Source organism: Capricornis sumatraensis, chromosome 2, assembly GCF_032405125.1.
Source record: "Capricornis sumatraensis isolate serow.1 chromosome 2, serow.2, whole genome shotgun sequence".
In the NCBI taxonomy this organism is placed as follows: Eukaryota; Metazoa; Chordata; class Mammalia; order Artiodactyla; family Bovidae; genus Capricornis; species Capricornis sumatraensis.
The window spans coordinates 45,747,176-45,819,264 of record NC_091070.1 but is presented as its reverse complement, the minus strand read 5'-3'; the positions used below and the strand labels follow the sequence as shown (position 1 = coordinate 45,819,264).

General features: G+C 40.0%; 1 non-coding gene and 1 pseudogene across 1 annotated transcript; one reads left to right on the top strand and one right to left on the bottom strand.

Moving 5' to 3' along the window:
* Positions 1–33,093: 33,093 nt before the first annotated feature.
* Positions 33,094–34,320, bottom strand: LOC138074441 (pre-mRNA-splicing factor RBM22-like; annotated as a pseudogene).
* A 17,636-nt stretch (positions 34,321–51,956) lies between these two features.
* TRNAS-GGA (transfer RNA serine (anticodon GGA)) lies at positions 51,957–52,029 on the top strand. Its single transcript has one exon. It is a non-coding gene; the product is annotated as a tRNA-Ser (tRNA).
* Positions 52,030–72,089: the final 20,060 nt, after the last annotated feature.

Below are 72,089 nucleotides of genomic sequence, written 5' to 3'. Positions count from 1 at the left end.
TTCAATCCCTGGGTTGGGAAGATCCCCTGAAGAAGGGAAAGGCTACCCACTCCAGTATTCTGGCCTAGAGAATTCCACAGACTGTATAGTATATGGGGTTGCAAAGAGTCGGACACGACTGAGTGACTTTCACTTTCAGAGATGGTAAAGAATCCACCTGTAGTGCAGGATATCCAGGTTTGATCCCTGGGTCAGAAAGATCCCCTGGAGAAGGGAATGGCAACCCATTCCAGCATTCTTGTCTGGAGAATTCCATGGACATAGGAGCCTGGCAGGCTAGGCTCCACCAGGGGATGCAAAGAGACACCACTGAGAGACTAACACAAGCACTAGAGCTGGGAACAAAGTGAGCAGAGTGGGAAGCCCACCCTCCCCTCACCCACTTCATGTATTCAGGCAGCAGCTGGCCCCCGGGCAGGGACCATTACTTGCATTTGGAGATATTACTACATGATTCTGGACAAATTTTCTGAACTGAGGTAGTATTTGTGACTTGAAGGGATTCCAGGTTTCTCTATTACCTTAGTGAAAGGTGACAATCACTCAGTTGTGTCCGACTCTTTGCAAACCCATGGACTGTCCATGGAATTCTCCAGGCCAGAATACTGGAGTGGGTAGCCTTTCCCTTCTCCAGGGGATCTTCCAAACCCAGGGATCGAATCCAAGTCTCCCACATTGCAGGCAGATTCTTTACTAGCTGAGCCACAAGGGAGGCCCAAGAACATTGGAGTTCTCCAGGGGATCCCTTCTCCAGGGGATCTTCCCGACCCAGGAACTGAACTGGGGTCTCCCGCATTACCTTAGACTGAACTTCAAAATCTAGAACTTGCCTGAGTTTCTTCTGGGGGCAGGGACTGACTACTCACATTGAGTAAAGACTAAGTAATGCAGTGGGAAAAGAAAGCAGTAAAGTTATCTTTTGACTATATCAGAAGTTATGTTTGTTCAACATACTTGTCACACACATATGTGAGACTTTCACTTGAGACGACATACAAATGTTTGCCAAATAGGCTAAAGACCACTTGGTACTTAACTTTTGTTTCATGTAGGAAGTCCATGGCTCAGTTGGTATTCTAATTGTATATAACCTCTCTATATATTTTGATGATCATGCAACAGGACACATACTGTTTTGTTAGATCAGATGCCACCACTTTCAGGAAGTCTTCCTTGAGCACCTCTCAACCCTTACCCTGTTTCATGTCAGGTCAGTTTCTCCTCATATTATTGAAGTACCCAGGATCTCCTCTTATCAGAGTTCCCACATTTCGCAGCGTAGTCTATTTTCTTGTCTGTCTTTGCTGCCAGTCACAGAATCCCCCGAGGGAAGAGAGTACATCTTCTTTACTGATATATCAGAGCATAGTGCTGACAAAGAGTAAATGCATTCAATCAATGTTGTTTAAAACAAATATTGCCTAACAAGGGCTTTTCTGGTTGCTCAGACAATAAAGAATTTGCCCACAATGAGGAAGACCTGGGTTCAATCCCTGGGTCAGGTAGATCCCCTGGAGAAGAGAATAGCAACCCACTCCAGGATTCTTGCCTGGAGAATTACATGGACAGAGGAGCCTGGCAAGCTACAGTCCATGGGGTCATAAAGAGTTAGACATGACTGACTGACTAACACATACATACACATTGTTTAATAAATTCATTTATGTCAAATGGGGTATGATTAGCTACAGACACTGGCTTACCCCGACAAATGTCCCTTAACCATAATGCAGCCCAAGAAAGAAAGAGTGAGGAAATGGGGACCAAGTAGCAAAAATCCACTCCTTTTCCTAGTAAGTCAGAAAGCGGCTCATTAGAATCCTCTTCATAGTGAATCGACAGATGATGGATCAGCATACTTCAAATTCCATTGAAAGTCACACGAAAGCGTTTTCCTCCTTTAGCTGCTTCTGTATTTCTGATGTGAAGTTGGATAAAGCAACTTCTCTCTGTGCCTTTGAGCAGCTTTAATTGATGTGGATCACTGACCAATTGATGTGGATGCAGCAATCAGTATCAACTGGAAGGCAGCTGAAGTAAGAGGATCAGCCATCCTGCAGTCTGGTTTGCCAACCCCATATAGCTAGAGCCTGGACAATTGATCTTCGCTGCTTTAAATGATCAAACTGCAACCTATTCAAGATGCATATGGTTTCAAAGGCTCCCAAATGCTGATGTTGGACACTGCTAAAAGGGGAATAATGAGCCTAGCACCATTAAAGTTGGAGTCAATTAGCAGAGTCAGGAGACTGACAATGTGTGTTTCTAAGTATAATTTGCATCCTTTGTATCTATAATAAAACCTTAGTGATTTTCCTGTAGCTTGATCATTCCCTGAGGAGTCACATTTGCGGTTCGGTGGAGTAGTGTGGGGTGACATGAGCAATACCATGAAGTTACTGCCCCTATAGGTTTAATGCCATCCCTAAACTTTTACCATTCAAGCTTCCAAGCTAAGAACTGCTTTTTCTGAGCCAGCTTTCCCAGGGTGTATTCAGTTCAGTTCAGTTCAGTCACTCAATCGTGTCTGACTCTTTGCGACCCCATGAATCGCAGCATGCCAGGCCTCCCTGTCCATCACCAACTCCCAGAGTTCACTCAGACTCACGTCCATCGAGTCAGTGATGCCATCCAGCCATCTCATCCTCTGTCGTCCCCTTCTCCTCCTGCCCCCAATCCCTCCTAGCATCAGAGTCTTTTCCAATGAGTCAACTCTTCGCATGAGGTGGCCAAAGTACTGGAGCTTCAGCTTCAGCATCATTCCTTCCAAAGAAATCCCAGGACTGATCTCCTTCAGAATGGACTGGTTGGATCTCCTTGCAGTCCAAGGGACTCTCAAGAGTCTTCTCCAACACCACAGTTCAAAAGCATCAATTCTTTGGCGCTCAGCCTTTTTCACAGTCCAACTCTCACATCCATACATGACTACTGGAAAAACTATAGCCTTGACTAGACGGACCTTAGTCGGCAAAGTAATGTCTCTGCTTTTGAATATTAGAGACATACTATTTCTACAGGAAGTATATATATTATTTGAGCACAAAAAGTTCACATGGCCAAATACATGTGAGAAACCCTCTACTAGATAAGGAAGTCTCTTGTCTTCAGAACTTTTCCAAGTCAATATGTATTGCGTACATTCATGCCAATTCACTTTGGTCGTGTCTGACTGTGTGAGACCCTATAGACTGTAACCTGACAGGCTCCTCTGTCCATGGGATTCTCCAGGGAAGAATAATGGAATGGGTTTCCATGCCCTCCTCCAGGGGATTTTGCTGACCCAGAGATCGAACCAGCATCTCTTATAGCTCCTGCATTGGCATGGAGGTTCTTTACCACTAGCACCACTTGGAGAGACCTAATGTGTATCATGTACTATTAATTTTGTGTGTGTGTGTGTGTATGTGTGTGTGTGTAATATATATATGCTCAAAATTCATGGTACACAATATATATATTAATGTGTTATGTTATATATTAATATAAGTGCTGTAGTTCATGGGGTCGCAAGTTGGATACAACTTAGCAAGTGAAAAACAATTATATATAATAATATGTAATATATATACTAAGAATTTCCAAGGGAGGAATGGTAAATAAACATTTCACCAATGACCTTTGGACGTAAAGCTACTAATGGATTATATTCTGAGAACCTCCTTTGGAAAATGCTGTCTTGGGGACACTCCAGGGACAGTTTCACATTGTGTCCACAAATTCTTACAGGGAAGGAGTTTGCAAGGTGTTTTGACGCCCATATTTTTCAATTTTCAGTTTTCTTAAATGAACTTTTAGTTTTAGAATGGTTTTAGATTTTGAATAAATTGCAAGGGAATTATAGAAATCTCCTAGAGCCTACAACCAGTGTCTCCTGTTGGTAACATCATACATGAACTATAATACATTTGTCACCACGAAGAAACCACATGGTTTTACTACTATTAACTCCACAGATTTTTTTTTTTTTAATTTCATTCAGTTCAGTTCAGTTCAGTTCAGTCGCTCAGTCATGTCTGACTCTTTGCAACCCCATGAATCGCAGCACGCCAGGCCTCCCTGTCCATCACCAACTCCCGGAGTTCACTCAAACTCACGTCCATCGAGTCGGTGATGCCATCCAGCCATCTCATCCTCTGTCGTCCCCTTCTCCTCCTGCCCCCAATCACTCCCAGCATCAAAGTCTTTTCCAATGAGTCAACTCTTCACATAAGGTGGCCAAAGTACTGCAGTTTCAGCTTTAGCATCATTCCTTCCAAAGAACACCCAGGACTGATCTCCTTCAGAATGGACTGGTTGGATCTCCTTGCAGTCCAAGGGACTCACAAGAGTCTTCTCCAACACCAAAGTTCAAAAGCATCAATTCTTCGGTGCTCAGCTTTCTTCACAGTCCAACTCTCACATCCATACATGACCACAGGAAAAATCATAGCCTTGAGTAGACGGACCTTTGTTGGCAAAGTAATGTTTTTCTCTAATGTCCTTTTTCTACATCCTATCTAGGATGCCATTTAGTCTTTATGTCTCTTTCGTCTGTCTGTGACAATTTCTCAGACTTTCCTTCTTTTTGATGACCTTGATAGTTTGGAGGAAGGTGCTTTTTAATAGCAAAAGAGCACAGGGAAGTATAATGAAACCAAAAATCTTCTGGAGAGAAAGGAGTTGAAAAAAGTTTGAAAGGGCAGAAAAATGCAAGAAAATTAAAAGGAGATAGTTTATTGACTATTCAGTTTTACAATATAAACCTTGACTATATATTAATTTTGTCAAACATACATATGGAAAAGAATGCAAGTCACAGTTTTAAAATTTATATCATTCAAATATATCAAATTATATCATTTTCTCCTAAACTACTGCCTGGTGTGGTTCAAAAGGAAAAAAGGCAAATATCAAGCCAAAAGATAAAACTAAATAAAATGTAGGAGTAAGAAAGACAAAAGTGACTGAGATCATCAGCAGGAAGGAGTTTGAAGGTTACAAGTGCTAAAAGATTGTTCATCAGTATAACAGCCCTTTGACTTGAGTGGGTATCTGTTGAAACACTATCTTTTGTTCTCTTCCTCTTTCTTCTCATAAAGGATAGTTTTGAAGGTAGGAAACATGATGTCTCTTAGAAGGCTTATCTCTCTGTATCCTGCACTTATGGCTCTTAGTGACAATATTTTTTCCTTCCCTAAACCAAGAAATTACATTTTCCCTTAAACTTGCCATACTGAAGGAAACCCATATGTAAGACTAGAGAGGCGGTAATCTGTTGGGTCCAGATTCTGTGACCATAATCAATGGTCACAAAAGCCATGGTGAGCATGAACAAAGAGATCATGACATGACCTGAGCCAGTGGCCAGGGTAGAATTTCTTAGGGCATGCAGTGGAATGAGATCTGGTGTGGATCACGGTTGTTTGTTTGTTTGTTTGTTTTTATGAGCAAGTCTTGAAAGACATACACATCATTTCTATGCAAACGTGACCAGCCTGAACTTAGTCAAATGGCCACATCTAGCTGTAAGAGAAGTTGGAAAACGTAGGCTCTAGTTGGGTGGCCGTATGCTCAATTAATATTGTATTACCATGGCAGAAAGCAAAAACAGATACTGTGAAACAGCTTTGTACATAGCAAAACACTTTGCCCATTCTGCTTTCCCCCTTTGTAGTTAACAGAAGCCCAAAATTGTTTAAGGGTGCAATGTGACTAGCTGATGCCTGCTTTGCAGCCTCCACTGCAGTTAGGAGATGCCATATAGCACAGTTTTGGTCAGTGAGCACAGAAACAGAAGTTACCTGAAAGTTTTAAGTAAAGCTTTTACTTCATTGATAAAGGAGGGTAGGCACAGCTTGTGCTGCCTTTCCTAATTCTTGCCTGGAATAAAGATATGATAGTGGGAACTGCTGCTATTAAATTATGTTTGAAGGAAAGGACAAAATAATGGCAGAATAATATACCCTGACATTAAAGGCCTGCTAGACCCATACTGACAGTTACTACCTTTGGACTTGTGGCATGTAAGAGAATGTCCCCACTCCCTTTTTAAGCTTTAGCTAGTTAGAATTTCTGTTTCTTGTAGCTTATTACATTATGATACTGAGGATAAGTGGCCAGAACCAAGGAAATCCTGAAAGCAAATAAGCAGACAACTCAGCTGAGAAAGGATCATGTAAGAAGATTTGCCTGATACAGATTGATATCATGCACAGAGAGGGTAAATTCAAAGAACAAAAAAGAAGGAAAAAAATAGGCTAACATATCCATTAGCAGATGTGAATACTCTATCTGAGAATTTATAGATAGGGTAGTAAAGACCCTAAATATGATCATGGGCTGTTAAGAAAATGCAGACAGAATGTGTAAATTCCTCAGAACATATATATGAGAGTAAAGAATAGAAGTAAACAGCAATCTTATATATAAAGGGACTGAAACAGAGCCACACATATGACTAGAAAACTATTAATATAACTTCTAAATGAGAAGTTGATAAAAAATGAATATAATTGCAAAAATCATGAACCCCAAAATGAAACTTCCATTAAATACCTGCAGTTAGCTGAAAAGCTTATTATAATAATCTAGGAAAATCAGTTTAATATTTATCTTTGGTATTCTGAGTTATTTTTATAAATAACATCTTTGCTTCTAAACTCACATTTTAAAACACCAGATTCAGGTAACATCTGTCATAGGTCTGAACTGTAGTTTAGTGGTTATAAACCTGGATTTAGGCACTAGAATTTCTGAGTTTGACTCCTGGCTTGATCATTTTCTCTTTGTAGTTAGTGAGTAAACTACTACCCTTTCTGCACTTCAACATAATTATCTGAAGAATTATGATGACAGTAGTAATCAACCTCAGGCTTCCCTGGTGACTCAGGAGTAAAGAATCCACTTGCAATGCAGGAGACACAGGAGACGCAGGTTCAGTCCCTGGGTCAAGAAGATCCCCTGGAGGGGGGCATGACAACCCACTCCAATATTCTTGCCTGGAGAATACAATGGACAGAGTAGCCTGGTGGGCTATAGTCCATAAAGTCACAAAGAGTCAGACACAACTAAAGCGATTGAGCATGCACACATTATTAGCTGTGTGATCTTGGATAAGTTATTTCACTTCTTTGAATCTTACTTTATTTATGATCTATAACGTGGGAGCAAAAATAATATGTACATACTTCACAGGACTATTCAATCATTAAAAGAAATATCGTTCTGTTGAAATGTTCTATCTGGTCAGGAAGACTGTCAAAATGAATACCATGAATTCAAAAAGAATTATTGCAGCTGTGTCATAAGAATGGCAGAATGCCTCAGTAGTCATGACTCTGAGAAGGCTCCCTCAGCAACTCAGCAGTCCTTCAGAAGCCACAGCAGAGTGGCAGAGGACACAGCCAAACTCTCTTGGAGACCATAAACTGCCCTCCTTATCTGAAATGCAGGTTCAGCCATGATCTTCCTTCCCTCCAGGGGTGAAATTCTGAGGGAAGCAAACATATCTGTAAGTGGCCTTTCTAGCATTTGATTTAAAAATCTCTTATTATATTTTCATTACACATTATACACAGAGTCAAGCAGAGAAACAACTTACCCACTTCATCTAATCTTCCTCTGCCAATCTCCTTTTTCCTCATCTTCACTTCCTTTGCTGTCCCTAACCCATGTCTCCTCCTCCCAGTAACCCTGGTCTGATAGACCTGTAAAGCATCAGATTAGTATGTAGAATTTCTGGGTTCTGGACTTGGCTTTGCTATGTCCAACCAACATGTATCTGAACAAGTCACTGCACTGCTTGGAATTTTAATTTTCTCACCTTCCAAGTTGTGATATTTGATTTTTGTGCCTGTTCCTGGCACCGAGTTCTAAACCTCTGCAACTTCTTCAGTGCTGAGTGAGAAAAGCGTTTTTGATATTCGTCATGAGTCCCTTTCACTATACCTGAGTTTATGTCAATTAAGTGACACTTGGAGGGTGGAGACTGGTTGCCAGAGAAACCAACCACTGAAAAGAGTTAAAACTTTCAGTCCTACCACCAGACCTCTGGGGAGGAGAGACAAGCTGAAATTGACATTGTTCACCAATGGCCATCAACCACATCTGGGTAATAAAGCCTCCATTAAAATCCTTAAATGATAGGATTTGAAGAGTTTTCAGGTTGGTGAACGTATCAGGATGTTGTAGAAGACAGCATGCTTGAAGAAGGCTTAGAAGTTCTAAGAACCTTCCCACATACCTTGCTCTATGCATTTCTTCCATTTGGTTGTTTCCAAGTTGTATCCTTTATCATAAACCAGTAATAATAACTAAAGAGCTTTCCTAAGTTGCATCGTTTTAGCAAGTTATTAAGGAAGGGGTCATGGAAACCCCTGATTTAAAGCTGGTATATCAGAAGCACAGAGGATAGCCTGGGACATGAAACTGGCATCTAGAATGGGGCAGTCTTCTGGGACTGAGATCTTAAAACTGTGGGATTTGCACTGACTTCATATAGCTAGTGTCAGAATTGCTTACCTATACATTTGGTGTCAGAAGTGTTGAGAGTAGAATAAATAGGAATTTACCTTGAAAAATGAAGATACTGATACCAAACTCATTGGCTAAAATGCGAGTAGATATTTGCAAATTCCATAAATTAAGAGACTTTATACATTTCATCCATTTACTTGTTCACTTATTAATTCATTCACTCACCTTTAATGCTTTTAAACACCAGTTATAGGGAAGGTCTAATTATTATTAATATTCTTACTGGTCTCTACCTACTTTGGCTAGTGAAAAAGGTAAACTCTTTTCTAAAGTGATCCACAAGTCATAAAAGAAAAAAAAATCCAGAGCAGAGGAGGTGAGAACTAAGAAGTTCTTGGTGAAGGGATTTGTTCCCGTGGGTCTGTGGTCCTTTTGCACCGTTTGGTTTTCAAAACTCTCCTGGGCTCCATCCCCTCATGCCATTTTGACAATGGCACTACAGAAGCCCAAATCTCTCTGCCAGAGCTACCACTAATCAATCTCCCACAGCCTTGTTATCAAGGCTTCAGGGGCCTGGGCTCTCGTGAATTACTTGTCAGAGTAATTAATCTTCTCTGTCCCGAAGCCCTTATATGTGGCCAACTGCCACCAAAGCCAAGAGCGATGGTGCAGATTAGTTGTTTAAGTGCAGCCTGGAAGCTGCCTTCTGAGTGAAGTGGTGCTAATCAAACCCTGAACCCTCACCATAATGGGTCTCTCACAGAAGCAAGTGGCTAATTATGGTCTGGCACTATTTTGGAATTTGGTGATTAACTCCCTCAGGTTGATTAGTTCTTAACATAGAAACATCTGTTTATTGGGGGGAAGCCCATTTATTAAGAATTCTCTCTTGATCCTGGGTCTTTTTGTATTAATTGAGTCATAAGAAGATTACATGAAGTTAAATAAAGAATCCCCAACCGTTAAGCAAATTGACATTTTTCAACAGCAATTGTTATTTTTATCATTACTGATGAAAACTCAGATACAGGGAATAAAAAGAATATAGCAAAAATATTTTATATTACAAACAGAAGCATATTTCTACTAACAAAGTTTCAGATATTAATTTTATCTTTTTAAAATTAGAATATAAATGAAATGGTTTTACTTAAATATGATTTTTTCCTATTTTAACACATTTCATATAATTTAACTACCTCTGTGGCTGATAACATCTATGGTAAAGGTACTAATTACATAGGAGCACTTCATTATGACCTGAACAGAGGCCAAGACTTTAGGTGGGGTCATTGTTTCAATTCTTGTGAAAGTTCCATTAACATTTTTTCCTATACCAAATTTACTACTCTTAAATTTCAAAAATCAAAAGAAATGAAGAAACAAGTGGCATGAGATAAGAAAAAATAATATGCCTGGCAAGCAAACATTTTAACAACAGCTATCATCTATTTTTAAATGTGTCCACTGGTCAGTTTTTAATATATTTATTTATTTAGGGCAAGTTTATTGACCAAATTCAGCAGAATCATTGTCATTGAATGCTCTAAATTTAGGGTGCATCTCTTTCTCTGTGTGTGCATGTATGCATGAGAAGAGTTTTGTTTTCTAAACTCTGCCCTAATTATCCACTATTCAGTAATTATCCAATATTTAAAAAATATTAGAAATACAAAGAACCCCCCAGAAAAAGCAAGGTAAAACACATCACTGCAGTCTGATCAAAGTACAGCTTCATAAGGTTTAAGCTGCTAAAACTGAAGGGAAAAGATAAGTGTAACAGGAACCCTGCTCTTTGATCTAGATCAGGAAAGAAAAATCTTGAAACAATGTGACAGAAAATTCCTGAAAATGGTCATTTCAGGCAACTTACAATAAAAAATGATAATTTATATTTAGTTGTGTTTTCTAAGTTCCAGGCACTTTATGGATATTTATTTCATCTTCCTGAGCAGCCTATAACATAGAAACTTTTATTCTCACCATTTTAGAGCTGAGAGTACTAAGGTCTACAGATGTTAAAGCAACTTGTCCACAACCATTTCTAGAAAATGGGAAAAGCAGGATACAAATCCATCACTCTAATTAAAGAGACTGTATTATTAGCTACCACATTGCTTGCCTCTTTCCTAGTTTTAGAGATTCAAAGATCACTGAAAATTAATGCAAAATTCCATGCAAAAATTATGAAGCAGAATCTATCTCTATGGGTTGATACTGCTCTTAGTTGCAGTAATATTTGAAAACTTTTTCCAGGTAAACTCTCAGGCTTGCATTTTAAATTAAAAAAAAAAAGAGAGACATATATCTTTTGTGCCTAATTAAAGATGACTTAGAATGACCTTGAAGTGTTTTACTCAATTGATGGGGAGATGAAGATGTTGAGCTAAAATCATAAGACACTGGTTTCACTGGACATGTTATTATTGTTACACTTGAAAACACAGTCTTCATTCACGTGAGATGAATAATTTTACCAGAATGTTACCGGTCAAATAGGATATATCTTATTTCCTCAATTCCAAGATGTATTTTTTTCTCAATTTAATACTGCTGATTTGGCAGTTTATTTTATAATTACCATGCTTAGACACTTCAGTTGTGTCAGACTCTTTGATGACCCCATTGACTGCAGGCCGCCAGGCTCCTCTGTCCATGGGGTTCTCCAGGCAAGAATACCGGAGTGGGTTGCCATGCCCTCCTCCAGGGGATTTTTCCAACCCAGGGATTGAACCTGCATCTCTTATGTCTTCTGCATTGGCAGGTGCGTTCTTTACGACTAGTGTTCTTTACGACTAGTGCGTTCTTTACGACTAGTTCTTTACATTCTTCACCAATGCCTAGCATTAATTTAGGTTTTTCTCCAAAAGCTGTTAATAACCTACTGGCAAGTTTGCAATCCAGGAAATATTGTTTTTAGCTCTTGCTCTCAGAATGTCATCTTTAACATTAACTCAAGCAAAAATTAGCCAGTGTAGATGTATTACCTAGTGTCAGATAGTCATGAAATATAATCTGTGAATCTGAATAAAATAAACATATTAACCACCAATCTGAGGGCAGGAGAAAACCTCTCAGAAAATAAAAAAAAAATATATCTTTATAACCAGTTTACACGTTAAGAGATAAAAGCTACTGCAACAAACCATATATCTACGTCACATTACAGAACTGACTACAAATACTCAGAATTGCCTACTTCACTATAAGCTTTGATTATCTGAGCTGTACTTGGACAGCTATTTGTTTGTAAGATGGGTATATAATATTATAGACAATAACCTGCAAATTACATATAAGTGCAATATAACACTGTATAATCCGCTAACATTCCTAAGATTCCAAAGTATTTGCACTGATTGTAGTCTATTCTACAAAGCAAACACATTTCTTACATGATCACAGGTACTGCCAAGTACGGTAGATTTAAAACTAAAATGGCTTACTAGTGTCTAAATAATCTCCTAGGAAACTGTTTAGTCTAGACCATTATCTTGATAGTTTATAATTAGGTTCAATAATAAAGCTTGTTTTGCTGACCTAGGTCAGATCAGCATGTCCACAGCATCTGGGCTCAGTGACCTTGCTTTGAGAGGGTATTGTTAGAAAATCCATTATTATCATCACATACACTTCAGAGAAGTGGCTGTTTTGTGAATTGATGGTGTGATGTTGCCACTTTAGATAAAAGAGTCCATGAATTATTGACTTAATGAGTTAATGTTGCTTGATTTCACAACAAAGTCTTTATAGTCTCCATGCTATTCACTGAACATACAATCACAGCATATGAAGGAAAGCACAGGTAATAGGCTGTGCTATGCACTTATGAGCCACAAGAAATCTGAAAAAGGCATAACTTCACAGAGGTGTCACCGGCAAAGGCATGGCACCTTGGTCAACAGTCTCGGGCCAATTCATGGACAGTCACTTGAGATGACTTGCTTCACATTATTTTTGCCCTATGGACACAGAGCAGTTAACTGCTTTTCCTCTTCCCCAGAGTTTGTTCTGGGTCTTGGGTGAAGCCTTGGGATCAGTGCTGTGTAATCACCCATTGTGTGGAATGGTTGTTGGTGGGTGGAAGTTCAAAGAAAGCCCACAGAGAAAGCCCACTGCAGGGAACATGCAGTGCCCTGATGCTCACCATGAAAAAACAGAAGCATAATCTTCTGATGTGATGGCGGTTTTCTTCAGAGTATGCCAAACATGGGGGGAGATTGTAAAAACCCAGGCACATAGCAGTTAACAGGTTTTCCAGAGAAACTGATGAGTACTCAGACATATCAATTCAGCAGACTGTTTCTAAGTTTGGTCAATGCCTATTTATTTATTTCTGGCTGCCCTAGATCTTTTCTGTTTTGCTTGGGCTTTCTCTATCTAGTTGTGACGAGAGGAGGCTACTCTCTAGTTGTGGTGTGTGGGCTTCTCATTGAAGTGGCTTCTCTTGTTGCAGCACAGGCTCAGGATTTTTGCCCGCGAGCTCTAGAGCGCAGCCTCCGTAGTTGCAGCACAAGGGCTTAGTTGCTCCGGAGCATGCGGAATCCTCCTGCACCACAGATCAAACCCGTGTCCTGTGAATTAGCAGAGGACACTCCTTTCCACTGTACCAGGGAAGGCCCATCTATGCTTACTTTATTACAAGAGATGTATACATGGTATTTCATTCAATCATTCCAACAAACTTACAAAGTAAGTGTAATTTTTTTTCCATTTTACAGATGTAAAAACTGATAGCATGAGAGAGGAAATAGCAGCTACAGAACTAGCTGGAGAGGTCAAGATTCAGAGCAGGGTCTAGCTGCCCCCCAAGCCTGTTGAAGTGCTCACTCCACTGTAGGTGGAGTGTGTACTATGGCCTCCCGACTGTCCCTCTTTCTGTGCTTTTCACCTATATGCTGTTTATCAACCTATAAATCTCTTAGCTGTGGGGTCTCATTTGTAAATACCTCCTGCTATCTTCTAAGCCAACTTAAAAGCCCACAATATGCAAGATTTTAGTTCCATCCTGACTTTTCATCCTCACCGCTCTCCATCCCTATTCAAATATCTTTAATCTCAGCCTCCTGGCATACCCTTTGCTTTTTAATTATCAAGACCTTGACTTGACCTTTCCTTCCTATCTCTGTTGAAATCTGGTCTATTTTTCAAAACATTTTTTTGTGGTTTTACTTACATAAAGACTTTTTAGATCCCCCACCTCCATTAAAAATATTTCTTCTTCCCTTTTTCAAATTCCATAACACTTTGCTTATTTCTGCTTCTTTCAGGGTATTTAATTGCAGTCTGATTTGTGATAATTATGTGCAGGTCTGACTAGCTTCCTCTTGTGAGAACAGAGAGCCCTTAGAGGGCAGGAACCATGTCATAATCGTCACTGTATCTCCAGCGTTTAGCATCATTTTTAGAATGTGGAATACTCAATGTTTATCAGATGAATAATTAGGTAAATAAATTGTCCTGAAAAAACAGCCAGGTGAAATAAATTAAGTTATGGTTCAAAGGTACTTCATGGAATTTCTTGATGAAGACTACTGTGAAAAAGTAGAGAGAGTTCTTGCCCATTTGTCTCTTTTCCCAGCTAACCATTTTGTTTGCATGTTATCATTCAGGTATAGGATGGGATAAAATTGACTGATATGCAACAGGTCCTCTGTCCCATGTCACTCACCCAATGTCCTCCACCTGCAAGGAACTTTAGACAAACTGGGGAAAATCCCTGCTCCATCTTTGGCAAGTTACTTCAGCACCATAGATCAGTTTCCTCATCTGTATAATGGGAGTATAATGTTGTCTATTATTGTTTACCACATTTATAAACATATTTTATGTCCCTATTTGTGATTTTCATTCACACCTTTCATTCACATATAATGCACTACTTGTCAGCAAGCTCATCTTGTGTTTAGCTACAATCTGCCCACTTTCAATGTTATCCATTAGTCCAAGATCTATCTGTTGAAAAGTTCAGAACAAGTTCAATCCCTCTTCTACATAACACTTATTCAGTGACAATAATTCCCATTGGAGATACACATATATAATTAGTCTCGGGCATACGAATGCCAATAGGCGCTTGGAACCACAGCAGGAAACCATTTTGGGAACTTAAGGATGCAGAAGCCCAAGTCATGTCTCCATTCCTGACTAGATATCTTCTGTTGTGAGAGTGAATGTGATATTACAGAAGGAAGATGGATTTTTAAGTCAGATGTTACTGGACTCTGTTCCTGACTCTACTGCCGCATGTGGAGCAAGTCACTTAACTTTCCTGAGCCTCATATTAACCCTACCTTCAAGGGCTGTTTGTAGATTGACAAATATTAATAGAGGCAAAGAATCCAACACATGGAAGATATTCTAAGTATAGTCATTCCTGTTATCCTCCAGTTTCCTATAACCCCTTTTCCTTTAAAAAAAAAAAAAAGTGACCAGGGTTCCAACTGAAAGAAAGCAGTAACAGTAACTGTTTTGCTCTAGACTCCAATACTGTTCTCATTTCTGCTTCTCTGCACCACAAAACCACTTGGGGTGGGTGTCAGACTTGCTTTTCTACTTCCTTCCTCCCTACCTTGCCCCACATCTCTTTGCAGCCTACCTACCTAGATGTGTCTCTTACCCCTGTTGGGGTACTTATTGCCCTAAAGGCACATCACAACCTCAAAATCTTTACACCTGCCGAGGTGTGGGTGCTAAATTTAGTGCTCAGCTTCAGTATTAACCTCACCCTAGTGTCTCATTCTGGTCAGCTTTTCAGTTGTCTTCTTAAAATACCTATTTCAGTTGTGCTGTTTGAAGTGTGTTCTAATCTTAAGTTTCTTAAAATGCCTTTTGAAAGAGAGCAAGGAAGAAATCCTAGGTCCGAAGGTCACCAAGACCTATGGCTTTTTCTTAGCTCTTAGCTCAGTTCTTCTCTGATTTTTGAGGCTGTTAGTCCTGTCAACTAGAAACATCTTCCTTGGCCCTGTCTCCCTCACCTCTCTATCTGTCTGCACCTCCTCTGTAGCCTCCTTTTCTCGCCCCCAAACAGACACATTTTCTAGCACTTGTTCTGTCTTCTCTTCCCTCTTCTCTCACCCTTGGAGGACCCAATCACTGCTGTGGCTTCATCTTAGACTACAGAGTCAATGATCCCAAATCTGGGTGTTAGTCTAGACCCAAGCCAGTCTAGACCAGCATTGCCAGTAGCTTTATCAACAATAGACCAGCATTGCCAGTAGCTTTATCAACAATTCTTCTTGGAATTGCTGTTGATATCCTAAGGCTCAAGAAATCTAACTTGAAATAAAACTAACTTGCTTTTACTGCTCTCCTCCATCCTCATTTTTGTTAATGATCATTAGATCCCTATTCCCCTATACTTGGAACTCAGAGCTTTCTTATGTTCCTTGCTGTCCTTTACCACACAATCCATCAATCACCAAACCCTGCCACACTGGCCTCCTTAGTGTCCCCATTCATCCCCTTGTTTCTATCCCTACTGCCACTGTCCTAGCTCAGGTCCTTGTTAGTGCTTTCCTGGACCATTGTCATATCTCCCAGTTGGCCAGTCCAGTATAGTTTTCACACCGTGCCAGACTCATCTCCTTGAAATACCTCTATGATCATGTCACTCCCTCTTCTGATACCTCTGATATCTCCTCATTGCCTACAGAACAATGGTCATATGTCTTGGCATGCCAGTCAAGACCCTCTAACATTTGAGCCCAGCACCCATCTTTCTTACTCCTCTTCATTGCCTTTGCCTTCCAGTCCCACAGTCGTCCTTGTCTTTTCTCTCTCCCTTGCATTCCCTTCCCACCTCTTTGTCAAAGAGTAACCTAGCTTTCAAAGGCTTCCCCACTTAAGAATTCTTTCCCAGTCTTTCTGGCCAGAACTCACCTTCCTCTGTATTTTGCTAACACAGGTTATTATTTGATATAGATCATAGAAGGAACTTATTTTTTTAATATCCTTATATGCTAAACTAAGTGCTTTATATGTTTGTCCTTTTAAACTTTCACAGTAGTTCTATAAAATGGGTTTTTACAGATGTAAAACTGAGGATCATACAGATGAATTAATGTGGCCAAGGTCATGTAGGCAGTGAGAAACAGTTTCTCTTGACAACTCATGCCTGGTACTCTTTTCACTATAGCAAAACATTTCATCTTTCTGAGGACAAAGAACCACAGAAATCTAAGGGAACTGATATGACCATTTAACAGTGACAAAGCAGCTCTGACTTTGGTCTGTCCTAGTCCTAGTTTTTTACTTGGCTTTTCTCCTTTCAGACCCTCTTCTGATATTTGGTTACCATTGCCTTTTAAAAGTTTCATTATTATGCATAATGTATTCATTGAAGGGCAGCATTTCCTGTAATTTATGTCTCTTCGTTTTACTACTCAGCAATTCCTCAGTATTTAACCTCATAAATTTTAGTTATTGTCCTATATTTACACATCGCATCTGCCGGAGAGGTCTGTGCAATTTAATACTGTGTGGAATCCGAAGAGGTATTTAGTAAGAGGGCGAGCCCATGGCTTATGTCTCTCCTAACAAAGTCAGATTGCTCATGAGCAAAAGCAAATAATCACACCTTTTCTCCCTCTCTTGTATTTACCTTATGATTCCCTTGATTTTCTGAAATCATCCCCAGCCCGTTCCTGGGAGCATGAGCTGCTGGCCTCCAAGTTCCTTTGTGGCTGCAGTGCATTTTGCATGCTGTACCTCTTCATCAGTCTGCTGGACCGCCAGTTTCTCCCCCTCTGAAAAAGCCAAACAGTACTAAAACCCCACCTCATCTGGCTCTCGGCTCCCTTTGTTCCTCTTAGATTGTTCTGCCATTGCCCTGAGGCCAAGAGATCTTTGGGGCAGTGGCCCTGTTTGGTGTTTGGCACAGTTTCATTTACTGAACATCTCTATGTACATTTATGATGCCATATAACTAATAATAAAAACAGGACAGCCCAGGGCATCATTTTTTATTGTCAGCACCACAGCAGCGGTGGGGGATGGGAAGGTGAAGGACAGAGTGCAATAAGGTTCAGGACTTGTCAATAGAGGCTGGCCCTTGCTGAGCTCAGTCTGCTCAGCCATATTCCTTTCCAAAGGGGTGCAGTAATGATCCGAGCTTTGTCCAGACCCTTTCACAGAGCCACAGTAGAACAGACTAGGACAGAGGATTCTGTGTGCTGTTGGGGAGCTGCCTGGGTTGTGTACCCCACTATTTTTCAAGTAGCAGGTTTGCCCATCTCTAGGCGTGTGCAAGATGGACGACAGCAGAGCTCACACTGTTCATCACTGCCTGTTGCTAAATTGATGCGGCTCTCCTTGGACGCCATCAGCTGTGCAGTAATCCATATTGATGGCCGGGCTTTAGAGCAGCCGTTTGTATGCTCTGCATCCCTCTGTGACTGTCTGCTCTTTGCGGACGTGGCCTGGATGGTATATGCCCCCAAATCCTCTGACTCAGACTTCAGAAAGGTTGGAAAGGTTTTTAGAGGCAAAAAATTTATCCCAGGAAGGCATTCACAGGAGGCAGCGTAAAATAATGGAAAAAGCCCTGACTCTAAAATTAAGCAGCCTGACTTCATGTTTCAGGGGTCTGCCCTTTTCTATCTGTGGGGCCTTGGGTAAATCACTCAGCCTTTCTGGGCCTCAGTTTTCCTTTCTGCAAGCAGGGAAAAGAAGATAAATTTCTACTTCAAGATTATTTTTAAAATCCTATATAATTTATGTGCTGAAAAGTCCTATATAAGAGGTCATTAGCACTGGTACTAACGGAGAAGGCAGTGGCACCCCACTCCAGTACTCTTGCCTGGAAAATCCCATGGACAGAGGAGCCTGGAAGGCTGCAGTCCATGGGGTTGCTGAGGGTCAGACACGACTGAGCAACTTCACTTTCATTTTTCACTTTCATGCATTGGAGAAGGAAATGGCAACCCACTCCAATGTTCTTCCCTGGAGAATCCCAGGGACGGGGAGCCTGGTGGGCTGCCGTCTACGGGGTCGCATAGAGTCAGACACGACTGAAGTGACTTAGCAGCAGCAGCAGTACTGGTACTATAGTCAAATATTTTTTAAAGGAAAGAAAGGTACAGAAGGGAATCTCTATGCTATATATATTAGTATGAAGGTATAGAAACGCAAATATAAATGTCAAAACCTGTACTAAATAGTAAGGGAGAAATAAACTGTTAATTTTCATTCTAGATAATTCCTGCTATTGTAGATGCCCTGGATGACCCAATACTTGGCACAGTTCTGTCACAAGTGTAATTATTGGCAGTATACACTTCAGAAAGAACAAGTGAACCCTCTCTAAGCAGAAAATAAAAATCAATGATAATTTTTACAACTATCAGAGTGTGTGGTTTGTAAACAGTTAAAGAAGCTTCTTCTGTGGGGATCCATGGATAAAACCTGGCGAGCACAAGAGTGGGAAGTAGAAGAAAGACAGGTTCTGACCATCTTACTGGTACTGACCATGGTAACACGGGGTTAGCTGGAAGTAGCCTCTGAATCTGCCAGATCCAAAAGGAACTAGATCTAGTTTACAAAACGTGCGTCAGTTCAAAACAGATTTATTTTGGTGGGATATTTTGTCAAAGTGCCCAAGCAAAGACAAACTCAATACGCAAAGGAAAATGGACTGTCTGGGATGAGGGCCAGCTTGCATCCTCTTCTGAAATTTCTTTAATGATCTCAGCTGTTTACATCCCACATGCTGTTTGTGAAGGGACTGATTCCCATCATCCTTTAAAAGGATCTCTTTGCTCTATGTAAGCCCTCATCAGCACACTGTGCATGCTATTTTAGGGGTTATTACAGATGAGTTAACCTTTATCTCTGAGCTGCACATGCTAAATGCTGCATAGGGCCCCGCAGAGGAAAGAGGTCAATTCCCCTTGCATGTTCTAAGGTCCTACCAGACATTTTCAGAAACAGAAGGTTAATAAAGAAGATTGAGATGGAGATGGTCTGTCTGTTCTAGGAAAATATTTTCTTTTATTCAACAAGGAATATCTCCTATAGTACTCTTTTGACTTGCCAATCTGCTAATTTTAACAAAATAGTTGGGCAAGAAATGTGTAACAGCTCTCCAGTTACAGTTTCTCTGTAACTGAGAAATCCATGTAGCCTATAAAAATGATAAGACCATAAGGAGGTGTTTCCATAACTGCGGGCAAAGGGAGGGGAGGCAGCGGCTTCAGATTAGCTTTTGCCTCTCCTCTGTTGATTTTGACTCATTTTTGTGTATCAGGAGGTGTGTCTACTCACTGACCCCCAAACCCAGTATTTCAGGTTTTCTTCCCTCATTAGCAGGAAAGAAGGGGATCCGGGCAGACACTCAACAGCCATTTATTTTGTTCTTCAAGTGCCGCCTTCTTTGTAAATGAAAGAGGCCAATCAATAGGGCAGTAAGGAAGGAGGACAAGTAGCTGGGAGGGCCCCACTGCATGGTAAGGTCTAGTTACAGCCCTGGTCCTGTGTATACAATATCCCAGAGGTGTGACTCATTAACACTCTGGGGAGGAAACCCAGCAATTTTTTTTTTTTTTAATTAGCTCTCTATTAAACAGAACAGTGAGTATTTTCAGGCTTTCATCTGTAGATTAAAATGAACATATCCGTTTAACATCTGGAGTTATTGAAATCAGAACTGGTATGCAGCAGCCCTCTCCTACGAGGCAGGGCTGTGGAGGGGGAAGTCACAGACTAGGAGTCAGGCAGATCGAAGTTCCAGTCCAGCCTTTGCCTTGTCAGCTCTGCCTAACTGTACAGTCACTTGACTTCTCTGTCCTTCAGTTTCCTCATCTGCACATTGGGATGAGAACAGACTCAGGGCATGTTGAGAGAATGACAAAGAACTGTTCACGTTAAAAACACAGACACAAATAGCAAATGCTCAAAAATATGAGCTCTTGTTAGTGTTATTTTATGGAAAGTGATCCATTAGAAGTTAGCAGAGAGGAAACAGACCCCTCTAGGAGAACGGATAAGGCCTCTTGAGTCTGCTCTGTCATATCAGCATATCTCTACCTTCTTTGAGGAAGCATAGTTTCCTAAATTGTGAGGCTTCCCTCCTCATGAAGACTGAAGTATATCAGGAGTTGGATGGAAATGACATGCCAGTATGTAAAGAACTAAATATCACCATGGTGAATCTCCAAAGTTTTGCTCACATAGTTGTTTTTTTTTAATTTTTAAACTGACTTTAGTTTTTAGAACAGCTTTATATTTTCAGAAAAAAAAATTGAGAAGACAGAGATAGGACAGTGAGTTCCTGTATATTTAGTCAACATCTTACTTCCGTATGGTTCATTTGTCACAATTAATGAATGGATATTGAAAAATTATTAACCAAAGTCCATAGTTTATTCAGATTTCCTTAGTTTTTCTTTAATGTCCTTTATCTAATCCAGAATTCTGTCTTGTATACTATATCACATTGTTTCCTTAGCTGTTGTTATTCTGGTTTGTCTTGTTTTTGATAGTTTTGAAGAGTATTGCAGGATGTCCCTGTATTAGAAATTTTCTTATTTTTTTCTCATGATTACACTGAAGTTATGGCTTTTGGAGAGAAATATCATAGAGGTAAGTTGCCATTTTCATCACAGAATATCAAGAGCGTATTCTACCAACATGACATATGACTGATGAAGTTGACCTTGATCACCTTGGCTGATCAAGGTTTCTTTACTAAACTGCTACCCCCACCCCCTACCACGATTCCATACTATAATCTTTGTAAGGAAGTCATTTTGCCCAGTGCTAGTGCTTAGTCACTCAGTCATGCCCAACTCTTTGTGATCCATGGACTGTAACCTGCCAGGCTCCTCTGTTCTTGGGATTCTCCAGGAAAGAATACTGGAGTGGGTTGCCATTCCTCTCTCCAGGGGATCTTTCCCACCCAGGGATCGAATCCAAGTCTCTTACATTACAGGCAGATTCTTTACTATCTGAGCCACCAGGGAAACTCCAGACCTTTCTTAGCATTTCCATCAAATGCATTTTATGGAGAATCCCAAGAACAGAGGAGCCTGGTGGGTTACAGTCCATGGGGTCGCAGAGAGTTGGACATGACTGAGTGACTAAGCACTGGCACTAAGAGAGGTTAAGTGACTTTCCCAGAGTGACATGCTGAGTTAGTAGACTGAGTCCTTTTTCTCTTTCACTCTATTTATATAATTTTCCAGAACTCTTTATAAATGAGCATATAAATATTAAGAAGGAATTAAATGGTCTTTCAAGCAACTACAGGAATATTTAAATATCTTTTTTTTTTTTTAAGTACAGTATATAGTCTGTGGGAGATATGGTCAAGAACCTGCTAGAATTCTCCCCTAACACTCAAGCTTATATTTCATACTCAGGTCTCTACATTTTATCCTTTGGCCAGGCTGCAGCCTCAGAATTCCCTGGCTTTTTCCATAGTGATCTCTATTGCCTTTACATCCCATGAAATGGCTTTGGGTTTTAATGAAAGTGACACATTCTGCCACATATCCCAGGTTGCCTATGTATAAGAGCCCTGTAGGTCACCCATAGAAACCTTGGTAGACTTTCAGTACTGGATTTCATTTCCCAGCAGAATATCCACACAACAGTGATTATTCTGGGAAAAAAAAAAAAAACCTTCAGCCAGCAATATCCAGATAGGAGCTGTGTACCTGAAGGAGGGATGTCATTTATAGACCTACTCTTGGTAATGACAAAATCGCACAATTACCTCCTGCTGCCCCTTCATTGCTTGCAACCTCTAAAAGGTGTAGATTCTTTTGGAGGTCTCAGCCCAGGGTTCTCTCTATAACATAATGTTATACATAAAAACTGCAATGGAAACACAAGCTAAATACACCTTGAATCTGTTTTATCATAATTACTATTTATAACATCATTTGTAAGACAAATCTTTCCAGAAATATATGATACAACTTCCAATGTGGTAAGGAGGCAGTATAATGTACTGTAATAAAAAACACTATGGGTGTGGGGACCTAAGAGATAAGGATTCAAACCCCTTCTGCCACTGACCAACTGAGTCCCCAGGCAAATGATTTAACATCACCAAGTTTAAGTTCCTTGATACTTACTTTACATTCTTATGTGAGTTTTAGAGGTTTATCTATCACACACTAAATCTAAATTGGATGTTAAATAAATGCCAGTGATAATTTAACTCAAGCCTTTCTATTGGGATAAAATTCTAATGAAAAATATCTATTCTTGATATTTTTGATTGCCAAAATAACTGGCAATATGGAAATACTTTGGATAATCCATTTCAGACTCAGGAAATCAGGTACCAACTCAAAGTTTTTTATTTATGTATTAACAGGTTAAAGACATAAAAAGGGGTTGCTAATAGCTAGATATTCAAATACAATAAATCTGACTTTCCCATCTTCCTTGGATTTTAAAATGTAAATGATAGATTTTGTTTTATTACTATTATTTCACTAGAAATTACACGGGTCAAATTATTGCAAACTCTGTATATTAAAATATGCTCCATAATTGCATTTGCATATGGCTCCCAATTATAGCTGCAAGTACACAAAAAGAAATACTGTTTTCCTTCCAACCTTGTATCTAGCAATAACACACCTTTGTTCTTCCTAGGTCCCTTTCCTCCCCATCAGTACCAGATCCCAGAGACCAGGCCCTGACCACTGAAAACTGTGGAACTGACTCTGCACACCAAGACTTGGCTGCAGGACCCTTGTGCAGATGAAGATGTCAAAAGGCAATCTGCAGTGAGAATGACAGTGTGATTAACCAGAATGAGACCTAAGTCAGAAGTAGCACGGACCACTGGGAAATTAAGGCACCAATTTTCACCGTCAAGATCAGCTGTGATAGGGCGGTATATCCTAGCAACAGCAGAAGTCTTAACCTTGCCATCACAGCAAAAACTAATTTTGTAGTGTTATCCATTTATATCTTTTAATCCAAAAAGTCTTTAAACAGAAAGTAAATACACATTCCTTTTCCTAGATCTGCCTTTTGCCTCTAATTGAGAAACCTTAATTCAAGTGAATTAAAAGGTTACTGAGTCTTAACACAAATTTCATTAGCTTTCATTCTTGGTGCAACTGTGTGAAACCTCATCGGAAGGATAGAGAGGGATGGTAATAGTTAACGTTAATAGTATTTATGAAGAAAATGATATTTAAAATCACCCTAGTGTATCTTAAACCAAACATACAATATTTATTATCCATCTGAACAGTGTTATAGCATGTCCCTTTATTATGTTGATTCAGATTTATCATAAGGTAACACTCATCTCTTAAAATATAACTTCACATAAAGGAGTAACCAATAAGGATGGAGGTTTTTTTTGTCTCTTGATACTAGTGCTTTAAAGTGACTTGACTGATATATTTATATTTATAAAACTAAGCAGCATAGGCCATTCACTGCCAGATCTGTTTTCAAGATAAGATAAATCAGTGATTTTTGATACACTGTATCAACCTGTCAGAACATGCAGTTTCTCTTTTGGAAAAAAAAAAAAGCAAAAATAAAATTGCTCTTCAGTGAGCCTGATTCCCCAATTAAAGGTAAAATCCTGCTAGAGGCCAAAATTATTCTGCATGCCCCTCTATTTCTGGTTGTTGCTGCTGCTGCTGCTAAGTCACTTCAGTTGTGTCCGACTCTGTGAGACCCCACAGATGGCAGCCCACCAGGCTCCCCCATCCCTGGGATTCTCCAGGTAAGAACGCTGGAGTGGGTTGCCATTTCCTTCTCCATTTCACTTCATGAAAGTGAAAAGTGAAAGTGAAGTTGCTCAGTCATGTCTGACTTAGCGACCCCATGGACTGCAGCCTACCAGGCTCCTCTGTCCATGGGATTTTCTAGGCAAGAGTACTGGAGTGGGGTGCCATTGCCTTCTCCACTATTTCTGGTTAGGAGACCCCTATTCCAATTTTTAAGACACTGAGAAATCCCTCCCTGAAGCAATCTGTTTTGCTTTCAAAGAAGGGCCCAGTGCTCACCTGAGAGGTAAGCCTTGAGTAGTAAGGAGAAAGGCAAGGGAAAAGAGAGCACCCACAGCTAAAGATTAAAGAGAAAAACCTGGACCAAGTAGAATCATGGACTCCAAGGAAGAAGATAGTTTTAAGAAAAAGCTGGTAAGGAACTGTGTTGAATGCAGCCTAGGTCTTCTAAGCCAAATGGACTAGGAAGGGAGATGGATTTGGAGGTCATGACTGATCTTGGGAGATCTCTTTTTGTGGCTGGATAAAGGCAAAGTGCAGGGATTAAGGAATGAAAAGACTGGTGGCAAAAAAAAAGAACCACCCTAGTTCATCGAAGTATTTAACACTTCCCATAAGAAAGAACAGGGATCCTTCCATGGTGTTTTCACAGGATGTTAGAAAGCTAACCAATTGTCTGTCCAGTGGACCTAGCAGAATCCCTAATTCAGGAGAAGAGTAAGGCCTTATATTAAGGGATGAAAAATCCTTCCTATCCCAGAAATTCATTCTTGGGATAGAATGATAGTTAGTCTAAACTCCTATGCCAATTCCCCAGGATGGGCGAAAAGACTGGCAGGAAAATCCCAAAGCAGCAACAGAATAAAGAATTCATTTACATGTTTCTCTCAAATCCAGGTAAAGGATTAGATTCAGTTAAAGCATGGGCATTGAGTACAGGAGAAAGCTTCACCCGGTGTGTGGGTATCTGAGGCAAGTATTTTATTGGCAAGAGGCGACATGGATTTTGCACACTGGTAGCTTTTATCCTCTCTGGACTTTGGGGCACACATTCGCCTTGGTGAGGACTAAGGTGCTTGTTCTGATCTCTCTAGAATGCCTTGGGATTATATACAGGAATGTCAGTGCAAGATTGCTGGTGTCTCCCACTCAGTGATACTGCTGTGGTCATTGCTGTTATGTGTATGAAGCTGCATCTTGAAAATCTGAAACTGGACCAGAGGTCCTCTTGCTTTCAGACACCCATGATGTCAGCCTGTCACTGTACCAACTGTGCATAGATCTCATGTCTGAGGATCAACTTTAGCATTTCTCAGGCTGTCTATGCTGCTTCTGAGCTGCTCTTGCTAAAAATAAGCTGTACTTCTTCAGTCTGCTGCCTGCCAAATTGGACTGGCAGCTGCCCTGGTCTCCCCTTCCACAGCTTCCTGCCAGTGTTCAGAGCTTCACATCACCATACATTCGGCACAAAATACATTTTTTCTCCTTGTCCCACTCAGAACCTGTCAATCACTCACCTTACTTTCACCTTCTTTCCTCCTCGCTCACAGAGGCAGTTTGGGTATTGTGTAACTTCAAACAAGTCACTTAATCTCTCTTGTTCAGACCAGTCTTTAAGGACAAATGAACAGCAAGTGGCAGTTGGCACTCTACACATTGCAATGGTTGTCACATTAAAAGAAAAACAAAGACTTCACTCCCACTTACAACATGAAATGTCTGTGGCTCTTACTAATCCTCTCAATGATTTTGCAATCAAGTTTGGTTGTATTTTGACTCATACCTTGGAAAGTTTCCAACAAGGAAGGGAAACATCAGCCCATATCAAAAGAATGGCCAGTTTGATGCAAAGTGATGTGTGAGCACCAAGAAGATGCTGTTAATTGATTTGTCAGTGCCCCTAAGTGTGAACAGGTGTGATGAAGTGTAAAGAAGTATGTGATGTGGAGGTGGCAGAACTGTCACACTGAGAGGACTTTGACTATTAGAGGAAATGACTCCTCAACTACTCTCTATCTTCCTATCCAAACACCTGTCCCAAAACATCCCATCTGGGCAACTTCAGGGACCTTAGGACATGTATAAACTGGCATGTCCCATCTTAAGGCACACCTGAGTAAGGGGGTCATATGTGACTACACTGAGACTTGGAGGTGTTTTTTCCTAGAGGAAAGGTATTATCTCTTACCTGTAGTTAGGAAAGGACAAAGATCATTTCTAGAAGTAGGACTTTCTTAACTGAAAAAGTACATCCAAACCAAAATCCATTTTTAAATTAAGAAACCTTTGGTCAGTTATAAAACATCATCACTAAATGTAACCATAAATGAACAAGCATTTGTTCAGGGAGTAATAAGAACATGTCCTCAAAGGAAAGGAGGAATAGTTGCGTAAATGTTTGAGCAAGTTGCCCATCACCCCTTACACTTTTCCAGATGTCTCTGGTTACTCACAGGCTAACCTCCTCTCTCCTAACCGATAAAAGCTAAGCAAGTCAGAATATCATCAGCCTGGTCCTGTATACTATGACTTTTGCAACTGGAAAAATATCTGTCTCAGAGTGGAGATGTCAGATCCTCTACCCCAACGCCTCCCACACTAGTTTGTGGACTAGTTGTGGACTAGTTTGTGACTGGGACTTTGACTGGCTGGGGTTCTTCTGCATTTCTCCAAGGCACTGATGCTTCATGGGAGTGGGAGTTGGTGGATCTCCAGGTGCAAAGGCTAAGAATTTGACTTGCAAGGTGCTTTTCAGAAATCAACACCTATGGATATAGAAAGTAGGGGAAGAAGTAGATTGGACAGATGGAAAAACAGAACTGTGATGTAGGTTAGAGGTCAGACAAAGCCTTGGCCAACCCAGTAGGGAACTGTGGAGTGGATATGGCCCATCAGTGTTGTCACAGGGTGATCAGTTTTTCCTGACCTGCACAAGACTTTCCTGTTTTTCAGTGTTATAAAAGTCCACATTCAGGGAGCCCATGACTGCTCATCAGTTATGTGGCCTTGGGCAAGTGAACCTCTAAAACCTCTTTCCTATCTTGTGAAGTTCTGTAAAGATTCAACAAGATGATATGTTTGTCTTACTGGCACAGAGTAGGTTCTTGGTAGGGATGAGGCAACATTACCTTTGGTGGAAAGCCTCCCAGCTTAGTAAATTCAAGAGAAAACTGCCTCAAGCAGCCCCTACTCTGGTTAGCCTCCTGCCTCCTCACACTGGCCCTTAATCCCCTTTTTAAAGATGCCCTCTCACCTTTACCTGCTTCCTGGATAGTTTCCATGTTTGTGCAATAAGATGAAAGCAACAACACTTGACAACCAAGAATTCTGAAATACTCAGTGGCAGCTAAAAGAAAATGGCTTTTACTCAGGGGCTGTCTGCTCTTGTGAAAATCTGAGAGTCAAAGAGGGCCTGCAAGGCATTGACAGTCTGTGTTCACAGAGGTCCCTGCAATTCTGAACTGTGAGCAAGGAAAGGGTAGTGCTGACTGTGCTCGAAAAAGTGCAGTGGAAGGCAAACAAATAAATGATTCAAGGTTTTGGAAGAAAGACTTTTGAAGAAAGCTTGACCTTAACCTCTGGAGCTTAGAGCAAAGCTCTACTGAGTAAAGGTGGGTTGCAGTGGTAAATTGGTCTGGACAAAACACATAGAGAGTCATTAAGAGAAGAGGAAACCTTCCTCATCTTGGGGCAGGGACTGCTGATAAGACAAGTCTTTAAAGGGCAGTCTGCTGGGAGGAATTGGGCTAAATTCAAGGACAAAAGCAATCCTCATTAGGGCCAAAAAGCCAGGGGCTATGATATGGAGGCCGGCTTACCAGCCTGCTTCACATGCTACTTGCCTATGGCTGGTTGTTACCATTGGATATAGTAGGGTATTAATGAGGCCAAGGGCAGGATTGCTGCACAGAGCAGCTAGCCTTATACTTTTCTACTGCTGTGAATTGCACCCTAAGCTAGACCATGCAGTTCACACACATGAGTTTACTTGTCGCCCATGTCACCTCGAGTTTGCTCTCTGGAGATTTCACTGAATCCTTAGCAAATTTGGAGATATGATTTTTTTTTTTCTTTTAAGTTTCAAACTGTGGTCTAGTCTAGTAGTAAGACATTAATTCCTTCACACCTTTATTCATTCTGTCAGTCAACAAACATCTGAATGCTTCCTCCGTGGAGGTTTTGGGCTAGGTGCCCTGGATGCGGTGGTCAACAGGGGAAAGGAACATTTATCATTGAAGAAACCAGAAATTCAACACAGAGAGAAACAGAGTGGGTACCAGGCTGATGTGAATGCAAGCGCCAAGATAACAACTGACAGTTATGCAGTAGTCCCAGAAAAAAAAAAAAAATCACTAATTAGGAAAAAAAGAAATCTGTAGAAAAAGACCTGCAAGATAAATAAAATCAAAATAAGCTACTAAATGTTTGAGAAACTAATGGTCCATTGATGGATGAATAACAAAGTATTACTTTATTAAAAAATAGTATACTGTTAAGATGTCCAAAACTTTGAAAGTACAGAAGTAAGATTTTCAATTCTATTCTTAAATTTGGGGAGGAATAGTGATATATACATGGAAAATTGAGAAAATGCAAAAACAAGATAACTAATTACAGAGAAAATAATACATTGTATGAGAAAAGAAATGAGATCACAGTACAAGTAAAGGGGTTGAAAGAAGTTGCATATTGGGAATTGAAATTGGGAATGTAGAGTGGAGAGGGGCAAGAGACTGCTCTTTTGTTATAATATCACAGTGCTATTTGGTATTTTAAACTGTACACTTATGACAGAAAATATATTTCATTTTTGAAAATACTGTGAGTCTGAAAGCAACTGTTGGAGGTATTTAAAAATCGAAAAAATATGTAGATAGATATAAGACTTCATTAAATAACAGTCTATTAAGCACAGACTGATGAAAACTGTTAAGCACAAAAATATTCATCAAAGAGGGTTGGTTAAATAAATATCAGTAAATCCGTAAAATAAAGGGAGCGGATCACAGCCTTTGAAAATAAAGAGTAGGTTCATGTGTATTGATGTATAAAGATTTCTCCATATATTTTTAAGTGAAAAGGTCAAGTTGAATTAACCATATACCAAAGTACATAGTATAAAGCATGTATACATACACATGTATGTACATGTGTTTGTACATATATAGGAAAATGTATGGAAGGAAACAAAATAAACTATTAACTGTGGCTACTTCTATGGAATGATTAGAATCAAGTCATAAAGCCTTTCACTCTTTCTCTAAATATGTGTCTGTATTTCACACTAAGCAAGCACAATCTCTATTATTAAAGATAAAATAGACAAAAAATTTTTTAACTAAAATACAAAGAATGGGCTGACCCTACTGCATCAATTTTAGGAAGCTCATAAACAGGTAGGGAGCTTCCCACGTAGCTCTGTGGTCAAGAATCCACCTAACAATACAGGAGACGCAGGATATGTGGGTTCAATTTCTAGGTCAGGAAGATCCCCTGAAGTAGAAGTGGCAATCCACTATAGTACTCTTGCCTAGAAAACTCCAAGGACAGAAGAGCCTGGCAGTCTACAGTCTACAGTCACACATGGTATACAACTGAACAACTGAGCACACATCATTCAATGCAGTTCAGTTCTGTTCAGCTACTCTGTCGTGTCCGACTCTATGCCACCCATGGACTGCAGTACTCCAGGCTTCCATATCCATCACCAACTCCTGGAGCTTGCTCAAACTCATGTCCATTGAGTCGATGATGCCATCCAACCATTTCATCCTCTGTCATCCCCTTCTCCTCCTGCCTTCAATCTTTTCCAGCATCCAGGGTCTTTTCCAATAAGTCAGTTCTTCAGATCAGGTGGCCAAAGTATTGGAGTTTCAGCTTCAGCATCAGTCCGTCCAATGAATATTCACAACTGATTTCCTTTAGAATGAACTGATTTGATTTCCTTGCAGTCCAAGGGACTCTCAAGAGTCTTCTCCAACACCACAGTTCAAAAGCATCAATTCTTTAGCACTCAAGCTTTCTTTATAGTCCAACTCTCACATCCATAAATGACTACTGGAAAAGCCATAGCTTTGACTAGATGTACTGTTGTTAATGTCTCTGCATTTTAATATGCTGTCCAGGTAGGTTATGACTTTTCTTCCAAGGAGTAAGTGTCTTTTAATTTCATGGCTGCAGTCACCATCTGCAGTGATTTTGGAACCCAAGAAAATAAAGTCTGTCACTGTTTCCATTGTTTCCCCATCTATTTGCCATGAAGTGATGGGACCAGATGCCATGCTCTTAGTTTTTTGAATGTTGAGTTTTAAGCTAGCTTTTTCACTCTCCTGTTTCACTTTCATCAAGGGGCACTTTAGTTCCTCTTTACTTTCTGTCATAAGGGTGGTATCATCTGTGTATCAGAGGTTATTGATATTTCTCTCAGCAATCTTGATTGCAGCTTGTGCTTCATCTAGCCTGGCATTTTGCATGATGTATTCTGCATATAAGTTAAATAAGCAGGGTGACAATATAGAGCTTTGATGTACTCCTTTCCCAATTTCGAACCAATCTTTTGTTCCATGTTCGGTTCTAACTGTTGCTTCTTGACCTGCATAAAGATTTCTCAGGAGGCAGGTAAGGTCTGGTATTCCCATCTCTTGAAGAATTTTCCGCAGTTTGTTGTGATCTACACAGTCAAAGGCTTTGGCGTAACCAATAAAGCAGAAAGAGAAAGTGCAAGTCGCTCAGTCGTGTCCGACTCTTTGCCCTCCATGGACTATTCCTCCATGGAATTCTCCAAGTCAGAATACCGGAGTGGGTAGCCTTTCCCTTCTACAGTGGATCTTCCCAACCCAGGGATCAAACCCAGGTCTCCTGCATTGCAGGCAGGTTCTTTGCCAGCTGAGCCACAAGGGAGGCCCCAATAATGCAGAAGTAGATGTTTTTCTGGAACTCTCTTGCTTTATCTATGATCCAGTGGATGTTGGCAATTTGATCTCTGGTTTCTCTCTCTTTTCTAAATTCAGCTTGAACATCTGGAAATTCACAGTTCATGTACTGTTGAAACCTGGCTTGGAGAATTTAGAGCATTATTTTGCTAGCGTGTTAGATGAGTGCAATCGTGCAGTAGCTTGAACATTCTTTGGCATTGCCCTTCTTTGAAATGGCAACCCACTCCAGTATTCTTGCCTGGAAAATCCCATGGACGTAGGAGCCTGGTAGGCTACAATCCCTGGGGTCGCAAAGAGTTGGACATGACTGAGTGACTTCATTTTCACTTTCTTTCCTTTTCTTTCTTTGGGATTGGAATGAAAGCTGACCTTTTCCAGTCCTGTGGCCACTGCTGAGTTTTCCAAATTTGCTAGCATATTGAGTACAACACTTTAACAGCATCATCTTTGAGGATTTGAAATAGCTCAACTAGAATTCCATCATTACCGATAGCTTTGTTCATAGTGATGCTTCCTAAGGCCCACTTGACTTTGCTCTGCAGGATGTCTGGCTCTAGGTGAGTAATCACACCATCATGGTTACCTGGGTCATTAAGATCTTTTTTGTATAGTTCTTCTGTGCATTCTTGCACAGAATTCTTTGTGCATATTAACCTCTTCTTAATAGCTCCTGCTTCTGTTAGGTCCATACCATTTCTGTCCTTTATTGTGCCCATCTTAGCCTGAAATGTTCCCTTGGTATCTCTGATTTTCTTGATGAGATACTTAGTGTTCCCCATTCTATTGTTTTCCTCTATTTTTTTATTTCTTTCCCCCTTTTTTTTTGAAAATTGACCCATTTTAATTTTTCAGGAAAAAAATACAACACATCTTTTTTTTTTTTTGCCATCTACAATTCAATTATTTCTAAATATTCTAAGACCAAACAGAATCCCCTGCCCAGAGCAGGAATTAAAATGAGATGCTGAAGTCACACAAGGGTGAATGCTGAAGATCGACATTCCAGCTGTAGGTCACAAGTCTTCCATTCAAACACAGTTTAATTCTTTTCCTTTCACAGTTTGTTAAAGTGTGTAGGAAGTTCTTTAAGATAATTTCATCTCAAACACCAGGTTTCTTCAGTGATACACAGTTCCATGACATCTGTTTTTCCATCTGATTGACAGGAATGAAAAGTAATCTTTATGTTTGATTTTTTATTTGTTTGTTTGTTTGTTTTTGGTAGTGTAAAGAAGTAACTGGGGGACGACACAGGATGAGATGGCTGGATGGCATCACCAACTCGATGGAAACGAGTTTGGGTGAACTCCGGGAGTTGGTGATGGACAGGGAAGCCTGGCGTGCTGCGATTCATGGGGTCGCAAAGAGTCGGACACGACTGAGCCAGTGAACTTAAAGAAGTTAGAACTTAAAGGAAGCCAGATTCCTTTAGTAACAAATGAGGAAAGGAGAGATATCTAACTTGTACTGGGTGTTGTTTCTACTCGTCTTTCAAGAATGTGATTTTAGAAGCATTAAATCACCCTCATGCCACTACAATGATTAGTACTAACAATCTTTTTTTAGATGATAAAAAGGAAAACATTAATGGACATAAAAATGATCAAAAATTGCTTGTTTTTCTTACTGCAGGTCAGTTCCCACCCTCCCCCACCCCCCAAAAGAAGATAAAAAATGAACATATAATTGGGATGGTAACTTGGTTGAACATTCCAATTCACCCAGTTGCTTGTTCCCCATACAGGTGAGAAGAAGAGGCATTAAGTTTTATTAGTGATGTTATAGCAGTAACCAGACAGCAGCTTATTTCAGGTCCATCAATCCTTTGAGAACACACAGAGGAAATCAAGGCTGTCATTCTCCAACTGCCTACATCTGAATACACTCCACTACCATGGAAACTACAAAGGAAGGAAAAAACATATTTATTCTGGGATTCATTCACTAGGATATTTAAGCACCCTCTCTTCCGTAGAGCCCCAGAGCAGTGATAAGTGCTAGGGGCTGCTGTGTTTCCTGGCATGCGCTTCCATCCTCTGAGGATCCTGAGAAGGATAGTGGATTGGTCCTGGAGCCCTCATGAAAGGAGGGGATGGTCCCATGGAGTGGAACATGTGTGGCCCAAAACCTGGGGGTGGGAGGGGGCAATACCATGTGGGGATGGCAGGGCAATGGTTCACCACGGCTGGAGGACCACTAGGGGGGAGGTTGAAGTAGTCGGCAGAGGCTTCTTCTGCAGCAGCAGGAGGAGGAAGAGCTCCTGGGAGCCCTGGAACAGGCTCAAGCTTGATTCCAGTATCCGTAGTTCTGTCCTCCTCTTCTTTTCCTCTGGCTGCCTAGGACCTTCCTCATTTCACTTTGAGACTACAGCCGTTAACAACCAACTTATTAAAGGACTTCCTGGCAGCCACTTCTGCAGCCTGCCTTGTGGCAAACTGGATGAAAGCACACTACTGTCTCTGCACAACAGTGATGGTCTGGATCTCTCCAAACTGGTGGAAGTGATTCTTTAGATCAGTCTCAGTAATGGTATCACCCAGATACCACTGTATGTGTATACAGTCTTGTCTTCTGGTGGGTCCAGACACGGCATTCTTGAAGCCCACTTTAAGAGTTTATCTGCCATAGGGTCATTGATTCCATAAGGTCTTTAATGTTCTGATCAGCAAGGGGGTCATCTGGATCTGTTGGTTTTTCATGTTTGTATGGACATTCCTCTCCTCTCTTACATTCTCCTTTCACCCAGAAGGAGCAAAGGTGCAGTCAATTCCTTTTGTAGTAGGGGTGGTCTGGGCCAGTTTGAGCAGCATGTCACGAGTGGATGTGGCTTTCCCCAACATGCCAACTGGCCACGTTCCATCAGAGTTGGAAATCTCTGTCTCCATATTTTGCGTGTAGTACTGTGTTGACGTCGGACTTTGGCATGTCATCCTTAAAATATAATCCTACATCACAAACCTGGATGGGTAGGCCATACTCTAGGTCTAAGAGGCAAGCCTGATAGACATTCTTTGATTTACTGCAGGTCTGGCACACTTCAGTCTTCTTGAAATGCATGAGGACCCTGGGGCACCACTGGCACAAATTTTGCATTCTTTCCCATACTTTTCTTTGGTCATTTGGATATATGGGTTTTCTCCAAAACACATCTGGCACAGAATAGGGAAGTCCTCAACCTTCCAATTCTGCCTGTTGTAGGTGTTGGAACCTAGAGAGGTCACCATCTTGAAAGCATCTGGAGGCAGCCGCAGCTTCCAAGTTGGGAGAGGACTGCCACCTGCTCTATTTCTTTGCATTGATCACTGAAGAAGGCTTTCAAATCTCTCCTTGCTATTCTGTGGAATTCTGCATTCAAAGGGCTATATCTTTCCTTTTCTCCTTTGCCTTTCACTTCTCTTCTTTTCTCAGCTATTTGTAAGGCCCCCACAGACAATTTTGCCTTTGTGCATTTCTTTTTCTTGGGAATGGTCTTGATCCCTGTCTCCTGCACAATGTCACAAACCTCCCCCTATAATTCTTCAGGCACTCTGTCTATCATATCTAATCCCTTGAATCTATTTGTCACTTTCACTGTATAACCATAAGGGAATTGATTTAGGTCATATCTGAATGGTCTAGTGGTTTTCCCTACTTTCTTCAATTTAAGTCTGAATTTGGAAGTAAGGAGTTCATGATCTGAGCCACAGTCTGCTCCCAGTCTTGTTTTTGCTGACTGTATAGAGCCTCTGCATGTTTGGCTGCAAAGAATATAATCAGTCTGATTTCGGTGTTGACCATCTGGTGATATCCATGTGTAGAGGCTTCTCTTGTGCTGTTGGAAGGGGGTGTTTGCTATGACCAGTGCGTTCTCTTGGCAAAACTCTGCTAGCCTTTGCCCTGCTTCATTCTGTACTCCAAGGCCAAATTTGCCTGTTGCCCCAGGTGTTTCTTGACTTCCTACTTTTGCATTCCAATCGCCTATAATGAAAAGGACATCTTTGGGGGGTGTTAGTTCTAGAAGGTCTTGTAGGTCTTCATAGAACTGTTCAACTTCAGCTTCTTCAGCATTACTTGTTGGGACATAGACTTGAATTACTGTGATATTGAATGGTTTACCTTGGAAACGAACAGAGAGTATTCTGTCATTTTTGAGATTGCACCCAAGTACTGCATTTGGATTCTTTTGTTGCCTATGAGGGCTACTCCATTTCTTCTAAGGGATTCTTGCCCATAGTAGTAGATATAATGGTTATCTGAATTAAATTCACCCATTCCAGTCCATTTTAGTTCATTGATTCCTAAAATGTCGATGTTCACTCTTGCCATCTCCTGTTTGACCACTTCTAATTTGCCTTGATTAATGGACCTAACATTCCAGGTTCCTATGCAATATTGTTCTTTACAGCATCGGACTTAACTTCTATCACCAGTCACATCCACAACTGGGCTTTGTTTTTGCTTTGGCTCTGTCTCTTCAGTCTTTCTGGAGCTATCTCTCTACTCTTCTCCAGTAGTATATTTGGCACCTACCAACCTGGGGAATTCATCATTCAATGTCATATCTTTTTGCCTTTTCATACTGTTCATGGGGTTCTCAAGGCAAGAATACTGAAGGGTTTGCCATTCCCTTCTCCAGTGGACCATGTTTTGTAAGAACTCTCCATCATGACCCGTCCATCTTGGATGGCCCCATATGGCATGGCTCATAGTTTCATTGAGTTAGACAAGGCTGAGGTCCATGTGATCAGTTTGATTAGCTTTCTGTGATTGTGGTTTTCATTCTGTTTACCCTGGGACAGATAAGCATAAGAGACTTATGGAAGCTTCCTGATGGGAGAGACTAACTCTGGGTGAAAACTGTCTTTTTCTGATGGGCACACATACACATGCATAAACAGGCAGAATAGAGGAAGAGCAGAAGGCATGTGGACCTTAGGAGACGGCACAGTTTTGCAAAGGGATATGAGGACCTAAAATTAGACATCAATGAGGAGAACGGAAAAAGAGGAACATTTCTGAGGTAGACATGGTATGGCATAGACTTTGTGTCAATTTCCTAGTAATAAAGAGGAATTTGTTTTGATAGTTCATGTTTGTGGTAGAAAGAAATGAAGAGATAGCCAGAATCCAGAACTCCCCAAACTATGAACACCCTGTTTAAGTCCCTATGGTTTCTATGCCCAGATAATAAGGAGAATGAAATATTAGCTGCTCAATCAGGTCTGACTCCTTGCAACCCAATGGACTATAGCCCGCCAGGCTCGTCTGACCATGGAATTCTCCAGGAAAGAATACTGGAATGGGTAGCCGTTCTCTTCTCCAAGGGATTTTTGCGACCCAGGGATCAAACTCAGCTATCCTGTATTGCAGCAGATTCTTTACCACCTGAGCCTCCAGGGAAGCCCTAATAATGAGAATAAGTCCAGCCAAACTGACCAAAGTTTAGTATCAAGCTGGCTCTGTTCCCCCCACTCCAATGGGAAGTCTTTGTGCACCAGCCATATAGTAGCCCTGGTGGTCCACGGTCTTTACTAGAGCCGGGCTCCTTGGCCCCTTTTTCTCTTGATCAGCACCGTCAAGGCTTCCATATCTATGGTGAGAAGAAGCAAAGAAAAACTATAAAAAAAAATGCAAAGCAAGTGCACAGGAGGGTAGGTATTGACTCACATCAGCTATACTTGTTTTTGTATTCTGTTTTGTATTCTGCCTAGTTATGGATGGGACTGTCCCAACCCAGGGATTGAACACAGGTCTCCTGCATTGCAGGAGGATTCTATACTGTCTGAGACACTAGGGAAGCCAGAAGAGAGTATGGGGGTGAGATGACACAAGCCATGTTTATATGGAATGTCAGCTTTCTTTCCAATACAAAGATAGGTGGAGGAGGAGAAGTAGATGTCCAGAAAATTTGTCTAGCAGAGCTGTTAACAATCTTTGGTTATACAAAGGGAGGCCCAGAACTGGGTTGGAAGGAGGGGCAGAGTAAAGAAAAAATGAGCCAGTTTATGAAGGACTAAAGCCTGAATCAGTAGAAAGAACAAAGAACAATAACTTGAATAAGAATATCTGTTATTGGGGCTTCTCTGGTGGCTCAGTGGTAAAGAATCTGCCTACCAGTGTAGGAGACATGGGTTTGATTCTTGAAAGGAGAAGATCCCACATACCACAAAGCAACTAAACCCATGCTCCGCAACTAAGTTTGTGTTATAGAACCTGGAAGCTTCAGCTACTGAAACCCATGCTGCACAAGATAAGTCACCGCAATGAGAAGCCTGCACATCACAACTAAAGAGTAGCCTCTGCTCACTGCAATGATCTCTTACTAAAGAAAAAAAAAAAAAAAAAAAGGCCACACAGTCAAAAAGACCCAGCATGGCTAAAAATAAAAAATAAATAAACTTAGAAAATAGAATATCTGCTATTTAATTCTAAATTGTGACATAAACTGCTTCCTTCTTTTAATGTTTAATAAAGTCTATTACATTCACCAAGACTTTATGATGGTGGCTTTGGGACTGGGCATAGATAAATGGAATGGATAATTTCCACATCTGGGAGAAAAAAATATGAAATAATGATGGACCATTCAAAACATCAAGACAGACAATCCATGTAGCTGGGAATTAGGCTGATTTTATCATTAAATTTTAAAAGATGGGACAACTCACTCTAGTTTGTAGGGTAAATGGTAACAAAATTGTTAAGGAACCTGGAAAGCGCAGTTCTTGAGACTCAATCCTCTGGAGCATGGAGCAGAGCAGACAAAGGTAGGGAAAATATCTAATGGGAAAAGAGAGAATTCCAAGCACACACTGGCACTGCATCTTCAAGGAGGAGCAAAGAAATGCAATTCTCTTGTATGCCCTGAAGGGTAGAGGTGGAAATATTTGGTAGACAGCAGAAGTGACAACCATCATGGGTTCACTGACTGAGAAAATTTCTTGGACTATTGAGAAATCAGTGCAGAAACAGTAGGAGTATGTGAGTTGGGGGATACTATTACCAAATCCTCCTTAACCAATCACTGTACATTTTTTAGCCTATTATTCACTCCTCCAAAATGGCCTGTGAGGTAGGACTCCTGTTCCTTCATGGCCTTGTACCCTGACTGCCATAGAAACAAGCCATTACCAATCTAGGTATCTTTGAGATGTAGTGATAAAAAAGGAGCTTTCTTATAGCATTCAGATATATATAAAATGCTTTGAAGCTTAACAAGCTTATTTATAAGTATTTGCTCATTTTATACTTGAAATGATCCCATGAAATGTGATTACTATCTTTTACATATAGGAAATGTCTCTGACAGAGATGAAGGATCCATAGAGACAGAGTGAGTTAACAGCTTTCATGAGTTTTTACTGTTGTGTGTGTGTGCTCCATTGAGTCCAGCTCTTTATGATTCCATGGACTGTAACCCACCAGGCTCCTCTAGCCATGGAATTTTCCAGGCAAGAATACCAGAGTGGGTTGCATTTCCTACTCCAGGGATCCTTCTGACCCAGGAATCGAACCCACATCTCTTGTGTCTCCTGCACTGGCAGGCGGGTTCTTTGCCATGGAGTCACGTGGAAGCCCCGGCTTTCACTGTTAACCAGATCCCATGCCAGGTTGCAGTGGCACAGCTCTGAAAAATGTCAGATTCTCTGCCATTTGACCTTCCCTCTTTTGTGGTCATAGGGACCGTTTTTGGGAGGGGAGAGTGAGAAAATCTGACACAACTTGCAGAGCCTCAAGCAGTGCTAAAGCTGATGGGTTTCTAGAACAGCTATTACCTGGGTACTTGTGGATTCTCCATGCTAGGGTCTAACGAGGAGGGTCTTGGTACCTGAAAGCACGAGTCCAACAAGTCTTGTCTGGGCTTGTTTTCACTTGGCTCTCCAGGTGGGAGGACTTCTGGGAGAAACTGATTCTAGAATAGAAGGGCGCAACTAATTCCAGAATACAAGCATAGTGGTTGCTCTGAGAAAATACCCTACCAGATCGACTAACCAAATCTCTAATCTGAAAATCTGCATAGGAAATGATTGCAAAGTTCACCAGGTCACATGTGGCTCACTGAGATCTAGAAGCAAACAGAGGAAAATTTTTTCTCTTTTCTTTTTTTGCAAATCTTGTCTAGGACCTAAATGGAGAACTCATTTTCTATCTTCGGGGTTTTATCCAAAGATATTCACAGATCAAAGAGGGCCAGGAGAAGAAAAAACATCAACCAAAGAAAAATTGCTTGGGTAGAAGAATCTCTCTTCTCACGTTTGTCAATCTCTGTGCTCCCCCACTTCCCAAGGAAAGTCATAGAAGAGGACCACCAAGAAAGAATTCACTCCTCTTGTACAGGCGAGGGGTTTTCCAGGAGGTGCTAGTGGTAAAGAGCCCACCTACCAAAGAAGGAGACATGTGCCGTGGGTTCGATCCTTGGGTTGGGAAGATCCCCTAGAGAAGGGCATGGCAACCCACTCCAGTATTTTTCCCTGGAGAAGCCCATGGACAGAGGAGCCTAGGGGGCTACATACAGTTCATAGGGTCACACAGAGTTGAACATGACTGAAGCAACTTAGCATGCATGCAGGTACAGGTGAGACTCCAAATGAGGCTCAGGAGCTTCAGGGACCCATACTGTCTGGCCAGTTGTCTGCAGAGCTGGGTTTCTACCCTGAGAGCCTTGCTCAGGGGACTTGCTGAAAGCATGCCATTTGGATGGTATGGTTGTGGATCCTGGATCTGCCTCTAGCATTCATGAGACCTTGGCAAATTTCTCATCTTTTCACTGATTCAATTCAAGGTGGGAACCAAAATATGGATAATAATAATAGAACTTACATGCCAGGTAATACATAGTAATCTATCAGTAAACGTTAACTACTTCTCATTGCTGTTGCTGCTATTGTTGTTATTTTATTGCACAGACAGCATCTCAGCCCCAAGTTCCCAAAATAAAATCATTCTAATTTCTGAAAGATGTTCCACTTCCAGCGAAAGCATAGAGAGCCACAAGAAGTTAACTGCCATCTGTTTTCCCTGTATGGTAGAAAACAGACCATTTCAGGACACAACTGTCCCACAGGAGAAGCAACCTAGAGGAAGAACTTGGGCTTTTGTGCCCAAGCTCTAAATCTAGGCTCTACGCTTCACCATCTTTGTGAGCTTGGCAGGCTTTCAACCTCTCCAAAGCTTGATTTCCTCATCTATAGGCCAGGCACAATATATAAACCCAAATATTTTATGTAGATGAGAAATAGTATATGCAAAAAGCCTTGTATGGTGCCTGGCTCATGGTAGGCTCTCAATAAATTATAACTAGTATTTCAGTTCTTACTATCCCATCTGATCAATGGCTAATCCGTGTGATTCATGACATAGAAGCTCACATGCACGCACACACACTTACACATTCCCCTCTTGGACCTAGGATGGCCATGATTGGGGTGTGATCTTCTCTTGGCAGGAATTGGTCCAGATATTTATTTTAAAAGCAACAAAGGATAGATGAAGGAAATGACACAGAAGAGCAAAACAGAAGAATAACTATAATGCCTAATGATTACACTGCACTCTACAGTTTACAAAACATAAAATTCACCAAAATTGCCTCAAGTCACATTTTAAACAGTGATTTAAATCAACCCCTCAGATAAGACTGTATTTCAAGCCAGAATCTCACTGTAGAAGATAAGCAATTTCACAAATGTTCTGTCTTTGTCCCTTGATTAATTGTATCCCTAGATAACTGGGCAAGGATTACAGTTTGTACCACTGGACTTCCATCCATGTACCAGTCTTTCCCAGTAAATCCTGAACTAAACCACAAACTCAAAGCCTCTTAAGTAAACAGACAGTGGCTAATCACCCAACTATAATCCACTGGTATTTTACCTTACTTTAAACTTTGTTATAGAACTGATCTTAGATACTAAATACATGAGACATTTAAAAAAATAAAACTTGTAAAAATTGATTCCTAATCATTATATTATCTCCTGGACTATTGTCTTTCTTTTAAAGTAAATTCAGATTAACACTAATATACATTGATTTTTTAAATCTAAATTGCATGTTCCTCTAACTACATTCAAAACATGGGACCAAGTTTTATATGGTTATTTAAGCCTGTTGGAGAGCTTAAGTGAACAGCATTTATGGGTGACCCCAATCTGCATTGAAAAGGTCTTATTACTTTTAGTGCTTTATATTATTTTATGTGGTGCCCCAGGAACTGAATGGTCCACTTACATATGTATTACTTGAGACCATGCCTTCCTTCATCTCCTATACCAGACCAAAACAAAATTTCTGGGGAATTTTATGTGTTTGGGCAAGATTAAGGATGAGATACTGTTCATGGGCAAGTTCTGATTATTATCATGGTGCCTAGAACAGAGTTCAGCACAAAATAATAGACACAATAAGTACTGATTAGTAATATTTATATACACTAATGGAGGGAATTGGGACACAGTTAACTAAAGTTTATGAGTATCTGACATTGCCACATTAGATGTTTCTATCCTATTTCCAAGGTCTTCCCCAATGGCTCACTGGGTAAAGAATTACCTGCAATGCAGGAGATGCAGGAGACATGGATTCCTTCCCTGGGTTGGGAACATCCCTTGCAGGGGGAAATGGCAACCTGCTCTAGCATTCTTGCCAGAAAAGTCCCATGGTAAGAGGATCCTGGAGGGCTACAATCCAAAGTGTCACAAAGAGATGGACATGACTGAGCACATATCCTTTCTCCACGCAACTTTCTTTAGCATTTGGGGAATTCTCCATGTGCTCCAAGGAAAGGTAGCCCATTATCTCCATCTGCAGAGACAGATTCTGATTAGTCTAGACTAGGAGCTGGCAAACTTTCTTATGGGACTAGATAGTAAATATTTTAGACTTTGTATACCAAGACACAAAATCAAAGGTTTTACTGAAATTTTTATATAACCACTTACAAAGGCAAAAGTCATCCTTATCTCCTAGGCCACATAGAAGATGGCTAGCTGGATCTGGCCAGTGGAGCAAAGTTTGCAGATTTTAGGCCATCATGGCTTAGACCATCATGACAATCACATGCTCTTTACTGGTCAGAAGTCTTGGTTTCAGCCCATAGAACACAGCATTTCCCTGAGAACAGTTATTAGTCTGAGGATGGGCCCTTGAGTTGAGTTGACCCAATAAGAACAAAGAGAAAAACCTGATTCTACAGTTGGGAAAATAACTCTTTCTCTCTTTTGCTTTCTCTCATTCTCTTTCTCTTTCTCCCTTTCCTTCTACTTCCCTATCTCTTACTGAAGATGAACAAGTAAGAATATTGTAACATTTGTTGCTGAGAGTCAATCTGTGATGATTAGAAATAGCACCCGGAGCTCAGCTTGGTGCTCTGTGGTGACCTAGATGGATGGGATAGGGGTTGGGGGTGGAAGGGAGGTCCAAGACGGAAGGCTTCCCGCTCGTCATAAAGCAATATTGTTGCTTTATAGGATCACTTTACAAAAAATTAAGTGATCTTTAAAAAAAAAAGAAAAGCGAACCCATTTGTTTATTTTTGCTTTTATTTCAAAAAAAGAAAGGAAATAAAAGCAAAAAAAAAAAAAACAAATGGGATCTAATTAAAATTAAAAGCTTCTGCACAACAAAGGAAACTAACTATAAGCAAGGTGAAAAAACAGCCTTTGGAATGGGAGAAAATAATAGCAAATGAAGAAACTGACAAACAACTAATCTCAAAAATATACAAGCAATTTATGCAGCTCAATTCCAGAAAAATAAACGACCCAATCAAAAAATGGGCCAAAGAACTAAACAGACATTTCTCCAAAGAAGACATACGGATGGCTAACAAACACATGAAAAGATGCTCAACATCACTCATTATCAGAGAAATCCAAATCAAGACCACAATGAGGTACCATTTCACACCAGTCAGAATGGCTGCTATCCGAAAGTCTACAAGCAATAAATGCTGGAGAGGGTGTGGAGAAAAGGGAACCCTCTTACACTGTTGGTGGGAATGCATACTAGTACAGCCACTATGGAGAACAGTGTGGAGATTCCTTAAAAAATTGGAAATAGAACTGCCTTTCAGTTCAGTTCAGTTCAGTCCACTTGCTCAGTTGTGTCTGACTCTTTGCGACCCCATGAATCGCAGCACACCAGGCCTCCCTGTCCATCACCAACTCCCGGAGTTCACTCAGACTCACATCCATCGAGTCAGTGATGCCATTCAGCCACCTCATCCTGTGTCGTCCCCTTCTTCTCCTGCCGCCAATCCCTCCCAGCATCAGAGTCTTTTCCAATGAGTCAACTCTTTGCATGAGGTGGGCAAAGTACTGGAGTTTCAGCTTTAGCATCATTCCTTCCAAAGAAATCCCAGGGTTGACCTCCTTCAGAATGGACTGGTTGGATCTCCTTGCAGTCCAAGGGCCTCTCAAGAGTCTTCTCCAACACCACAGTTCAAATGCATCAATTCTTCAGCGCTCAGCCTTCTTCATACTCCAACTTTCACATCCATACATGACTACTGGAAAAAGAACTGCCTTATGACCCAGCAATCCCGCTGCTGGGCATACACACTGAGGAAACCAGAATTGAAAGAGACACGTGTACCCCAATGTTCATTGCAGCACTGTTTATAATAGCCAGGACATGGAAACAACCTAGATGTCCATCAGCAGATGAATGGATAAGAAAGCTGTGGTACATATACACAATGGAGTATTACTAAGCCATTAAAAAGAATACATTTGAATCAGTTCTAATGAGGTGGATGAAACTGGAGCCTATTATACAGAGTGAAGTAAGCCAGAAAGAAAAACACCAATACAGTATACTAACACATATATATGGAATTTAGGAAGATGGTAATGATAACCCTGTATGCGAGACAGCAAAAGAGACACAGATGTATAGAATGGACTTTTGGACTCTGAGGGAGAGGGAGAGGGTGGGATGATTTGGGAGAATGGCATTGAAACATGTATACTATCATATAAGAAACGAATCGCCAGTCTATGTTCGATACAGGATACAGGATGCTTGGGGCTGGTGCACGGGGATAATCCAGAGAGATGATATGGGGTGTGAGGTGGGAAGGGGGTTCAGGATTGGGAACTCATGTACACCCATGGTGGATTCATGTCAATGTATGGCAAAACCAATACAGTATTGTAAAGTAAAATAAAGTAAAAATAAAAATTTTTTTAAAAAAAAGAAAGATAAGAAAAGCCAAACTAAGAAAAAGCATCCACATAGAGAAGGACAGAACTGAGAGAATCACAGAGAAGAGACCTAGCCCAGATCATAGATGACCTGGGATCCATCCTACTTTAGAATTTTCTTACATAAAATAATACATGCACACACTGTTCAGGCAAATTTAATTCAAGTTGACTGTTTCCAGAAAAAACATCTACTTCTGCTTTATTGTCTATATCAAAGCCTTTAACTATGTGGATCACAACAAACTGTGGAAAATTCTGAAAGAGATGGGAATACCAGACCATGGGACCTGCCTCCTGAGAAATCTGTATGCAGATCAAGATGCAACAGTTGGAACTGGACATGGAACAACAGACTGGTTCCAAATTGGGAAAGGAGTACCTCAAAGCTGTATTTTGTCACCCTACTTATTTAACTTATATGAAGAGTCCATCATGAGAAATGCTGGGCTGGAAGAAGCACAGGCTGGAATCAAATTGCTGGAAGAAATATCAATAGCCTCAGATATGCAGATGACACCACCCTTATGGCAGAAAGTGAAGAGGAACTCAAAAGCCTCTTGATAAAAGTGAAAGAGGAGAGTGAAAAAGTTGGCTTAAAGCTCAACATTCAGAAAACTAAGATCATGGCATCTGTTCCCATCACTTCATGGGAAATAGATGGGGAAACAGTGGAAATAGTGTCAGACTTTATTTTGGGGGGCTCCAAAATCACTGCAGATGGTGACTGCAACCATGAAATTAAAAGACACTTGCTCCTTGGAAGGAAATTTATGACCAACTTAGATAGCATATTCAAAAGCAGAGATATTACTTCGCCAACAAAGGTCCATCTAGTTAAGGCTATGGTTTTTCCAGTGGTCATGTATGGATGTGAGAGTTGGACTCTGAAGAAAGCTGAACGCAGAAGGATTGATGCCTTTGAACTGTGGTGTTGGAGAAGACTCTTAAGAGTCCCTTGGACTCCAAGGAGATCCAACTATTCCATTCTAAAGGAGATCAGCCCTGGGTGTTCTTTGGAAGGACTGATGCTAAAGCTGAAACTCCAGTACTTTGGACACCTCGTGAGAAGAGTTGACTCATTGGAAAAGACCCTTATGCTGGGAGGGATTGGGGGCAGGAGGAGAAGAGGACGACAGAGGATGAGATGGCGGATGGCATCACCGACTCGATGGACATGGGTTTGGGTGAACTCCGGGTGTTGGTGATGGACAGGGAGGCCTGGTGTCCTGCAATTCATGGGGCGGCAAAGAGTCAGACATGACTGAGCAACTGAACTGAACTGAACTGAAGTGAACTGAAGCCACTGCACCAAAGAGACTCCAGCATTCAGAGACTTAAAAGAATAAAGAAGTTTATTTCTCTCATATATAATAGTCAGAATGAATGTTTAGTTCAATGTGATAGATTTGAGAGTAGGAGCTTCAATTCTTCACAATCTTTCTGCCATCTTCAGTGAGTAGTTCTAGATCACTCTGTTGATCTACTTTTCAGGGAGAAGTGAAGAACACAGAAGAATGAATGAGATGGTGTTCATGGGACAATTTGAAAGTGGTACACACCACTTCTGCGCTCAGCTTTCTTCACAGTCCAACTCTCACATCCATACATGACCACTGGAGAAACCATAGCCTTGACTAGATGGACCTTTGTTGGCAAAGTAATATCTCTGCTTTTCAATATACTATCTAGATGTGTCATAACTTTCCTTCCAAGCAGTAAGCGTCTTTTAATTTCATGGTGGCAATCACCAACTGCAGTGATTTCGGAGCCCCCAAAAATAAAGTCGGACACTGTTTCCACTGTTTCCCCATCTATTTGCCATGAAGTGATACTTCCTCTGGAGAGGATGTCCATGCCCAGGAAGAGAGGTTGGAGATGGAGTGTCTCTGGGTAGTTGTATGCCAAATTATAATTCAAAAGCTGTGAAAGAAAGGAGGAATGGAATTGGTGGGTAAACAGCAATCTCTGCCACCTGTGTTGTCTTCCATGTGTTGTCACCCACATCCCCAAGCCACACCACTTGTGTACCAAGAATCACAATCCCCAGTAAGCAGTCCCTTTAGCTTCCTCTCGTCTCAGAGCTTATCTCCCCACATTGATTTTGAAGCTTGGTTTTAACTCTTGTTCTGTTTGATTCTTAAACCCTGATGAGAAAGATTTGACAAATGTAACTGACTCAGTTTTACAGATAATATACAAGACTTTGAGAGATTAAAGACTTGCCTAAGTTTACCCAAGTTTTTGGCAGAGCTGAGACCTGACAAAGACACTTTTATTGACTAAGCTTAACATAGGGCTCCTATGAGTCTGACTAGACTTCTTTCTTGGGCATATCCTAAAGAGTACAGTTTTAGCAAACAGTGTAACCAGAATCCCCTGCCCTCAATATACAACTTAATTCCTCATCCTCCACCATGACCCTGCTACTGCTGCTGCTGCTGCTGCTGCTAAGTCGCTTCAGTCGTGTCCGACTCTGTGCGACCCCATGGACGCCAGCCCACCTGGCTCCCCCGTCCCTGGGATTCTCCAGGCAAGAACACTGGAGTGGGTTGCCATTTCCTTCTCCAATGCATGAAAGTGAAAAGTGAAAGTGAAGTCGCTCAGTCATGTCAGACTCTTAGCGACCCCATGGACTGCAGCTCACCAGGCTCCTCCATCCATGGGATTTTCCCGACAAGAGTACTGGAGTGGGGTGCCATTGCCTTCTCCGCCACGACCCTGAGTGACGTCTTATCATCCTGACCTGCCTTCAGCAAGAATCCTGTTAGGTCAGTTTAGACAGAATTCTCTCATACACCTGAGGCTGCCTCTTGGTAATTATCCATCCATCAACCTTTTCACTCTGCTCCTTGGCTACTAATGTCCACTGTTTCTTGTATTCAAAAGTGAGTTCACTCTCCCCCATCTAATGCAAAATCCTATTGCAGCAGTCCTGAATTACATCTGCCTTAACATTTTAATAAAATGTTGTGAATAATTTTTTCTTTAACAGTCCTGAATCCAGGTACCTTGGTTCAAATCAGGGACTTTTTTCATTACAACCCACAGACTAGGCAAAAACAATATATATTTGCCCTCACTCACATACTCACCCACAAAACAATAGAAGATCATATGTCAAAGGTGCTAGAAAAAATACCCAGTCAGAGAGGCATCAGAGCAAGAACCCCAGAGGGAGAGGGAACTTTTCTCTATTCTCCCTGAAACCTCTCATCTATTCTCTGGCATCTCACTGCTCTGCCTCTATGGAGGTATTTCTTGGGCTCCCTTGCTGGCTCTTTTCCAGTAGGATTCAACCAGTGGGAAACACCACAAGCAATCAGAGAGCAGGAACGTCAGGAGGTAGTCTCTTCCCTGTTCTGTCCCTGGAAGTAGCTGTATCTCTCCACAACTGCCCATAGCCAGACAGCCCTCCTCCTTGGCCTTAGCTCTCTCCAGTCATACTCTTTCCTCCCCTTGACTCTTTAGTCCTAGTGGTGATGAAGAGTTTCCATCATTTCTAGTGTCTGAAACATTCCCTGACACCCCAACAGCGGTTCTTTTAACCTTACTTTAACCTTGCTTCCGCCATACATTAAGGTTTCTTCACTTGAACTATCTGAGGTAAATTATTTCCTTTTAGAACCAATAACCATCCTGAGTACATGTGTGTCATCAGATTTCTAGCTACAGCAAATGTGGCTGAGCATTATCCTCACCTCTCCAATGAGCATGCTTCTGTCCCCACAGAAGCATGTATACTCCTCACAGAAGAAGTATAATTTTCACCGTAAGCTTTCCGTTCCACTACTTCATCCTGTAGACATCATCAGGAAACCTAGCCCAGCTCTGTGGTTGCAAAGTTGAGAGGTCTTTGTTTTGTTTTGTTTTTTAATTCCCTCTCGCTCTCTCTCTCTCTTTTTTTTTTTTTTTTTGCAGATGTAGATTTTGGTCAGTGCTTTGTGTTCCCCTGTTGGGGACGCTGTCAGCAGCAGTAAGGAGATTAATCAATCCCTGAGAAGGCACGGAGACCACTGCGATGCTATTTTATGCTGATTAGAACTTCTTTCCGGTGCTCTGTTGTTGTTCAGTTGCTAAGTTGTGTCTGCGCTTCTGCTCTCCATGACCCCACGGACTGCAGCACGTCAGGCTTTTCTGTCCTTTCTTATGCTTCCAAAATTCTCACAATGGAACATGAGGGACTACTATTCATAATAAAAGATTAATATTGTGAACTTCTACCCTAAGAAGCTTTTGGTAATATTAGTGAGAACAATATAATAACTAACATTCATTGAGGATCTATTTTGTGCCAAGCCATGTCCAAAAGAGATAGAACTTTTTATTCTGACTTTAGAATCAGAACATTTGGAGTAGAGGGAAACTCACAGTTCATTGAATTTACCTTTCTTCCTACAGATAAGTATGATTTTACTCAAAGATGTGGCACAGCTTCTCCATATCCATTTGGCTAACTGGCAGCAGAACCAAGATGCCAACCCAGAGTTGTTTTAATTCTCCTTCAAACATAATAAATTTAACACTTAAGTTATCACCTCAGCAATTAATCAGTCATGTGGACACACACAAAGGGGGAAGAGTTGCAGTAAAAAGATAACTCCACTTGCTGGTTCATTGTATTTTAGCAGCTTCAGAGAGTTCAAAGAAAATCGACATGATAGGTAAGCCTTGCAGTTCACTAAGTTTAGAGGTACTTCTGAGGTCAGATGGTCCTCTATCCACAAGACAAAGGACACTCTCCCCAGAACAAACTAAGACTTCTGAGGATGAACTTGCCACCATGCCCACTCTGGTCTCATGGAGGGGTTAAAATAAACTCTCTAGACAAGGCAAACTCTTTTGATAACAGGCCAGATAGTAAATACTTTAGACTTCCCAGGCCATATGGTCTCTGTTACTATTCAGTTTTAATGTCCCTCCCAGCTCCAGTTTGTTAAGTTTTTATTTAATTTAACATTTATTAGTCACAGTTTGGATGTCATTGTTTTAAATGTTGAGAAGTATAAATAAGACAATATCTAACTTTTATTACTGGCAATACTGCAATCTAAATTAAGAGCATTCCCAACTAATATGGCACATTTTAAAATATTGAGTAAAATATTTTAAAGTAAAATATGGCTGTGCTGGTATAAAAGTAACAGAATTTCTTGTAGATATGAAAGGAAAATATGAAAAGTGCTAATCCACTGGGGTGAGTGTTGGAGCCAGTATTTGCCCTAGAGAAAAATATTCATTCTGGCATTCTATAATCTGAGTTTTAACAGACTGCTACAGGGAACAGGAAACAAAGCGTGGGGGCTGAATAAAGCAGTTGGACTGAAGCCCCAGCTGAAGCCATGATCTTCAAGGAGTAATACACTCAGTGAGGAAAATAGAAAAAAAATCACCCCAGAAAGCAATATGGTTGGGATATATGATTGTCTTAGTCTTGACTTTTGGTAACTGGGGAAAAAGGAAATTTCCCCTGTAAGCTGCAGGTCTAGACTGAAAGGTATACTAACCATTTGGACCAAAAATTTAAAATTTTACTTTAAATTAACTCTGGGTTGGTGGTATCAGTAAAACCTGGGAAAAGTCCAAGTCTTTTATGGAGGAACACACTTTAAGACAATGTTGCAAGCAGTTTCCACAGATAAAGTCTGTAGTAAGCTGAACAATTAGGCCTCAAAACGTCCATATTTTAATGCCTGGGACATGTGATTGCAAACTAATATAGCAAAAGAGACTTGCAGATATAACTAAGAGTGTTGATATAGGGAAATTATCCTAAGTTAGCTGAGTGGGGCCCTAAAAACAACCAAAAACATCCTTAAAAGAGAAAGAGAAAGGGAGATCTGATACGGAGGCGAACATGATGTTAAGAGACTGCAGAGAGACATTTGAAGATGCTACACTTCAAGATGAAGATGGAGGAAGGGGTTATGAATCAAGAAATGCAAGCAAAGTAGCTCTAGAAACTGGAAAAAGCAAAGAAATAAATTATCTTCCAGAACTTCTGGAAGGAACACAGCCTTGCCAACTTCTTAGTTTATGCCTTATGAAATCCTTTTGGTTTCTGAACTCAAAAATTATAAGAGAATACATTTGTGTTGTTTTAACACATCAATTTGTGGTAATTCATTACAGTAACAATAGGAAAGCAAAAGGAATACAAAGTCTAAGGGATATGAGCTCACAATTTTTAAAAAGTCACTAACCATACAATAAAATAAACTATAAACAAGAAGAATCTTCAAAAATAACATACTACAAAATTATATCTGCAAAGAGAGCAGGTATAGAGCTTGGAAAAAAAAAGTGAAAGTGTTAATCATTCAGCCATGTGTGACTCTTTGTGATCCCATGGACTGTAGCCCACTTGAAAGATATAGAATCTTAAACAAGATTAAGTAATATATTTCAAAACAGAAGAGAGAATTAAAAGTGCAATAAGTTCAGTTCAGTTCAGTCACTCAGTCATGTCCAACTCTTTGCGACCCCATGGATCGCAGCACACCAGGCCTCCCTGTCCATCACCATCTCCCGGAACTCACTCAAACTCACATCCATCGAGTCGGTGAGGCCATCCAGCAATCTCATCCTCTGTCATTCCCTTTTCCTTTTGCCCCCAGTCCCTCCCAGCATCGGAGTCTTTTCCAATGATTCAACTCTTCAAGCTAAAGTTTCAGCTTTAGCATCATTCCTTCCAAAGAACACCCAGAGCTGATCTCCTTTAGAATGGACTGCTTGGATCTCCTTGCAGTCCAAGGGACTCTCAAGAGTCTTCTCCAACACCACAGTTCAAAAGCACCAATTTTTCAGCGCTCAGCTTTCTTTGTAGTCAAACTCTGACATCCATACATGACCACTGGAAAAACCATAGCCTTGACTAGACGGACCTTTGTTGGCAAAGTAATGTCTTTGCTTTTGAATATGCTGTTTAGGTTGGTCATAACTTTCCTTCCAAGGAGTAAGAATCTTTTAATTTCATGGCTGCAATCAGCATCTGCAGTGATTTTGGAGCCCCCCAAAATAAAGTCTGCCACTGTTTCCATTGTTTCTGCATCTATTTCCCATGAAGTGATGGGACCAGATGCCATGATCTTCATTTTCTGAATGTTGAGTTTTAAGCCAACTTTTTCACTCTCCTCTGTCACCTTCATCAAGAGGCTTTTCAGTTCCTCTTCACTTTCTGCCATAAGGGTGGTGTCATCTGCATATCTGAGGTTATTGATATTTCTCCCAGCAATCTTGATTCCAGCTTGTGCTTCTTCCAGCCCAGGTTTTCTCATGATGTACTCTGCATATAAGTTAAATAAGCAGGGGGACAATATACAGTACTCCCTTCCCTATTTGGAACCAGACTGTTGTTCCATGTCCAGTTCTAACTGTTGCTTCCTGACCTGCATACAGATTTCTCAAGAGGCAGGTCAGGTGGTCTGGTATTCCCATCTCTTTCAGAATTTTCCACAGTTTATTGTGATCCACACAGTCAAAGGCTTTGGCATAGTCAATAAGGCAGAAATAGATGTTTTTCTGGAACTCTCTTCCTTTTTCCATGATCCAGTGGATGTTGGCAACTTGATCTCTGGTTCCTCTGCTTTTTCTAAAACCAGTTTGAACATCTGGAAGTTCACGGTTCACATATTGCTGAAGCCTGGCTTGGAGAATTTGAGCATTACTTCAGGGCTTCCCTGATGGCTCAGAGGTTAAAGCGTCTGCCTGGAATGCAGGAGACCCGGGTTCGATCCCTGCGTTGGGAAGATCCCCTGGAGAAGGAAATGGCAACCCACTCCAGTACTCTTGCCTGGAGAATCCCATGGAGGGAGAAGCCTGGTGGGCTACAGTCCATGGGGTCGCAAAGAGTCGGACACGACTGAGCGACTTTACTTAACTAGCATGGGAGATGAATGCAATTGTGTAGTAGTTTCAGCATTCTTTGGCATGGCCTTTCTTTGGGATTGGAATGAAAAGTGACCTTTTCCAGTCCTGTGGCCACTGCTGAGTTTTCCAAATTTGCTGGCATATTGAGTGCAGCACTTTCACAGCATCATCTTTCAGGATTTGAATTAGCTCAGCTGGAATTCCATCACCTCCACTAGCTTTGTTCATGGTGAAGCTTCCTAAGTCCCACTTGACTTCACATTCCAGGATGTCTGGCTCTTGGTGAGTGATCACACCATCATGATTATCTTGGCCGTGAAGATCTTTTTTGTACAGTTCTTCTGTGTACTCTTGCCACCTTTTCTTAATATCTTCTGCTTCTGTTAGGTCCAGACCATTTCTGTCCTTTATCGAGCCCATCTTTGCATGAAGTGTTCCCTTGGTATCTCTAATTTTCTTGAAGAGATCTCTAGTCTTTCCCATTCTGTTGTTTTGCTCTATTTCTTTGCATAATCACTGAGGAGGGCTTTCTTACCTCTTCTTGCTATACTTTGGAACTCTGCATTCATATGCTTATATCTTTCCTTTTCTCCTTTGCTTTTCGCTTCTCTTCTTCTCACAGCTATTTGTAAGGCCTCCCCAGACAGCCATTTTGCTTTTTTGCATTTCTTTTCCATGGGGATGGTCTTGATCCCTGTCTCTGTACAATGTCACAAACTTCAGTCCATAGTTCATCAGACTATCTATCAGATCTAGGCCCTTAAATCTATTTCTCACTTCCACTGTATAATCATAAGGGATTTGATTGAGGTCATACCTGAATGGTCTAGTGGTTTTCCCTACTTTCTTTAATTTAAGTCTGAATTTGGCAACAAGGAGTTCATGATCTGAGCCACAGTCAGCTCCCGGTCTTGTTTTTGTTGACTGTATAGAGCTTCTCCATCTTGGCTGCAAAAAATATAATCAATCTGATTTCGGTGTTGACCATCTGGTGATGTCCATGTGTAGAGTCTTCTCTTGTGTTGTTGGAAGAGGGTGTTTGCTATGACCAGTGCGTTCTCTTGGCAAAACTCTATTAGCCTTTGCCCTGCTTCATTCTGTACTCCAAGGCCAAATTTGCCTGTTACTCCAGGTGTTTCTTGACTTCCTACTTTTGCATTCCAGTCCCCTATAATGAAAAGGACATCTTTTTTGGGTGTTAGTTCTAAAAGGTCTTGTAGGTCTTCATAGAACCATTCAACCTCAGCTTCCTCAGTGTTACTGGTTGGGGCGTAGACTTGGATTACTGTGATATTGAATGGTTTGCCTTGGAAATGAAAAGAGATCATTCTGTCGTTTTTGAGATTGCATCCTAGTACTGCATTTCGGACTCTTTTGTTGACTATGATGGCTACTCCATTTCTTCTAACGGATTCTTGCCCACAGTAGTAGATATAATTGTTATCTGAATTAAATTCACCCATTCCAGTCCATTTTAGTTCACTGATTCCTAAAATGTCAACATTTACTCTTGCCATCTCCTGTTTGACCACTTCTAATTTGCCTTGATTCATGAACCTAACATTCCAGGTTCCTATGCAATATTGCTCTTTACAGCATCGGAACTTGCTTCTATCACCAGTCACATCCACAACTGGGTTTGTTTTTGCTTTGGCTCCATCCCTTCATTCTTTCTGGAGTTATTTCTCCACTGATCTCCAGTAGCATATTGGGTACCTACTGACCTGGGGAGTTCCTCTTTCAGTGTCCTCTCATTTTGCCTTTTCATACTGTTCATGGGGTTCTCAAGGCAAGAATACTGAAGTGGTTTTCCATTCCCTTCTCCAGTGGACCACATTTTGTCAGACCTCTCCACCATGACCTTCCCATCTTGGTTGGCCCCACAGGGCATGGCTTAGTTTCATTGAGTTAGACGAGCTGCCATGAAGAGATACCCGACGTCCAAGGTAAGAGAAACCCAAGTAAGACGGTAGGTGTTGCAAGAGGGCATCAGAGGGCAGACACACTGAAACCATAATCACAGAAAACTAGTCAATCTAATCACACTAGGACCACAGCCTTGTCTAACTCAAAGTGCAATAAAGGGATGATTAAATGTATCAGGCAGATCTGAAAAAGAACCAGATAGAATTTCTAATGTAAAAACTATGATAACTGAATTTAGAAACTTAATATATGTGCTAAACAGATTGGGCTTCCCTGGTGGCTCAGAGGTTAAAGCGTCTGCCTGCAATGCGGGAGACCTGGGTTCGATCCCTGGGTCAGGAAGATCCCCTGGAGAAGGAAATGGCAACCTACCCCAGTATTCTTGCCTGGAGAATCCCATGGATGGAGGAGCCTGGTGGGCTCCAGTCCAAGGGGTCGCAAAGAGTCGGACACAACAGATTAGGCACAGTTAAAGAAAATTATTAGTATCCTGGAAGAGACACATGAAGAAATTACCTAGAAATAATACAGTACAGTGCAACAGACATGGAAAACATGAGAGAGAAGTTGATACATGGAGGATAAAGTAAGATAGATGGTCCAGTGCATGTTCTATAGACCTAGAGTAAGTCAATAGGGAGAATAAGAAAGGTAGTAAAATATTCATTGAGATAATAACTGGAAATTGCCCAGATATGATGAAAGTCACCAAGTGCTCAAATTTAGGAATCTTATTATAGCCAAAGTAGAATAAATAAAAAATAATCCATATCTAAACATAAGGTATGGTAAAACTATAGAATATCAAAGATAAAAATCAGCTTCAGTTTGGGGCAAAAGGGATAGGGCCGGATTATCTACAAAGAAAGATAGATTAACAATTGACTGAGTGAAATAGAAATCCAAACTTGGTAATGCCATATATTCAAAGAGATTAGAGAAAATTGCTTTCAACTTATAATTCTTTAACCAGAAAAATTATTTAAAATGAGGGAGATGCAAAATTTTTGAAAAAAGTTAAAAAATAAAAATAGAACTTTTACCATCCCCACAATGTAAATATTGTGCTTTCTAAAAGCAAAAGTCAGATGATTTAAAAGTTTGAGAAAATGAAGTAATCAATGAATAAATTGGTAAATATGTGGAAATTTATGTGGCTAAAAAGGACAATATCAGATAGCAAGTGAAGAGTGGGTAAACTTGTTCACATTCCTTACATATTTGGAAGAAGGTAAAGACTTTGACACATGTTAGATTTTAAATATGAATATTAAACTTTCTAGAGGATGACTAAAATAATACAGATAGAATTAAGGCTTTCAAATTAGTAGAGAAAAAATGTAGTAAAAGAAAACATCTCAATCTGAAAACTAAAAAAAAAAAAGAGGAATAAAAATCTAAAAATGTCAGAGCAAAGATAAAGTGTAAAATATGTTAGAAATGAATAAAAATATCAGTAATTATAAACACTGTAAAATAATGAAATTCTTCAGGTAAAAGATAAAGAGTCACAGAACAAATTTTATTTAAATATACAAAATCCTGCATTATGTTGTTTTTTAAAAATGCAATTAAAACATATGGCACAGCAAAGTTGAAAATAAAGGAATGGAAAAGGACAACAGTAAAATTCTAACCCAACACACAGTTTGGTTATATCAACATCAGAGAAAATTTATTATTATTATGCAAAAAGAAGCATTACTAGAGATAAAATAATTTCATATTGATTAAAGGTCTAGTTCATCAGGAAGATATAACAGTTCTAAATTTTATGTACTTAATAATATTGATTCAAAATATATAAAGTTAAATGGCAGAACTATTAAAATAAGAAATTAACATCTCTACTATAGTAGCAGGAAACTTTAACATATCTCTGAAAATAATTGATAAATCAGTCAAGGAATAGAAGAAACAGTAGGGATATAGATTTGAATCACACAGTTAACAAACCTGCATCCAATCATGCTATGTTTCCAAGCATTAATGGAACATGTATAAAAATTGTGTGTTAGTCACTCACTCAGTTGTGTCTGACTCTCTGTGACCCCAGGGACAGTAGCTCGCCAGGCTCCTCTCTGTCTATGGAATTCTCTAGGCAAGAATACTGGAGTGGCTTGCCATTACCTTCTCCAAAAATTGGTCATGTGCCAAGCCATAAAGGCTTCCCAGGTGGTGCTAGTGGTAAAGAACTCACCTGTCAATGCAGGAGACATAAGAGATGTGGGTTCAATTCCTGGGTTGGGATCCTCTAGAGGAGGGCATGGCAACCCACTCCAGTATTTTTGCCTGGAGAATCCCATAGACAGAGGAGCCTGGTGGGCTGCAGTCCATAGGCTCACAGAGAGTCAGACATGACCAAAGCAACTTAGCACACACACATGCACACACGCACACATGCACCAAGCCATGAAGGAAGTCTCAGTAAAGTTCAAAGAATCAATAGAGAAACCACATTCTCTAACCACAATGAGACTAAGTTAGATTCAGTTATAAAATGGTAACTATGACAATATTCCTGTCTCCAAGAAGTTTATACTCTAAAGGCTGATTCATGTTAATGTATGGCAAAACCAATCCAATATTGTAAAGTAATTAGCCTCCAATTAAAATAAATACATTTATATTTTTTTAAAAAAAGACATAGAAGAAGTAACTAACTAGAATAAAAGGCAGAATAAGTTCTAATAGAAAAGCAGAAAACAAGTCTGAGGGGATACAAAGAAAGTTCAATTGACTGTGGCTAGTAGCATCAGGATCAATCAAATAGATGTGGTAACATCCAAAGCTGCACCTTGAAAGATGAGGATGGAGCATAGGAGTAACAGCCTTCCAGGCAAAGGCACAGGATTAAAATTGAATGCCCAACTGTTTAGGGATGATCATTAAGGTCAGTTTTTCTAAAGATTGCTAACATTTCTTTTGCTAAAGGCCTCTTTGGCACTCTGGTGATTCCAGTGGACAACCTTTCCAAACTTGGTTTTAATGCACAAAATGAAATTAAAGTTACAAATGAAAAGTGTAGTGAAATATAGTGATAAAAATACTCAGAAATATAATTTACATTGTGCTGTAAAAATAGATGTGTGAGTCTAATAATAATCACAATTTTAAAGTTACAATGAGAGGTAAACAATACATGTCAAGAGACTGCAACAACTGTAATATAATATGAAAATATCTGTAATTTCTATTTGCGACAAAGTCATAGCACTGCTAATGCTATGTGATTGGTTTCCTGCATTCATTATCAAAAGAAGTTTTAAACATCACTTAAAATTTAGTGAAAATAAGGTTGCAATTTTCTTGCAAAATGTGGTCTATAAAAGATGTTATAGGAAAGAGAATGTAAGCCTGATCATGAAGTACTTTAGACTGAAAGAAATTTGAACTTCTGTGCGGGCAATGGGTATCATGCAGGTTTTGACTCAATATTTAAAATCTGTGTTATTTGTTGTGTTTTTCTCCTAAATTAATAAAGTGTTAAATGAGACTGATACTTTCTCTCTACTCTGTTTTGAAAAATTCCCTTTAAAAAGGCATACTAATAGAAAGCACACACTTTGAATGTATACTTGTCAAAAATACACACAGAATAAAAATGACAAAGATGGTCTTTAGCTGGGAGCTGTAAATAAGGAACTATTTAAATTTCAAAGCTTTGAAAGTTTCTAAAATTCTAGGTGCTTCTATCATCCCCTACTTCATATTATGGAGGCTGAACTGTTACCATTTCCAGAATATCACACCCAAGTCTTCCTCTACTCTTCTCATGTTTGCATAGCAAATCTGTTTTAGCTGCCTGAAGTACACATGCCTCATTTTGGTAATCTACTTTAGTCTATTTCTGTGTACTGAGACAGTCCAATTCAGTATTCCACACTTCAATATTAATTTGTCTTTTCAGCTATTTCAACAGAGAATGTGTGTCCTCTGCTACAACCTGGCTCAAATCCATCAGTCATTTTATTGACCTACTGGAAACAATGTCCAATGCTTTCCAGCTTGCAGGCAGAGTTTGCTTTACCCACACATGAAACCAGGATACTGTTAAGTGTCTGCTTTTAACAAGAACATTCACAATGACAGAGATTTTCCACATGAGAATGAATATACACCTAAAAACTAGCATATGGAACAATGAATAGGAGATTTTAAAATTTTAAAGTTAGGCAGATCACTCAAAATAATAGTCATAAGTGGATGATGCATGCATTTACTGTTGACCCAAAAACATTCTCATGCATTTCCTTTAAATACTGATTTATTTAAAGAGTATTTTCTCCAATAGCTTTAGAGAAGCCCTGAGTAACTCTGGTAGATCATTTTAAAATAGAATATCTGTTAGCTGTAAAGGGAAAAAAAAAAAAAAAAGACTACTTTAGGGAGAGAGAAGTAAATTATTTCCCAATACAAAATTTTCCTTCAGTAAACACATTTATGAGACAAAGAGATGAGGATTAAAGGTTTTTTGTTTGTTTGTTTGTTTTTAGTTTCCTAAGGGCATGTGGACCTTAATAAAACTGTACAGAGATAAATCCAATGTAAGTATAATTTTAACCTCCCTTATCTGTGGTGCAGTTCACTGCATTATAAAAGAGGGTTGCTATTATTTATTTTGTGATTTACATGGCCCCAAACAAATAGGAAACTGGCAAACAGTCATTCCATAAATGTGAAGTGGGCAGGACTAAAAGGATTTTTATTAAATCCCTAACCAGGAGGAATGTGGTGCTTTATTTATCAGGTGAAGGGGGACTCCACTGACAGGACAAACAGAAAAGCTCCACTGGAATTAGGCTCTGTTCTTCATATCCTGCTTGCAAATGCCTCTATCTCTAGGCACAAAGCAAATCATTCAACATGATTCCCAGGGTTGGTGTGCCTACAAAAGCTATGTAACACTTCTCTGTTACCTTGAGCTGTTACTTTATTTAAAATAGCACTACTTGGCCAGATTCAAAAATAGGAAATAATTCTCAAAGTGGATCTCTTTCAAAGAATTTTCAGAATAAAAGACTTGCAACCTCTTCCCTCAAATATTAATATGCATTTTGGAAAAATGGGTCTTTTGAAGATCCATACTTCAGACTGCCAAATAGATTTTCAATCACATTTCAATTTCAAGCAATTCCTACCTTTGCCAAGAATACTGGTCCTAAAAATAGATTCATTTTTTTCCTGTTAATTCAGATGCGTATATATATATATATATATATATATATATATATATATGCACACATATATGTGTGTGTGTGAAACTTATAATCACAGAACATTTGGAACACTGGTTTTTAAAAACTGAAATTTAGATAATTGGGAAGAATATGGGTAGAATTTAAGAGAAACAAAGCAAACTTTTGACAACAATTATCTTTAGAAAGGACTAGATTTCCAAACTTTAATTATTGGCTATAATTCACTTCTATAAAATTAAGATTTCTTTTCATGCACAAATTAACCAGCAAATTTTTCCTGTCATATAGATTGCCAATCCAGGTTCAAGTCTTAGCTCTTCCACTTTCTAGCTGCCTGACCTTGTAAATCACAGTCACTCAGAAACAGTAAAATGAGGATAAAATTATCTTTCTCTTAGCTTTTGAGGATTAAATCAAATAATGAATGAGAGCATGCTTTGTATGCTATAAAGTGTTATTGAAAGATTAAGTATCACCAGTGCTTTTTAAAGTACAAACTGAGATATCATTACTCATATTTGATATATTGTAAAACGTCTCTCTCAACACTTTCATCTTCTTGAACCCCTCTTCCCTCTCTGAATTGGCATGGAAACTTATTGTTTCTGCCAAATGAGTCTGGATGTGAACAGCCATTTATTTGAAGACCCGTGTCAACGTAACTTGCAAAAAGAGAAGTGCCAATACATGGCATTACAAAAATCATTCAGTTCAGTCGCTCAGTCGTGTCCGACTCTTTGTGACCCCATGAATTGCAGCACGCCAGGCTTCCCTGTCCATCACCAACTCCCAGAGTTCACCAAAACTCATGTCCATCACGTCAGTGATGGCATCCAGCCATCTCATCCTCTGTCGTCCTCTTCTCCTCCTGCCCCCAATCCCTCTCAGCATCAGGGTCTTTTCCAATGAGTCAGCTCTTCCCATGAGGTGGCCAAAGTATTGGAGTTTCAGCTTCAACATCAGTCCTTCCAAGGAACACCCAGGACTGATCTCCTTCAGAATGGACTGGTTGGATCTCCTTGAAGTCCAAGGGACTCTCAAGAGGCTTCTCTAACACCACAGTTCAAAAGCATCAATTCTTCGGCGCTCAGCTTTCTTCACAGTCCAACTCTCACATCCATACATGACCACAGGAAAAACCACAGCCTTGACTAGACGGACCTTTGTTGGCAAAGTAATATCTCTGCTTTTGAATATGCTATCTAGGTTGGTCATAACTTTCCTTCCAAGGAGTAAGCATCTTCTAATTTCATGGCTGCAATCACCATCTGCAGTGATTTTGGAGCCCCCATAAATAAAGTCTGACACTGTTTCCACTGTTTCCCTATCTATTTCCCATGAAGTGATGGGACCAGATGCCATGATCTTAGTTTTCTGAATGTTGAGCTCTAAGCCAACTTTTTCACTCTCCTCTTTCACTTTCATTAAGAGGCTTTTTAGTTCCTCTTCACTTTCTGTCATAAGGGTGGTATCATCTGCAAAAATCATTAAGCATTGTTATTACTTCAATATCTGATATAGAAAGTAAATCAAATGTCTGAAAATTCCATTTATTTTTTGGAGATCAGAAAAGCCAAAATTTCAGTAATTTCATACTTTCTACCTATTATCTACTGAAATAAGAATGAAAAGAGATGTCAGCTGTACAGTACATATTTAAATGAAATAAAGGATTACTAACAGTTTTGAACACACACACAACAAAAAACAAAAGTGAATGATCTTCATAGACTAAAACATCAACCACTAGTATTTCCCCTCATTCAATTGCTATGTCTTATGGCGCCCCACTCCAGTACTCTTGCCTGGAAAATCCCATGGACAGAGGAGCCTGGTAGGCTACAGTTCATGGGGTCGCTAAGAGTCAGGCACGACTAAGTGACTTCACTTTCACTTTTCACTTTCATGCATTGGAGAAGGAAATGGCAACCCACTCCAGTGTTCTTGCCTGGAGAATCTCAGGAATGGGGAGCCTGGTGGGCTGCTGTCTATGGGGTCACACAGAGTTGGACATGACTGAAGCAACTTAGCAGTATAGCCTAACCTAGAATCTTTCTGATAATGAAATTACCTAACAAGTCACACTGTTACTGAAAGAGTCCTGCTTAATAACATTGCACTGATTTATTATAAACTTTTTAAGTTTTGGATAGCTTACTTTTCTGTTTATAAAAATAATAAATGCTCACTGTAAATAATTTGAACGTAAAAAGGAAGAAGGAAAAAAGAACTTAACCTCTGTTTCATCATCCAGTGACAGTTCAGTTCAGTTCAGTTCAGTCACTCAGTCGTGTCCGACTCTTTGCGACTCCATGAATTGCAGCACGCCAGGCCTCCCTGTCCATCACCAACTCCCGGAGTTCACTCAGACTCACGTTCATCAAGTCAGTGTTTCTACCCTTATATTTGGCATAGTTGAAATGAAGTTGTACATAAAATGTTGTACTCTGCCTTTTTACAGTTGGAAACTGTATCATAAGTAGGATAAGATGTGAATTCACTCTTGGTAAATGTGAATTTATAGAGAAGGTAATTTTTTATTACACAATTGTGTCATATTTTACTGAATCAATCCACATTTGTTAGACATACAGTTCAGTCACTAAGTTGTGTCCAACTCTTTATGACCCCATGAATTGCAGCATGCCAGGCTTCCATCTTTCACCATCTCCTGGAGTTTGCTCAAACTCATGTCCATTGAGTCAGTGATGGCATCCAATCATCTCATACTCTGTCACCTACTTCCCCTCCTGCCTTCAATCTTTCCCAGCATCAGGATCTTTTCCAATTAGTCAGCTCTTCCCAGCAGGTGGCCAAAGTATTAGAGCTTCAGCTTCAGTCCTTCCAATGAATATTTAGGATTGATTACCTTTAGGGTTGACTGGTTTGATCTCCTTGCTATCCAAGGGACTCTCAAGAGTCTTCTCCAACACCACAATTAAAAAGCGTCAATTCTTCAGCACCCAGTCTTCTTTATGGTCCAACTCTCATATCTGTACATGACTACTGGGAAAATCAGAGCTTCAACTATATGGACCTTTGTCAGCAAAGTGATATCTCTATTTTTAAATACACTGTCTAGGTTTGTCATAGCTTTTCTTCCAAGGAGTTTTGTGGCTGCAATCACTGTCTGTAGTGACTGGGAGCAAAATCTGTCATGGTTTCCACTTTTTCTCCATCTATTTGGGAGTGATGGGACCAGATGCCATGATCTTAGTTTTTAGAATGCTGAGTTTTAAGCCAGCTTTTTCACTGTCCTCTTTTACCCTCATCAAGAGGTTCTTTAGTTCCTCTTTGCTTTCTATCATTAGAGTGGTATTATCTGCATATCTGAGGTTGTTGATATTTCTCTTGGCAATCTTGATTCCAGTTTCTGAATCATCCAGCCCAGTATTTCACATGATATACTCTGCATATAAGTTAAATGAACAGGGTGACAATATATAGTCTTGATGTACTCCTTTTCCAATTTTGAACCAGTCCATTGTTCCCTGTCTTGTTCTAACTGTTGTTACTTGGCCTGCATACAGAATTCTCAGGAGACATATAGAGTTGTATATCCAACACTTCAATGAACATCATTATGCATACTATTTTTCTCCATTTGATATTTTTCCTTATGATGAGGTTTCAGAAATAGAATTATTGCATAAAAAAGGACTATTTTCAATGTTCTTGATATATATTAATAAAGTGCTTTCCCAAATTTACACTCTCACCAATAATGATTGAGAATACCTATTCAATCTGAAATATTATCACCTCAAAGTTCTATTAAACATTTTAGTTCTCACTTGTCAGTGTTCTCCTGCAACTATATCTGTACTATAAATTGTATTAATAAATATGCATTATGATTAGTTACACAATAGAAAGCTCTTTCTTCCCTAAAAAAAACTGGTTTTACGTTTATATCATTTGTGTAAATTTGACAGGTAAAATAAATTTAGACTCTGTCACTATAGTACCAATCAATTAATGGCAAACATGTTTTCAGCTATCCATGTAGTTATTTACTTTATTCCACAGTTACTAAGCACCTAACCAGAGACTTGGTACCAGATATTTGAACTTGGACACACAACAGTGAAAATAAAAGATAGTAAACAAGTAAACAAATGCAAAAAGTAACTTCAGATAGAGCTTGCTAAGAAGGAAATAAGCTTATAGAGAAGAATGGTAGGGATGCAATATCAGACAGGATAATTAGGTCAAGCTTCTTTGATGAACTGGCATTTGAGCAGGAACATACATAAAAAGGAGTCTCCAGTCTTTTGAAGTTCAGTAAGAACCAAGTCCCTGAGGTTGGAATAAGTGGACAAAATGAAGAAGAAAAGATGGCAGATTGCTTAAATTCTTCTAAGAACAAAGACCACAGCTTAGAGTTCAACAAAGTAGAAGTTTGAGCCAAGATTGAACTGCAAAGGACATATTCCTAGGTTCACTGGGTATGGTGGGGTTTTTTCATCTTACATATATTCTAATGAGAAGATTAACATGCAAATGAAGTAAACTGAAATTGCATTAAGTAGCTATAGTTTGTGGAGAAGGCAATGGCACCCCACTCCAGTACTCTTGCCTGGAAAATCCCATGGACGGAGGAGCCTGGTGGCCTGCAGTCTATGGGGTCGCTAAGAGTCAGACACGACTGAGCGACTTCACTTTCACTTCTCACTTTCATGCATTGGAGAAGGAAATGGCAACACACTCCAGTGTTCTTGCCCGGAGAATCCCAGGGATGGGGGAGCCTAGTGGGTTACCGTCCATGGGGTCGCACAGAGTCGGACACAACTGAAGCGACTTAGCAGCAGCAGCAGTAGCAGCAGCTATAGTTTGGAGAGGAGTTCAGGAGGTATTGGTGCAATATACAAAGAATGAAATCTCAATAAGATGGTCTTCAGTTCTAAATGAATGAGATATTCTGAATCTTGGAGACAGAGAATTTATTGATTCTTCTGCTAACATTAAAGTCAGTGTAATGAAACTGGATGTTTTCTAGAAGCAACGTTGGCTCATGGGTGGATTGTGGCCTAGAGGATTTTGCCAGGGAGAAACCTTCAAAAGCAAGAAATTCTTAAGCTTATCTCTCTGATAGTTTTGGTGAATGTGTGTGTGGATTTCTAGCAAAGATGCCATCATGTTATTCAGAATTATGGATCTATTTATTATTGCCACTAAGAATACTCAAATCCAGCCAAAGATTTTCAACAGACAGATGGAGAAGTCAAAATGAATTATAAATGTTTGATGACTACTGTCTGACCACAGAAAAAGGGGGTTGAATTATATTACCTCTATAGCCTTTTCAAATTTCAAATATATAATATATATAAATATGTTATATATATATATATATCAGTCAATTCAGTTCAGTCACTCACTCGTGTCTGACTCTTTGTGACCCCATGAGCCGCAGCGTGCCAGGTCTCCCTGTCCATCACCAACTCCCAGAGTTCACCCAAACCCATGTCCATCAAGTCGGTGATGCCATGCAACCATCTCATCCTCTGTCATCCCCTTCTCCTCCTGCCCTCAATCTTTTCCAGCATCAGGGTCTTTTCAAATGAGTCAGCTCTTAGCATCAGGTGGCCAAAGTATTGGAGTTTCAGCTTCAACATCAGTCCTTCCAATGAACACCCAGGACTGATCTCCTTTAGGATGGACTGGTTGGATCTCCTTGCAGTCCAAGGGACTCTCAAGAGTCTTCTCCAACACCACAGTTCAAAAGCATCAATTCTTTGGCGCTCAGCTCTCTTTATACATACACACACACATAAATATGTATCTATTGTAGTAGCATGTCTCTAAGATGGTCACCACCAATTCCTTCCCTCCCATGTCTGTCCATGTCATTTCCCCTCTGAGAGATATAATCTATTCTGTCCCCCATCCTGAAACTCCTCTTGGGCCAGTCAGAGTGATTTGCTTGGCCAATAGCATGAGATGAAAGCAACATTCTGGGACTACTGAAGCTAAGTCATAAGGAGCCTTGCAGTTTCTCATGGTAATGCTCACTCTGAGGTAAGTAAACGGTCATGTAAGAAGTCTGATCACACTGACAGGCTATGCTATATGAAGTCCATATCATGTGGAAAGATCCTAGAAGAGATACTCTGTGTAGAGAGACTGAGAGAGAAAGAGGCCAAAATGTACAAAGGCACCAGACATGTAAGTAATAAAACCATTTTCAAAGTGGGTTTTCTAGCAAGTGTCCCAGCTGATGCCACTGGATCAGAAATAAACCATACAGTCGAGTCCTTCCTAAATTCCTCGTCCAGAAAATCATCAGCAAAATTTAAAATTTGTTGTTTTCACCTACTAAGTTTAGAGATAGTTTATTACCCAACAAAAGGGAACAAGGCCATCTAAGTTGTGAAGTAGATATTGAAACATAGAAAGTCTTAAGAAGGTAAGGTATATTTCTAAAAGCAAATTAAAACTAAAATAATGTTTAGCCATGTCACATACATCTCCCAAGCAATTTTGTTAGATAACTGTAAAAATGTATTGGGGGTCTTTTCATTCAACAAATATAGGTACCTAATATTAACAGTTGACTGAGAGCATGTCCTATCGTGAGGGAAATGTGGGAAAGACCATAGTAATTCAATAACAGAGGTGAACACCTTGGGGAATTTAGAAAAAGTTCACAAAATATGTCATATGACATTATGATCTTGGAGGATTTTTTTTAAAGAAAAGATTTTTATTTTGTGAAAAAATAAATTATTTTCTGGATCACTTAATAAAATCATTCTCCCTATTCTTAAATTAATAAGAATCCAAAAAGGTAGTATATTTGCTTAAATATTAATAATTATCCTTAAAATACTGCCTTCCTGGGACAGGGGTGATTTATTTTAAAGAAATATCACCTTTCAAATTTTTCTCCTGAGACATTTCCAAAGTGCAAAAAAAAAAAAAAAAAAGGAACAGAGAATACTGAACAATATAAAGATGATACAGTATTAAATATCCAGCTAATACTGAATCATATGATTCAATACAAAGAGAAGGCTCCACTAAGTCTGTAATAAATAAGTAATGAGGTTTTATAACAAAACTGAAAAGCCCTCTCTGAAATGCATATAAAAATGTTTTCAGCACAAAGACAAGAAGGATTTGTAATAGAACACTGGCAATGCACGCAAGTATGAAAACCATGACTGATGAGCTTCAAATATGCAACAGTATTTTGTTAAATACATTAGTCAAAAGCACAGTAGTGTAATAACTTCATCTCATCATTTTACTTCTTCACATTTGCAGTATGAAACAAGGGCAGAGGGAGGAAAAGAAAGTGCAGCCCAGAGGAAATACACACACTTCCAGACTTGTATTAGAAGCAATAGCATTTTCAAGCTACAAAGGATCCAAAAGAACAGAATTCACCTTCCTCATTTTACAGTTGAGGAGGCAAGATGCTCGACAGGGTTTAATTGCTAAAGACAAAGCAAGTATCAGAAAAAAAATAAGAATCCAGATATTTTGAATCCAGACTAACAACCAGGCTTCTTCCCCTATGATTAATTAATTCCCTAAATGATTTATTTGCATGATTATTTTTGTGTTTCTAATAATATGTATGCAAATAATAATGTATTATAAATAAATCCAAATAAATTAATTAATCAAGACACAATTGGCTACCCACTAGAAAGAAGAGAAGGAAGGCCAAGACAGAGTTTTTGTTAGGAATAATGATGGGGCGTTGTATGTTATGAAGTACCAGAAGCTTTGCTTGTTTTCAATGTTTTTGGCTTCTTCCTGAAAACAAATCAAATTCTATTGCACTCCTGCTTTTTGTGAGGCCCTGTGTTAGGTATTAGAAGGAGTTACAAAAAAATGAATAAAATATAATCCTTCAAGGAGCACAAAGTCTTGTCTATACTTTTTCTGTAGATATAAAATTATTCCAAAATGAAGTCTTTAAAATAAAACAAAGAGGAGAATCTCTGATTTGATCAATCGTCTTATTTGACCTACTCAAAAACAGACAGCAGTTATCTATTGGCTGAAAAAAAATAAAAATCTTTCTTTTTTCACCCTAGGTATAAAGCCATAGATATGGTTTGTCATAAACCTACACAGCAACAGTTTAATGTAGCTTAAATCAAATATAAAATCCATCTTATAGTGGAACCAGCTCTTGCAGAATATGTAATTATTTTTTCATAGTAAGGCATCACAGCACTCCAAAAGCCTCTTTTCTTCCCATGCTAGTGCAGCCTGCCATCCCAGTGTGGATGAGTTTTGGGTTACAAAGTCCTTTGGATTTAAAGGTCAATTAGTTTGGTTCCACTTTAATTAGAAGCCATCATAATAGTGCTGTGTGAGTAATTTATAGAGGCATAAATATTGACATCAATTTTTGTCAGATATTCTGATATCATAAACATCATGTAAATCTAGGTACCAGCAATCAATCTGCACATAATAGACTAATTTTATTAGAACAATATGACTGCACTATTTGGTTTTTAGAGTCCCTCTCCTCTTGCTACATTAAATCATCGTTTTAAATCATGTCATAGTGTTCCTCACAGCAAGCTATCAAAAACAGAAAATTTAAGTTTATTGGATCTTTGCCTAATTTTATGATTTTTCTCCAGAGTGGTGCTCTCTCTGAGCCCCTCAGTGAAGTTTTGACCCTGTGCCTAGAAACACCTCTATGTTTCAGAACAGGGTGAGGCACAAACCAAACTAGTAGCAAGGAAAATCCCTTGCTGCTTCTAGAATCTTGCTGAGACTTCTATAAAAGCCATCTCTTTTTGTTTAGACTGCTTGGTGAGGAAGCTCTCTGCTTGCTGGATCTGAAATGGGTAACCATGCGTCACTGAACCACAGACATCAAGGGCTTCTCCAGTCAGGTACTTCAGTCAGGTACTTTTCAAAGGACAGTCTATGGATATATCTGCATGGATCCTTGAATTCCCTATTAAATGTTTTTAATGTTTTATTCAAAGTTAATTTTCTTATTTATCATCTCTGTTTTATAATTGGTTTCCCTCTCCTAGACTGTAAGCTCAGTGAGAGCAATGATCTTGTCTGTCATGCTCTTAAATATACTCAAAATGCCTAGAACAGTTCCAGCACAAAGTACTTGTGTATTCAATGGAATAATATTTAGATAAGTAAATTCTGAGTCAACTGGGTAATCACCAAATAACGGATAGCAGTCTCAGTGTTTGAACACCAATATTTGGGCTTTTATGTATAACCACACTGTACCAAAACACTAAGTTTAATTTTAAGGCAGTATTCCTTAAACTGGGGTCCATGGAAATGTACACAGAGGTCTATAAATTCTCAAGATAAAGAAACACTGTTACTACTACTACTACTAAGTTGCTTCAGTCATGTCCGACTCTGTGCAACCCCATAGATGTCAGACCACCAGGCTTCCCCGTCCCTGGGAGTCTCCAGGCAAGAACACTGGAGTGGGTTGCCATTTCCTTCTCCAATGCATGAAAGTGAAATGTGAAACTGAAGTCACTCAGTCATGTCCAACCCTCAGCGACCCCATGGATTGCAGGCTTCCAGGCTCCTCCGTCCATGGGTTTTTCCAGGCAAGAGTACTGCAGTGGGGCTAGTCAAGCCAATTTCCTCACTTTAGAGCTAAGGAAACTGAGGTTCAAAGAAAGGAAATGGATTTCTCAAGTGGACATGGCCACTCAGTGGTAGGCTTCCCAGGTGGAACTAATAGTTTAGAACCGACCTGCCAATGCAGGAGACATAAGAGACATGGGTTCAGGCCCTGGGTCAGGAAGATCACCTGGAGGAGGGCATGGAAGCACACTCCAGTATTCTTGCCTGGAGAATACCCTGGACAAAGGAGCCTGGTGGGCTACAGTCCACAGGGTCACAAAGAGTCGGATACGACTGAGCGTACTCAGATAGTGGCAGAGCTAGACTTAGCACCTGAGTCTCTTAATTCCTGGCTCTGGGCTTTTCCCATTCTATGCCTTAATATCTCTTTTGAACTTCTTGATCTTCTATTTAGGAAGTTCTAAAAAACCTCTTGATGAACGTGAAAGAGGAGAGTGAAAAAGTTGGCTTAAAGCTCAACATTAAGAAAACGAAGATCATGGCATCCGGTCCCATCACTTCATGGGAAATAGATGGGGAAACAGTGGAAACAGTGTCAGACTTTATTTTTTGGGCTCCAAAATCACTGCAGATGGTGACTGCAGCCATGAAATTAAAAGACACTTGCTCCTTGGAAGAAAAGTTATGACCAACTTAGATAGGATATTCAAAAGCAGAGACATTACTTTGCCAACTAAGGTCCGTCTAGTCAAGGCTATGGTTTTTCCAGTGGTCATGTATGGATGTGAGAGTTGGACTATGAAGAAAGCTGAGCACCAAAGCATTGATGCTTTTGAACTGTGATGTTGGAGAAGACTCCTGAGAGTCCCTTGGACTGCAAGTAGATCCAACCAGTCCATCCTAAAGGAGATCTGTCCTGGGTGTTCATTGGAGGGACTGATGTTGAAGCTATAACTCCAATACTTTGGCCACCTGATGCGGAGGGCTGACTCATTTGAAAAGATCCTGATGCTGGGAAAGATTGAGGGCCAGAGTAGAAGGGGATGACAGAGTATGAGATGGTTGGATGGCATCACTGACACAATGGACATGGGTATGGGTGGACTCAGGGAGTTGGTGATGGACAGGGAGGCCTGGTGTGCTGCGGTTCATGGGGTCACAGAGTCGGAGATGACTGAGTGACTGAACTGACTGAAGCTCTGAAGTATCTGTAATCTGGTGGCTCAGACGGTAAAGAATCTGCCTGCAATGCAAGAGATCTGGGTTTGATCCCTGAATCAGGAAGATCCCCTGGAGGAGGAAATGTCAACCCACTCCAGTATTCTTGCATGGAGAATTACATAGACAGAGGATTCTTGTGAGCTACAGTCGATGAGTTTGCAAAGAGTTGGACACAACTGAGTGACTAACACACACACACAAATCTTGAAGTATCTGTAATTCGGACATGTTCACTGTATCTTGGTTGTTTCTTAGTCTTATATTATCTAGACTATGAATGATCAGAGAACTTGAATCATATTTTCACCTGGTTATTTATCAGCATCCAACTTCTAATGAGTTTTAACATAGAATAAAATGAAAATGTACAAGAAACACTTTCTTGATATCAAGAACATCAAACACCTTGAACTAATATTTTCTCTCCAAACTGGGAGGAATTTTCAGAAATTAAGGACCACCCCTCCCAATCACATCGCTCTATAAATAATTATTTTTTTGCCTTTCTTTTAAACCTTCATTTGACTCAGAAAACTGCTACTTTTCTACATGTAAGACTCGTTCTGGGATATATGTCTCATACCACTTTCCTAATGAGAAACATAACCCAGTGTGGTACAACTAGGTTGAACCACATGCTGTCTCAGAATGTTAGTAGCTGTCCTCTTCAGTCACATTTTTTGTATATTCATGTTAATTAAATTTGTGGACGTCACACATTCAAAATTATAAAATATAAGGAAATCATTGGAATTATTTTTATTTTAGATTTTGTAAATTATCCTACTAGAGACAGTGTTCTATTGGAGATCTGTAGACTACTTTTCACAGCATCGTAAAATCATCGAGTATGAGTTGGAAAATGTTAGGGTCATCTGATCTAACCCAGGCAACAAAGAAACTGAGGCCCATCAAAAGAAAATCATTTGCACAAGGACATCCAGCTAGTCAATGTGGGAATGGGATGTGACAAAAGCTTCGAAATTCCTATTTCAATAATTCTCTTGCTTTGATAAAACACAAAAAATTTATATTCAACAAATAACTCTACAGTGCTTAAGGGAAATCATTTATATGGAATCTTCTATGTTTCAGCAGGAGTTGAAAATTCGGTCATGTTAGGTCAGAGGTTGTCTGCAGAGCATGTATAACTATCCACGCTTTCTCTGATGATGTAACAATCAGTACTCTTCCTAAAGATATTCAGTTCAGTTCAGTTCAGTTGCTCACTCTAGTCCGACTCTTTGTGACCCCATGAACTGCAGCACGTTAGGCCTCCCTGTTCATCACCAACTCCCAGAGTTCACTCAAACTCATGTCCATTGAGTTGGTGATGCCATCCAGTCATCTCATCCTCTGTCGTCCCCTTCTCCTCATGCCCCCAATCCCTCCCAGCATCAGAGTCTTTTCCAATGAGTCAACTCTTCCCATGAGGTGGCAAAAGTACTGGAGCTTCAGCTTTAGCATCATTCCTTCCAAAGAAATCCCAGGACTGATCTCCTTTAGAATGGACTGGCTGGATCTCCTTGCAGTGCAAGGGACTCTCAAGAGTCTTCTCCAACACCGCAGTTCAAAAGCATCAATTCTTCAGCACTCAGATTTCTTCACAGTCCAATTCTCACCTCCATACACGACCACTGGAAAAAACATAGCCTTGACTATACAGACCTTTGTTGGCAAAATAATATCTCTGCTTTTGAATATGCTGTCTAGGTTGGTCATAACTTTTCTTCCAAGGAGCAAGCGTCTTTTAATTTCATGGCTGCTATCAACATCTGCAGTGATTTTGGAGCCCCCCAAAATAAAGTCTGACACTGCTTCCACTGTTTCCCCCTCTATTTCCCATAAACTGATGGGACCGGATGCCATGATCTTTGTTTTCTGAATGTTGAGCTTTAAGCCAACTTTTTCACTCTCCTCTTTCACTTTCATCAAGAGGCTTTTGAGTTCCTCTTCACTTTCTGCCATAAGGGTGGTGTCATCTGCATATCTGAGGTTATTGAGATTTCTCCCAGCAATCTTGATTCCAGCTTGTGCTTCTTC